General features: G+C 34.4%; 1 protein-coding gene across 1 annotated transcript; it reads right to left on the reverse strand.

Moving 5' to 3' along the window:
- Positions 1 to 35,301: 35,301 nt before the first annotated feature.
- Positions 35,302 to 36,692, reverse strand: LOC127074449 (mitogen-activated protein kinase kinase kinase 20). The gene has a single exon (XM_051015772.1). It carries the CDS (start codon positions 36,562 to 36,564, stop codon positions 35,542 to 35,544), a length of 1,023 nt encoding a protein of 340 aa, XP_050871729.1. The 5' UTR covers positions 36,565 to 36,692; the 3' UTR covers positions 35,302 to 35,541.
- Between the last annotated feature and the right edge of the window lie 35,397 nt (positions 36,693 to 72,089).

Raw genomic sequence — 72,089 nt, forward strand, 5'->3', positions numbered from 1 at the left:
AAATAGGTCGAAATTCGAGCCAAACTTTCTACCTCAGTAGTTATCTTCATCGACTGCAGGCCACCCCGTAGGTGGAATTCCCGTCTCTGACCCTGTGTTTTCCTCATTATCCCATATGAAATCATGATAAAGGTCTAAGTTCAGAACTCGACCAGTTTTGACGGAAGTATATGAACCTGATTCATCATCACATGGCGTTATATTCACCAAGTGTTGGTCGAAAGATCTCTTTGAACCCTTATCATCGACTCGGTAATAACTTTGGTCGGCCTCAATGGTCTCCATGATGTCGTCTTTGCGCCAAATTATAAGTCTTTGATGAACCGTCGAAGGTATCGTTCCTATCCTATGGATCCATTCTCGACCCAGGAGTAAATTGAAATTAGCTATGGAGTCCATTACCATGAACAGTGTTGAGCGTGTTGTTCTGCCCATAGCAGGATCGACCTGGACCATACCCATTATATTGTTGGCTTTCCCTTCATAGTTTGATAGGACCATGTTGGGTTGTCGAAGATCTTCGTCACCCTTTCCCATTTTCTTAAATAGATTATGGGGTATTAGATTGATCGTAATGCCTCCGTCGATAAATACCTTGTTTACCGTTATTCCATCAACCTTCGCTCTGATGAACAAAGGCTTTAGATGATACATAATCCTTGGGCTAGGACTTTCTAACATGGCCTTCTGTTCCTCCTCTACCCCGTTATTCATGACGTAGTAGCATATAGGTTTCTCTTCAACCTTTTCATCTAGCACAAAGTCTTCTTCTGTTTCAGAGACTTCGGATACCATGTTGTATTCACCAACAATACCGATAGAATATCGTAGTTTACAACGAAGTTATCACCATAAATGTCATCATTGGTTTCGTCGTACATATCTTAGTTAAACTCCTCGTCGGACTGGGGGGAGTATTCAGGATTTCCTTCCTCTGGTTGAGGGGAGTACTCAGGTTCTTCTTCCTTCGATTCGCCCCCGTCCCTTGACTGTTTTTCAACCTCTGACGAACATTTCACACTTTGGGTGGCTACCAATGCTTTCTTCCCCGTTTAGTCGAAAATCATGACCATTGTTTGGTTGGCCACCATTTTTCCTTGTCCTAGTCCCAATATCTTTGGTAGTTGTTTCTTTTGTCCAGAGGTTTCCACGGGTTTCAAATATGGAGTGGTGACATCCCTCCCAGCTTTTTTGTTCTGCTGGTAATGCCTCCATTGTGTCCTGGTCATCAGATTCTTTCCTTTGTAGTTAAAAGATACCATGTAGCCCCTTTTCTTCTCTGGAGACACTTTTTCTTTCTCTAACACTTTCCACTTTGGTTTCTTGCCCCCTTTCTGGATGACAAACTCTATCCACTTTTCTTGTGGAACGTCAGTCGGCGGGATGAAAGTCTTTGGTCGGGGACGTTGAAACTGTCTCCTATATTCTTTGTTCCTTCGACGTGCTCCATGCTTGTCAAACACAAATCGTGGGATGGCAAGTTTCTCTTCCTTCAAATCCTTATTGTTAGCATCCAATTTCTCGGCGGTTTTCTCGTCGAACATCGCACTGCACTTAGGGCATAGAAGAGCCTTTCACCCATTCACTCTACACTTCTCTTGGAAGTATGATAAACGTTCTCCTGGTTGGGGGTAGGCCGACTCCGATTTCCTTTCAGCCTTATTTCCGAAACCCTCAGTAGTTTCGACCATCAACACTTCAAAAGATTCAGCTAAGGATGCTGCCTCGGAAGCCTCCACGAGACCATCAGTAGTCTCGACCATATTCGAGAGGCTCTGAGTACAAAGCTTCTTCCACCTTCAGAGGACCAGAGTCCACCTGCATTTTTGGCCTTTCGCCAAATTAAAGTCTTCCTTCTTTCAAAGCCTTTTGCACCAAATCCCTGAAAAGAACACATTGGTAAGTTTTGTGACCAAGGAAATTATGAAATTTACAGATTCCCATTTTCTTCTTCTGTTCTAGGGGGGTCTTTTAAACCCTAGGGGACGATAGTTTGATTGTCTTTCACTAACAGATCAAAGATCTCGTCGCACTTAGACACGTCGAACGTATAAGTCTTAGCTACGTATTTATCTGTTTTCTTAGCTTCAATGAGGTTTTTTCCATTCGAAGGCTTTAAAACCTTACACTCATATGGAGGTCCGGGCTTAAGTTCCACCATGTTAACCTCGCTCCTGTCGATTAAATCTTCATCGTCGGAAGAACAACCTTCGACTGTGATATATGATATTTTTCTTTCTTATGATATCGACCCGTTTTGGTATTCTCAGCTTTCAGGCGTTCGATGCGTCAAACTCTGTTAGTCAATTGGTCCATATCTCTATGATACTGAGTATCTGGCTTTTTCCTTATAGAATAATCTAAACCCTCAGCTGCTATCTCGACTAACTCATGCTCAAGGACTTGAGTAAAGCATCGCGCTTTCAATAGTCTAAACCTGTTTAGGTACTGATCAACTGACTCAGCAACCTTTCGTTTGATGCTGGCTAGTTCTTTGAGCCTAATCTTTGACTGCCCTATGTAAAATTATTCATGGAACAATTACTCATATGGATCGACTGTGGAGGTAGCGTTGTGAACCATGTAAACGTGTTTTTTGTAAGAGAACTTGGGAGGTATTTTAACTTCAAATCCTCATTATTCTCTATGTCGCCAGCCTCATCCTGATACCTAGCAACATGTTCGACGGTGGAATCCTCAGTATCCCCAGCGAACTTGGTAAATTTTGGGACCTTTCATCCCCAGCAGTTCTGTCTTTAAGAAAAAGTCTGGCAAGGGTGAAGAGTAAGTCGGCCGCTGTAGGCCTGGGCTTATTCCATTTCATACTATGATCCGTTTGACGATAGCCTCTAGATTTTTCTCCCCAACGGCTGCCTCGTGTCGAATCTTCCTGACCACATGGTCAGGATTCTGGTGTCTATTAACCATAACCACAGAGGGCCTTCGTGCCACCCTTGGGATATGTTCGAATTCCTGATATTCTTGTTGGAAAGTATCGTCTGTCATTTCCTCTTGTCGGACCGGGGTTTTCGATCGAGGAGGAGGCGTAGGATTCCGACGAACCGGCACCCTTGGAGCCCCTAGAAAGTCACTTATCCTGGTCATTTGAGTTGCCAATTGCTGGTAACTCTACGTCGAATCTTGGATCAACAGCCTCAATATGGTACCCATTTGCTGAGTTAACATATGTACCATTTCATGGTTACTCTCGTCCATCTGCTGTCTCATAACGACGACAGATCTCAACGTAAAAGTTGGGACCGACTGGGACGCCAGTCCAAAACCTGGGGGTCGACCGAATGGGGTTGCCAAAGGTCCTAACCCTTGGTAACGTGGGAATGGCGATGGTGATGTTTCGGCGAAATTCGAACCGAGATTATGCATACTTGCAATAAACTCAGTCAACATTCCCAACGTCATGTGCATGAGGACTATAAAATTGGGAATGTATTGCCCAAAAGTTCCCATTGTTATTGGTGTCGGCGTTTGTGGCTGACACAGTGTCAGAATTGGACCTACAAACATTGCCGAAATCGCCGACGCCATGCTGGAACCGACATCGGCCGTCTGTGACGTCGTTGTGTCTCCTGCCGAAGACGTCTCTTCGTGTGGTCGAGGAGACGTCATTTTTCCACTGTGTAGTCACTCACATACACTAAACACTTCGGCGTCCCACCGGGTGTGCCAAATTTCTTTTTCTCCAACCATCTCTAGCCTTCCTATGAGAGGGTTACTTACAGGACCGGCTACAAAGTCCTGGAGTTAGTGTTGAGTGTATAATGGTTTAGTAGGCAATGTCTTTAGAATATTCAAAAAGGGGTGAATATAACTCTTGGTGAGTTGGAAATGCAGTAAAATAAACGCAATAAAAGACGACAATCTGGTGAAAGTAAAGGCAATAAAGTAAAGACAATTTGGTAAGTTTAAATTACTGTTGAATATAAATGAAGGCAAAGGTACTTTTTTTGTAGAGAGATGACTCTTTTCTCGTAAACGCTTTGGTACTTCAAGTGTATTCCTACTGCAAATGCTAAAATTGCCACCTCTTGAAATGATCCCTAACACTTGCTTAAATACTAATAAAAAGAAATCGTCAGGAGGTTACGAACCTATCTTGAGATGACACGTGTCAGCCCACTTCTCCCATGTACATAGATAACTGTCCACGTTTCGGCCGCCCACGATCACTCCTCATCATGGAGATACCCTTCGACTTCGACTGATCCTTTTTGATGTCGACCCATGGATTGTCCAATTTCTCGTCGACCTCATATTCCAACGGACTTCCTAGTCGAGTATGCTTTACCTTCTTTGGCCGAAATTTGTCAGCTAACAGTGGTTCAAGGTTTTTCACGTGTTTCCTCCTTTTTGTGTTATTCATCGGTCAGATCCCCTTCTCTTATCGTCTGCCCCATATTTATACTATTATTCTCCCTCTTCTCAGATTTTAAGAGATTTTTACATTTAATGGATACAAGTAACGATTTGATGGTCATTAGTAGAACAAAAATTACAACGGCCCCATTGATCGATGAAGGTCATAACTTTCCATGATTTATGGAAGAACGTTGTAACAGACAAATCATAATTTTTTAACCGTGAATGAACGACGTATAACTCAACAATGAGAATTATGGAGTGTACATGCCTAATTGTGATTTCAAAATGAATATATATATATATATATATATAGAGGAAGAGAGGAGTCAAAGAAAACTTTCATTCCTCAAAAGCTAAAGAGTTTTTTTTTTTTTTAATCGTGAACTCGCAACAATTCATAATCTTACATCTCTAATCTTTCTCAAGGGAAGAAAATCTAGAATACTTTAATCTCACTCTTACGTTACCAAAATCCCACAATGCTTTGTGTGAGGTAGTTTGGTGGACGATTCTTTTCTTTCCATATTCCTATTCATGTATGTGATCACATAATTGTACTCCTAAGAGCTAGAACAAATTTAGATGTTGCTCCATTAGGAAATATACATGATTCTTTTCTTTTCACACGAAATTTCAAGTACAATTTCCCCTGGCTTTTCTAGTTTTTAATAGACACTAATTTCTTGTTTCCAAAATGTTGAAAGAGCTGTTTCCACGCTTGCACATGACCCGTTAAGGCCCCAAGTGGTCCCAATGACTTTACATTTCACACTTGAAATTTGCAAATTGTAGGCAACGCTGTCAAAGGAAATCATAATTAAAAAGGAAGGAATTGATGATGTCAACCAACACCAAGTCATTCATTTTTACTAGTACTAGTTGTTTAACCGTTGACAAAATATTTGTCAATGGAGAGTTAAATCTAGAAGAATAAACTTTGGATATTTGACACCAAATTAACCAACAGAAAAGTCATGAACCTTATTTACTTTATCTTTGTTCCAGCAAGCAATCATGCGTTGAAATGATCATGCTTATAGTTTTAGTCTTAACCCGTTTGATACATTAGACTTGTAAAACTTCTGATCTCATAGCATAAAGTATAAACCAGAAAACATTTATTTTTTTAGTTGTCTAATTAGTGCAAGTTACTATAAACTCACTTAATATACAAAATATTAAAACAAGAAAATAATTAAAAATGATATAAAAATTTAAAAATAAAAATCAATTTTGATAGTAGAGACTCGCTAACACCATCGGTCAGTGTCGAGCAACTATTGAAGAATTATCTTGACAACACACATTATTTTCGTGATTATAAATGACACTATCTTCCTTAAAGTCCATAATTTTTAAAAGATATTAAATCTTTTGTAAAAAAATCACATAAATATTAATGATCTCAATGATATCGATAAAAAGTAGTAGCTCTCCAAGTCTAAATCGACGCAACCGAAGAATGATTTGTTCAATTTACCTTTGTACACTTGAGTCGAACTTTACACTCTTGACTTTCTGACTAGAATTAACTTTAAAACAACTTTGTTCTTTTTTGACATTTTGGTTTATTTACTTTCTCTAGGCCTTAATAACTTTGTCATTCTTCCCTTATGTAGTACGAGGCTTACAATCCTATACATTGAAACCAATTTAATTTTAAATTGAAAAATAAATCATTTCATGCTTACATAAAGATTTTTTTAGGACATAAACTCTGTTTAGAAGGTATTAAAGTCTCAAGAGTTTTTGATCAGGGATGGGGATCATTTTTGCACCAATTATCTTAATAATATGCTTGCGAATTATAATGTGAATTATAAGGTAGCAACCCCTTTAGCACTCGCAAACTAGTTGCAAGTTGAAGTGTCAATTAGTCAACTTAAACAGAGACTAAAAGCGGTTAATACTTTAAGGAAAGATTGATCAAAGAAGTTGGATGATATATTTCAGACTTACCATACAACATTTGAAACACAACTTGGATTGTCACCATATCAATTAATATACGAAAAATATTTCCATATCCTAGTAGAACTAGAGGGTAAAGCATATCGGAAAGTCAAGTTTTTAAACCTTAGTATGACATTAGCTAGAAAGAAAATATTATTAAAATTAAATGAGTTGTAAGAGATGTGACTACAAGTCGACGAAAATGTTTTCATTTATAAGGAAATAACCAAGAAATACCGTGACAAGAATCTGATCCTAGGAGAATTATACATTGGTCAATAAGTCTTATTATTTTCTAAACCTTTGTTGTTTGTGGTTTAAAAAATATCACCTCATAGATGGCCAACGTCATTTGGAACCAACGTCATTTTCAAAGTAAATGACCATAGATTGAAGCCCTACTATGATGGTAGAATTCTTATTCGATAAATTTTGATCCTTGTTAAAAATATAAATGCTAGCTTTATATATTATATTTTTGGGTATGGTGATGTGATATGTATAATATTTGTTTTTTTTTGTGGTTGTGATGTGAATCAAAGTAGTTGTTTAGGTTAAAATTTTATTTTAAGTATTAAAATCGATTATGTTTAGAGATGGGTGATTTTGTGAAATAAATTTTGAAATGATGTACTTTAAGAGAGTTTGTGGAAGCTATATAAGAGCATTTCATGGCATATACATCTTTGGCATGTGTGGTGGGTTGCATGTGTGACATGTTGCTTGTGTGGTGGTTTCCTGTGTGGCGAGTATTTTTCCCCATTGATATTAGTTTTTTGTGTGGAAATTTTGTGTGTGGCAGTTTTATATTTGAATCAGTTAGATTTATGAGCATGTATATTCACATGTAAGGATATTTGTAAAATAATGATTTTTATAGATTGTATTTCTCTTGAAGTTTCATGTTTGGTATTATTTGTTTTATCATACCGTACTGCATATTTTATATGATTTGATATGGATGATGGAAGATCGGTCTCTTACAACCAACATTTTAGGTACAATGAATTTGAAGATGTAAAGTGAATTTTCTGTGATGCATACATGGCCGCAAAAATGAAAATCTAATTTTTATTGAATTTATAAATTAATTTAAAGTAAAATCAAATATCTAAATTTGGTCCTTTATTTAAGTTTGATGCAAACTAGAAATATGGAGTATTTACTCCACTAGAAAATGACATTAGAAATTTGCATTTGAAATGAATATTATGATTTTTAGAGCTTTTAATAAAAAAAAAATTACATTTTTAAAAGTAAATAGAAATTTTAAAGTAATATCTTGGATCAAAATTTGGGGCATTAATATAAGGTATCAGAGCAATAATCATCAAACACATATTTTTGTGTTGGGACGAGTTTGTGTGACGCTTCCTTTGAATTATGTGTGAATGTTTTGATTTCCTTGTTGGACTTGCTATATTGTTCTTTATTACTATAGTGATCGAAAGTCATTTTTACTAATAATATGCATTGGTTTTATATTTTTGTAATCTATATGTTTCTTCTTAAATTTATGTTTTATATTGTCAATATGGTTTTAATAATTATGAAATTTTCAACTTTGGTTTATTGGTTTTGATGAGTTATAGTATTATTATTGTTAATGTAGAGAATTTTTTTTTGACTCTAATATGTAAATTTAATTTTATGTTTTCTATAATGGTATTTGGTATCTATGTTATTAGTAGAAAAAGAATCATTTTTATAGTATATTATAAGTTATGAAATTATTTACTTGACTTTGGTATTTTTTTAAAGTCATTGATTTCGATGTTGAATATATGTAATGAATAAACGTTGTGAAAAATATATATTTGATATTTGTAATATAAGAATTGTCAATGTTGGTACGAGTCATATGTGCAAAATTTATCACATAAATGTTATCTTTATGCACTTGTGTTTATTTCTAGTTCATGCAAATTAAAAAGTGTTTTCATTGTAGATTCAAAGTACTTTGATCTAACAAACAAACAAACAAACACTTTATTTGGTCAAGTACAAACAAACACTTTTTATGAAATTGGATATGGTCTTATTTCTCTTGATTAACGAAATACTACTAATGACAGACCATCATTGCAAGAATTTAATCGAAGAATTGGATCAAAACAAGTGAAAGATTAGCTAAAATGAAGAAGAAAGACCAAAGAATGAGGAACAAATAGCTAAGTGTGAAGATTGTGGACTTAGTGAAAATTTGGGTGACAAATGGAATAAAAGAGTGCAACTTCGGGAAAAATGACATGCACCATCGCGCATGATAGGGCCATAAAAGCTGCATCGCACGCGCGATGCAAGTCATCACGCGTGCGTTGGTCCCTTTTTCTGGGCTTATTTTGACGTATCTGATCCATTCTGAGCTCTTTTTAAGGGGAATTTTTGCACTTTTATTAGGGTTACGAAAATTGGAGAGCAAAGCACGATTTTGAGAGCATCAAGATTGATTTTTAGGGCATTGGAAGTCATTGGAGGCCATTACTTCAAGGGAATTCAGTGTTATTTTCATTTATCGATTGTGGTATTATAATCTGAATTATGAGTAGCTACGCTCCTCAATGTTAGATTGTGTTATGATGAACTTATTTTAATATTGTTGGCTAATATGATGATTTGACTTTGTATAAACCTTTTGATCTATAATGTCATTCAATTGTTTATTGTTCTTAATGCTTTTTATTTGAGATACACTTTTAAATTGATTTTGGGAACATAGGTAATACTGACCCTTAGCCTATATGTTGGACCTATGGAAATTGTTATACTTGAATATGAATAGGAGATCCCGAGTAGTGGTATAGGGATTTAACGTTATATGAATCGCCTAATCCTGCCTACACTGGTGGACTAGGGATATGAAGCTCCGAGTAGTGATTAGTGAGTTATTTCATGAGGGATCGGTTATAATGGATTTGTTAATTCGTCGTGGGGTTATAGTGATAAGATCATTCATACAAGACAACAAACATCAACAAGAGAGAAATAGGGAATTTTAAACACAACTTGACCACTTTCTCGAAAACCCCCCTTTTTACTATTGTCTATATATTGCACACATTTTTTCTTGTTAGAAGGCAGTCCATATGGATTCGATCTTTTTATTACTGAGACACTATCGTACACTTAAGTCATCATGTTTTGACACCGTTGCCAGGGACTATTGATATTTCAACAGGGCAATATTTGTGAGACACTATCGTACACTTAAGTAATCATATTGCTACTGAGGTATTTTCTGTTTGTGTATGCACAACTCGGGATCGGTGTTGACACTGTTTGATCCAGAAATTAAAAGAATCGCACGTGTTATCAGGAGAGCAGTCGAGGAAGAAATTATAGCTCAAAGGATCTTAGTTGAAGATCAACCACTAATTTCTTCTGACTCTGAAGAATAAACTATCATGGAAGCTATACCACCCCTAACTATGGGAGATTATTGTAAAAGAATCGATTAAGAACAGGTTTTGAGAGGGTTTGTACCGACAGACCTTGTTAATTTTGATATTAAGAATTATGTACTTTCAGATTTAAGAGAAAATCCATTCGACGAGAATGTGATTAGATACCCTTGGGAGCATATTTCCCGCTTCTAAGAAATAACTTAAATGTGCAAACCAATAGATGTCACTGAAGACCAGGTTAAGTTGAGGTTGTTTGGGTTCTCACTGATTGGAAGGGAGAAAGATTGGTTACTTTGCCTTCCAAATGGAACAATTCAAACTTGGAAGGAATTGGAGGACAAAATCCTGTGAAGATTCTTCATTACTACTCAGTTTACCGAGTGCCAAGCAGAAATCATGAATCTTGAGCAGCAGGAAACTGAGTCACTTTATGACTCTTGGGAAAGATTCAAACTTTTGTTACGTAGATGTCTGAATGACAATATGAATAATATGGAGCAGATGCAAAATTTCATCAAAGGTCTCAGGAGTCAGAAACACATGTTGTTGGATGCTTCTGCGGGAGGTACTATCTGACCAATGACCAAACCACAAGTGAAATACCTTATTGAGAAGATGTGTATGAATGCGTACCGTTCAAAAAGCGAAATATCGGTCAAGATTGAAACTGCGGGTATGCCTAAAGGTATGTTAGCCGTTGATACTCATACTGCTCTTTTAGCTCAGATTGCATTGTTAAATGGAAATCTAGCTGAAAGCAACTTAGGTAAAGCTAATGTGTGCCAGGTACAATAACTTAGGTGTGATTTTTGTGGAGGATAACATGCAAATGGAAGGTTCTCTTTGGAAGGGTCAAGTGAGGAAGTCCAATTTTCTAATTTTCAGAAGAATAACATGTATTCCAACACCTACAATCCGGGTTGGAAAGATCACCCAAATTTCCATTGGAGCAATAATAAAAATTCAAATGTTAATCAAGGTATGAAACAAGGCTAACAAGATTTGTTTCAAAGGAAACCTTCACAGTTGGAAGAGACCTTGCAGAATTTCATTAAAGTCATTCAAAGTAGCTTTTATTAGGTAAATAAGAACCATGACATAATGAATAGAAACCATGATGCGTCAATCAAGAATCTGGAGACGCAGATTGGTCAGTTATCCAAACAAATAGCTTCTTATAGATTATTTGCATAGCTCTAGTGGAGGATTCACAAGTAACATTGTAGATAATCCTAAGAATGAATCATGCAAGGCTGTGGAAATAGATTATGGGGTGATTACTGAAAAGGGTGAAGTTGAAATAGCTAAAGAGGATGTGATTGAGAAAAAAGAAGGTGGAATTGAAAAAAGAGGAGAATACCAATCAAGGTGACCTAGAGGAAAGAGATTCACCCTTGATCAACTTATAGATGAAAACTCCCCTTGCTAGAGAACAAAGAAGCAGGTCTTGAGTGATCCAAACATAGAATTATCGGACTACATAAAACCATTGTATCCCATTATTAAGAAGAAATTGGTACACGAGGATGAGGCTAGAATATTTGAAAATTTTAAAGGAATGATGATAAAACTTTAGGTAAGTATCTCGTTTCATGAGGTTTTAGAATTAATTCCCAAGTTTGCTAAGTTTTTTGCAGGCATTGCTGAAGGGTAGAAAGCGGAAGTTGACTTAAGAATAGGTATACATGATAGAGAAAAAGGAGATGGCAGAACCTCGAGCATTGCCACCAAAGATGAAGGATCCAGGAAAGTTCACCATCACTTGTACCATTAGTGTGGTTAAGATCCTACATGCTTTATGTGATTTAGGGTCGAGCATCAATGCCATGTCACTAACAAAATTTAAGGAATTAAAGATAAGAGAGATCATACCGAGCAATATGACTCTCACTTTAGCCGATTAATCTCTTACGCGTCCACTGGGTATTGTACAAGACATTTTAGTTCATGTCGATGGTTTGATCTTCCTTTAAATTTTGTGGCAATTGACATGAAAGGAGATTCAGGAGGGTCAATTATTCTCAATCGCTATTCTTAGCAACCGGGAAAGCAAAAATAGATATGGAGACAGGTGAACTTATTTTGAAGTTCAACAAGGAAAAGATGGTGTTTAATGCATATGAATGGACACCATATATGGAGGATCTAGGAACATTCTACCAATTGGAAGAAAAATATAGTAAAGTTCACAAAGGAATGACAATAGAATATTTTACCGGCGTGAGGGTATCATGTGTGCCTGACGTGTTTTAAGCATGGGACGTCAAGCCAATGACGGAAAAGAAGCGATGGATGGGAGGCAATCCATCGGTTATAACCATTTTTTTTGTGCATAATTTATATTATTTTTATTCGATACCTTCCAAAAGAGGAATTAGCTACTCGAGCATAACCCTTCCATGACGGTCTATTCTTTCTTTAATAAACAAGTCTGTAGTTGTTGTTTTTCTTCAAATTTGCAAGTTTAACACTTTAGCATTTAATAAATGATCCAAAAGAAGTTTGATCACCTGAATAGCAACTTAGAACTTGAAGGAAAAGGATGAGAAAAGAATCAACGGACTTGTACTCAATCTACATATACCTCATTTAGTAAGGTTTGAGCCAAATAAATTCCATTGTTCATTTTTCTTTCTTTATGAGTGTATCCATGCATTATTATTTTATCTAGTTTGATTTATTTCTGATTAAGTTCATCTGCTTTGACTGACACACACTGAGGCAGTTTTTTGTTTATAACTTTGAGCCTTTTTAAACTACCATGTAGTAATAGGTTATCCATTGCTAACTGTAACACCCTTCTACCCAAACGACACATTTAAATAAATTATCAGAGTACAACATGTAGAAGAGTTTACATTTCTTACAACATAACACTTATCACATCACAACATAAAACATATTATTTATTTTATTAAAACTTCGCAGCGGACAACCACACAAATATTATCAGTCATCATATAATAATTCATAAAAATGTTTCAACATTATCTCACAAAATATCTCAACATATTAGTCATCATAAACAACTTAAATAATAACTAATTATCTATCGAATCCCATAACCCCGGTGTCACATGACCAGAGCATTTGACTCGACTCCGTAGAATAACTCTACACTTATTCCTCAAACATCAACAATAGCTACTCCTCTTTATCTGCACATTGCTCATCATAGATGAACATAAACACATGCAGAAGGGGTGAGAATTACATTATTAAATAATAATATAACGACAGAAATATAAACATAAATATATTTCACATATGCCAACACAGCTCATCATAATCATCATAATCAACATACTCATGAACATCAGCAAAACAACATATCAAATGCAATGCACACACCCATGCATGACTCAACACGACTCGGTATACCCATTTTGTGACCAACTACAGGATCACCACTCCCAGATTCATCACCATAGAATCCGAGTTCCCCGTAAGGAACCAAGCCTCTCAACAAGCCCGGAGTCAACAACATCATTGGAACTCAGTCCGTTCATCACTAGGCATCGGCCTTTCATGAATGCATGCACACCCAGCATGCATCATAATCAACATAGCAACAACAGCATCATATAGTCATGTTATCATCATCATTAACACATTCTATCATAAAAGCATATCACATCATGCCACATAATCAGACACAGTATTATCACACTCTACTAATATCTATACCACTCAAAGCAACGGGAAATAATCCCTCATATACCATGCATCAGCTAAGTTACTTCGCTCAGCCTAAACAACCAAAACTGCACAACAACAGCCCAGGAAAGACCACAAGTCTGCCCATACGCGTATTGCCTATGCTCATACGCGTATTGCCCACGCCTGACCAAATCCATACGCGTATTGGCCATTCCCATACGCGTATGCTACGCGTATCACTTCCCCAATACGCGTACCACCAGAGACCATTTCACGTTCAAAACATCATCTTCCTCATCCATACGCGTATTGCCTAGTGCCATACGCGTACCAGGCCATCTCATACGCGTATTGCCTAGTGCCATACGCGTATGACCAGAGACCAGATTTCCAGATCTGCAATGGCTCCATCTGCTACGAGATCTATCCAAATTCATCCTTCCACAGTCCAAATTTCGCACAAAATCACTCATTTCATCTAGTACAATTAGTCTCCTATTCGATTTCACAATCCTAACATCATTGCATATAATTTCTACGAATTCCTTCGACTAAAATCCCAATTTCATTCATACAATATTTCACCATTTTCAGCATATTATTGTTTAATAAGGTTCAGACCCCTTACCTCTTTGGATTGAAGGAAGCTCTGAGCAATCTTTGGCCTTTTCCTCTTCCTTCTCTTTCTCTTCAGCGTTTCTCCCTTTCTTTGACTCTGAGGCAAAACACGTGAAACAACCTGAGTCCTCACTTTGGCCTCTTTTATCCAATTTCCCCTTTTACCCTTCCACTCTTCATATTCCATTTATTTTATTTATTTAATTATTATTAAATAAATAACATCTATAATAATAATAAAAATAATCCAATAATTCAACTTTATTTAATTAAATTAATAAAATAATATTAACTCAATTAAATAATTCTCTTATTTTAATCGGGGTGTTACAACTCTCCCCCACTAAAAGAGTTTTCATCCTCGAAAACATACCTCAAGTAAATAGAGCCGGATACGACTCCTTCATCTGATCTTCACGCTCCCAAGTCAAGCTCTCACCAGCTGGACCTCCCCAAACAACTTTCACTAGAGCAATCTTCTTACCTCTCAGGGTCTTCTCTTCTCGGTCATCTATCCGAATTGGTAACACCTCAACGGTCAAATTATCCCTCACCTGGATATCATCCAACTGAACAACATGCGAAGGATCCGCAATATATTTTCTCAACTGAGATACATGAAACACATCATGCAGATTAGAAAGCGACGGCGGTAAAGCTATCCGATACGCCACTTCCCCAACCCTCTTCAAAATCTGATACGGACCCACAAACCTCGGAGTAAGCTTTTTAGACTTTAAAGCTCTACCCACACCTGTCGTCGGAGTAACTCTCAAGAACACATGATCTCCCTCTTGGAACTCAAGTGTCTTTCTCCTGTTATCATGATAACTCTTCTGACGACTCTGAGAAATCTTCATTTTCTCCTGAATCATCTTAACCCTTTCAGTCGTCTGCTGCACAATCTCAGGTCCGAGTACAACACTCTCACCGGACTCATACCAACACAATGGAGTTCTACACCTCCTACCATACAATGCTTCATATGGAGCCATACCGATACTAGCATGAAAACTATTATTATAAGTAAACTCCACCAACGGCAAATAACTATCCCAAGAACCACTCTGCTCCAACACACAAGCTCTCAACAAATCCTCCAAGGATTGGATAGTTCTTTCGGTCTGACCATCAGTCTGAGGATGATAAGCTGAACTCAACCTCAACTTAGTTCCCAACGCTTTCTGTAAACTTTCCCAAAATCTAGAAGTAAATCTGGGATCTCTATCAGACACAATACTGGATGGAATACCATGCAGCCTCACTATCTCCTCAATATACAACTCTGCCAACTTCTCTAAAGAGTGATTAATCTTCATCGGCAAGAAATGCGCCGACTTAGTCAATCGATCCACAATCACCCAAATAGAATCATTACCTTTCACCGTCCTCGGCAATCCCGTCACAAAATCCATGGAAATGCTATCCCACTTCCATTCAGGAATCTTCAAAGGTTGCATCATACCTGCCGGTTTCTGATGTTCAATCTTTGACTTCTGACAAGTCAAACAGGCATACACAAACTTAGCAACATCTCTTTTCATACCAGCCCACCAAAACAATTTCTTCAAATCTTGATACATTTTAGTTGCACCTGGATGGATGCTCAATCCACTCCTATGGCCCTCTTCAAGAATACTCTTTTTCAATTCAGACACCTCAGGAACACAAACTCTACCTTTAAATCGCAGGATGCCATCCCCATCAATCGCAAAATTACCACCATTACCCTGGTTAACCATAGTAATATGATCAACTAGAGCGACATCAACTTGCTGGCCATTCCGAATATCTTCCAGAATTCCACTAGTCAACTTCAGCATACCCAACTTTACACTATTGGCGGAAACTTCACAACCCAAACTCATATCACGGAACTGTTCAATTAACTCAAGCTCCCGAACCATCATCATAGACATATGTAGAGACTTCCTACTTAGCGCATCTGCAACTACATTAGCCTTACCGGGATGATAACTCAATTCAAAGTCAAAATCCTTCAGTAATTCTAACCACCTTCTCTGCCTCATATTTAACTCTTTCTGATCAAACAGATACTTCAGACTCTTGTGATCACTGAACACTTCGAATCTGGAACCATACAGATAATGCCTCCACATTTTCAACACAAATACAACAGCTGCAAGTTCTAGATCATGCGTAGGATAATTCCTCTCATGAACTTTCAACTGTCTAGAAGCATAAGCTACAACTTTACCGTTCTGCATCAAAACACCACCAAGACCCATCAAAGAAGCATCACAATAAACAACGAAGGATTCACCAGGATTAGGCAAGATCAACACTGGAGCACTGGTCAACCGCCTCTTCAACTCAACAAAACTCGCTTCACAAGCTGCATCCCACACATACACTTGACCCTTCTTAGTCAACTGCGTCAACGGCAATGCCAACTTAGAGAAGCCCTCAATAAATCTGCGATAATAACCAGCTAACCCCAGAAAACTGCGTATCTCAGTAGCAGACTTCGGAGTCTCCCACTGTAATACAGCAACAACTTTAGCAGGATCAACAGAAATCCCACCACTCGAAATCACATGGCCAAGGAAACTCACTTCCTTCAACCAGAACTCACATTTAGATAACTTTGCATATAATTTCTTTTCCCTTAACACCTGCAAAACAATTCTCAGATGTCCTGCATGCTCTTCTTCCGTCTTAGAATATATCAATATATCATCTATGAACACCACAACAAAATTATCAAGGTACGGATGAAATATACGATTCATATATTCCATAAACACACCTGGAGCATTAGACACACCGAACGGCATCACAGTGTATTCATAATGACCATACCTCGTACGGAAAGCAGTCTTCGCGATATCATCTGACTTCACTCGGATCTGATGATAACCCGACCGTAAATCAATCTTACTGAAAACATGAGCTCCAACCAACTGATCCATCAAATCATCAATCCTCGGCAATGGATACCGATTCTTGATAGTCACCTTATTCAACTGCCGATAATCGACACACAACCTCATCGTACCTTCCTTCTTCTTTACTAACAATACTGGTGCACCCCAAGGAGAAACACTTGGACGCACAAACTTCTTCCCAAGCAATTCTTCAAGTTGCTTCTTCAATTCAACTAATTCAGTTGCCGACATTCTATAAGGAGACATCGACACCGGACTCGTACCTGGTACTAAGTCAATGGCAAATTCGACTTCACGTTCTGGAGGTAGTTCACTTACATCCTCCGGAAACACATCCTGAAATTCACAGACAACAGGCAAATCTACACTCACCACTTTCCTATCCGCTTGCAGAGACGCAAATAAAGCGAATATCTGAGCTTCATCTTTCACAAATTCCCCCACCTGCCTAGCAGATAGAAATCTTGCCTCATCATTCTCACCAACTTCAGAAAACCGCACCGTCTTACTATAGCAGTTGATAAACACGCCATAGAATTCTAGCCAATTCATTCCCAGAATAATATCAATTTGGTGCAAGGGTAAGCACACCAAATCAACCACGAACTCTCTCTCTCAAAGATCGTCAAATGACAACCTCGACAGACAACAGAAGTCTCCACAGAACCATTAGCAGGAGTATCTATCACCATACTTCCGCCTAGGGACGACATAATCACACCAATCCTGGTCGCACACTCGTACGAAATAAACGAATGAGTAGCACCAGTGTCAACAATAGCAAGCAGTTCAACATTATTAATCAAGCAAGTACCTTTAATCAGATTATCTTCTTTAGGAGCTTCAGCCCCACTCAGAGCAAACACCCTACCAGTAGTATGAGCTGCAGTAGCCGCCTTCTTCGGTTTCGAGCACTGCGAACTGATATGGCCTTTCTCGCCACAATTAAAACATGTCGGACCAGCATCCTTACATTCAGTAACTCTATGTCCAGCCTGACCGCATCGGAAACATCTCAGCACTTTCTTGGTACAGCTATCAGCGCGGTGGCCTGGCTCGCCACACTTGAAACATTTACCATCTATGGGAGATCCTCCCCCACTTGGCTTCTTCTCATCTGCCACTTTCTGCTTACCTTTACCATTTGGAGATGCATAAGGACTACCACGATCCTTATTCTTCTTCTCACTAAGACTCTTGTAATGAGCAGTCCTAGCCTTGCTATCTTCATCAAATATCCTGCACTTATTAACCAGTGTAGGAAACCTACGAATCTCCTGGTAACCAATGCCTTGTTTGATTTCGGGACGCAACCCGTTCTCAAACTTGACACACTTGGATTCCTCAGCATCAGCATTATTATAATGAGGACAATACTGTACCAGCTCCTCAAACTTCGAAGCGTAATCAGCAACAGACATGTTACCCTGCTTCAGTCCTAGAAATTCCATCTCCTTCTTACATCGCACATCAGCAGGAAAATATTTCTCCAGAAAGGCCGTCTTGAACCTTTCCCAAGTCATCTCAGCACCTGGTACTGCAATTCTCTGGCGAGTGTTATCCCACCAGTTTTCAGCCTCTTCAGATAACATATGCGTACCAAACTGCACCTTCTGTGCTTCAGTACACGTCATCACCCGGAAAATCTTCTCAATTTCCTTCAGCCAAATCTGAGCACCATCTGGATCATAGCGCCCTTTGAATGTAGGAGGGCTATTCTTCAGAAACCTTCCCAAATTCTTAAACTCGTCGACCGGCGGATTCTGCTGCGCCTGCATAGCCTGCGCCATAGCAGCCAAAGCCTCAGCAATCACACGGTCGTTTTCTCCAGCCATACTCTGCACAACACCACCACAACCGTTAAATATCGACAGTGTCATTTACACTAATCGACCAACAGGGAAAACATCACATTATGACTCGACTGGACTGACCATGCTCTGATACCACTAATGTAACACCCTTCTACCCAAACGACACATTTAAATAAATTATCAGAGTACAACATGTAGAAGAGTTTACATTTCTTACAACATAACACTTATCGCATCACAACATAAAACATATTATTTATTTTATTAAAACTTCGCAGCGGACAACCACACAAATATTATCATTCATCATATAATAATTCATAAAAATGTTTCAACATTATCTCACAAAATATCTCAACATATTAGTCATCATAAACAACTTAAATAATAACTAATTATCTATCGAATCCCATAACCCCGGTGTCACATGACCAGAGCATTTGACTCGACTCCGTAGAATAACTCTACACTTATTCCTCAAACATCAACAATAGCTACTCCTCTTTATCTGCACATTGCTCATCATAGATGAACATAAACACATGCAGAAGGGGTGAGAATTACATTATTAAATAATAATATAACGACAGAAATATAAACATAAATATATTTCACATATGCCAACACAGCTCATCATAATCATCATAATTAACATACTCATGAACATCAGCAAAACAACATATCAAATGCAATGCACACACCCATGCATGACTCAACACGACTCGGTATACCCATTTTGTGACCAACTATAGGATCACCACTCCCAGATTCATCACCATAGAATCCGAGTTCCCCGTAAGGAACCAAGCCTCTCAACAAGCCCGGAGTCAACAACATCATTGGAACTCAGTCCGTTCATCACTAGGCATCGGCCTTTCATGAATGCATGCACACCCAGCATGCATCATAATCAACATAGCAACAACAACATCATATAGTCATGTTATCATCATCATTAACACATTCTATCATAAAAGCATATCACATCATGCCACATAATCAGACACAGTATTATCACACTCTACTAATATCTATACCACTCAAAGCAACGGGAAATAATCCCTCATATACCATGCATCAGCTAAGTTACTTCGCTCAGCCTAAACAACCAAAACTGCACAACAACAGCCCAGGAAAGACCACAAGTCTGCCCATACGCGTATTGCCTATGCTCATACGCGTATTGCCCACGCCTGACCAAATCCATACGCGTATTGGCCATTCCCATATGCGTATGCTACGCGTATCACTTCCCCAATACGCGTACCACCAGAGACCATTTCACGTTCAAAACATCATCTTCCTCATCCATACGCGTATTGCCTAGTGCCATACGCATACCAAGCCATCTCATACGCGTATTGCCTAGTGCCATACGCGTATGACCAGAGACCAGATTTCCAGATCTGCAATGGCTCCATCTGCTACGAGATCTATCCAAATTCATCCTTCCACAGTCCAAATTTCGCACAAAATCACTCATTTCATCTAGTACAATTAGTCTCCTATTCGATTTCACAATCCTAACATCATTGCATATAATTTCTACGAATTCCTTCGACTAAAATCCCAATTTCATTCATACAATATTTCACCATTTTCAGCATATTATTGTTTAATAAGGTTCAGACCCCTTACCTCTTTGGATTGAAGGAAGCTCTGAGCAATCTTTGGCCTTTTCCTCTTCCTTCTCTTTCTCTTCAGCGTTTCTCCCTTTCTTTGACTCTGAGGCAAAACACGTGAAACAACCTGAGTCCTCACTTTGGCCTCTTTTATCCAATTTCCCCTTTTACCCTTCCACTCTTCATATTCCATTTATTTTATTTATTTAATTATTATTAAATAAATAACATCTATAATAATAATAAAAATAATCCAATAATTCAACTTTATTTAATTAAATTAATAAAATAATATTAACTCAATTAAATAATTCTCTTATTTTAATCGGGGTGTTACACTAACCACTTCAAGCTTTATCCTTTCTTTCGGTGACGTATCCTAAAATTCTTAGCCATACGACTTGAAAGATCTTGTATTTCCACCCTCTCTTTGGAGTTAGATAGAAGTATAGTTCCTAAAGTGTATGAAAAATATTAAGTTTGGGGTTGCAATTAGAAGTGAGCAAAGTTTTAAGTTTGGGGTTGGGGTACTAGAGAAAATTGGCCAAAATTTCAAAACTTATGAGAAAAAAGAAGTGGAAAAAGACACTTCAAAAGAAAGGAGAAAAGAAAGAGATTGAAAGTATAAAAAGGACCAAAGATCTCTAGTACCGTCAAAAAGGAACAAAAAGGCATGATGATAGAAGGAGAACTAGGTACCTAACTCCAAAGGTTTAAACCTACTTTCCTAAAAATATCCTACCCAAACATAAACCAAGTTACAACCTGAAAAGACCTCTAATGTGTGTGTTGTGATTTATGTGATGAACTATATTAGAACATAATCAAGCTAAGCATAATTGACTTTTCACGTTGATTGAGAGATAACTCTATCAATTAAGTGAGTCAAAGTGAGTTGAGATACATGTTCAGTACTCGTCAATGTTTGAGGACGTTTTTTGAATTTTTCGATTAGAAGTTGGAAGCTAGGACGAGGGCCAGGTAAAAGAAAAAAATTAATTTGGTGATGTTTGATTGTTATCGTGCGACTTGTTTTCTATTGAAATGTGTAGTTGTAGGCGAGTTAATTGAGGACAAGCAATGATTCAAGTTTGAGGTTGTGATGACAGTCTGTGATTACATGAATTTAGTCGAAGAATCGGATCAAAACAAGTGAAAGATGAGCTAAAATGAAGAAGAAAGACCAAAGAATGAGGAAAAATAGCTAAGTGTGAAGATTGTGGACATAGTGAAAATTTGGGTGAAAAGGGGAGCAAAAGAGTGCAGCTTCGAGAAAAATCACATGTACCATCGTGAAGCATTGCAGGCGCGGTAGAGCCATAAAAGCTGCATCGCATGCAGGATGAGAGTCATCATGCACGTGATCCATTATGAACTTTTTTTAAGGTTTTTTTTTTACTTTGATAAGGGTTACAAAAATTGGAGAGTAAAACACGGTTTTGAGAGGATAAAGGGTGATTTTTAGGGCATTGGAAACCATTGAAGACCATTACTTCAAGGGAATTCATATGTTATTTTCATCTATCGATTATGGTATTGTAATTTGAAATATGAGTAGCTAAACTCCTCTAGGTTAGGTTGTGTTATGATTAACTTATTTCAATATTGTTGGGTAATATGTGGATTTGACTTTGTATGAACCTTTTTATTTATAATGTCATTCAATTATTTATTTTTCTTAATGCTTTTTATGTGAGATACTATTTTAAATTGATTTTAGGCACATAGGGAATACTGACCCTTAGTCTATATGTTGGACCTAGGGCAGTTGTTGTACTTATGCTGGTTGAATAGGAATAGGAGACCCCGAATAGTGGCATAGGGAATTAATGTTTTGTGCATCGCCTAATTCTGCTTACGTTGCCGGACTAGGGATAGGAAGTTTCGAGTAGTAATTAGTGAGTTACTTCGTGAGGGATCGGTTATAACAACTTTGTTAATTCGTTGTGAAGTTATAGTGATAAGATCATTCATACAAAGCATCAAACATCAACAATAAAGAAATAGGGAATTCTAAACACGACCTTACCGCTTTCGTAATTCTGTTTATACTCTTATTTACTTTTCGCATTGCAACTCGAAACCCCCTTTTTTGACTAGTTTTTATACATTTACATACATTTTGTCTTGTTAGAAGGTAGACCCTGTGGATTAAACAAGACAAAATGTAGCGCTACATTGTCTTGCTATGAAACTCAAGAGTCCAACAACCGCAACAAGTGTGTAGAAAAACAAAAATTTGGTTTCGGAATCAAATTAGTTGTCAAAAGAAACCTTCTTTATTTCATCTAAAATATAAGTATGTTATTTCTATTACCTAATTATTTAAATTTCTATATTCATTTCATTTTTCAATATTCTTTTACCTCATTTAAAATATCGTTTTCTCAGTTCGATTACTATCGTTGTTTTATTATCATCTTTATCATTGTAACTTCGATTTGACCAAACCAACACCAAAACGACTAGGTGAACATAATTGATATTCTCCTCAAGTTTAATTTCTACTCTGGGTAAGTTTCTATTACTTAGTTTCAAAATTGGCATTTTTAGTGTATTTTAATATATTATTTTTAATCTTTATTCATAAATTATCGAAAACAAAACTATTGGAAGATGAGGAGTCAAGAGAAAGAAAATTATGCACGTGGTCTCGAATTAATATGTGAAAGCATGATAAAGATATGATCTAGATCGTGGTTATCTTTAAATGAGGTTGGGAAGAAAAACGTCTAAGCTAAGGAGACTTCCTCACACTGATTATAAGAGACGGATAGTTAGAAATTATAGAATAAAATGATATAATGCATAATTATTCTAAAGAGAAAAGAGAATTAAAGTATAGTTGTCTTCAATAAATTTCAATCCTTGTTAAAAATATAAATGCTAGTTTTATATATTATATTTTTGGGTATCAAGATGTGATGTGGATTAAACTTTGTTTTATTTGTGTTTTTTATTTATTAATATTTGTGCTCATGGTGTGAATCAAAAGAATTATTTTGGTTAAAAGTTTATTAAAAATATTGAAATCGATTATGTTTGGAGATGTTTTATTTTGTGAAATAAAATTAAAATAATATACTTTAATAAGAGTTTGTGGAAGGTATATCATGGTATTTCATGGCATATGCATCTTTTACCTGTGTGATGGGTTGTTTGTGGGACTGTTTGCTTGTGTGGTGTGTAACACCCTTCGAAAATACCCCAAATATTTAATTAAAACAACAAATATATATCAGAGTAGATATGCAATTAAGGGTGTCACACAATCACTTCACACCATTCACCAAAATAACTGTCATGCTCTTTATTTAATCAAAATAAACATTGCATAATTCGCAGCGGATAGAAATCAAATCAATCATGCAAAACATGTAACACATTACATGTAAACTGGTTCAACAACCAACAATAAAACAATTAAAACATCCCTTCCCGATGTTACATCTACCAGAGCATGACCCACTAAGGAACTACACTAGACTCCAAGTACTAACTCCTACTCAATCACTGCTCGTTACCTGAAAAATAGTTGTAAGGGTGAGTTCCTCAATCGATATAATAAGCATTATAAAATATCATGTAATGTTAAGTAAATTAACACATTTCATCACCCTAATCATATCACACATTCAGCAACGGCAACATAAACTCATAATCATACTCATACTCATACTCATACTCAACACAACCACAAAACACACGTATAATATTGGAACACATCCATTCATATTATACGCCATACATACATTATGCAATGAGACTCCATGCATGCGGTACCGACTATTCGTGAACACATAGTTCAACCTCACCGACCAAATCCAGGTACGGCTACCAAGCTCACTAGTCCCACTCATTTGAGACCTAGTGACTCACTCACTAATTCCTCACCATGGGAATTAGCTACCACCCCAAGGGCTATGCTATGCACGCTAAATCACCTAGCATGCAAACATCAACAACAGTCCACAATGACTAACTCACTAATTCCTCACCATGGGAATTAGCTACCACCATAAAGGCCACACTATGCATGCTAAATCACCTAGCATACAACCATCAACAACGATCCACAATGGACATATGCTCACACTCTAAGCCATAAAACAGTCCATCCACAATTACATACATAATATATACATTCACAACATTATGCATATTTTCACACATCATCAGCATATTTATCACATAATTATATCATGTCATGCCAAATAAGTCAATCACAGTATTAGCACCCTCTACTAATACCTATACTACTCAAAACAACGGGAAATGATCCCTACTATATCACACACCGATATAGGCCAACCATCAAATATGTACACAACATTTAAATACCAATTTTCCCACTTTTCAACAGTGTTAACCGGTTAACGCCCTGGGTTAACCGGTTAACGCAGGACAGAACACGCTTTCTGGCAAAACTCAACAGTGTTAACCGGTTAACGCCCTGGGTTAACCGGTTAACGCAGGACAGAACACGCTTTCTGGCAAAACTCAACAGTGTTAACCGGTTAACGCCCTGGGTTAACCGGTTAACGCAAGACAGACAGCAATTTTTTCCATAATTCAAAACAGTGTTAACCGGTTAACGCCCTGGGTTAACCGGTTAACGCAAGACAGAAAGCTGTCCCTGCGCTAACAGCGAAACGGACGCAGAATTCTCCGCATTTTCCACCGTTGGAGGACTTTCGGACCTCCGATTCCGACTCCGTAAAAAGCTATACGTTCGGAAAATCACAACTAACCCAAATACAGATTCAATTACAGTTTTCACATCATCTATTCATCATAATTTTTCAACATTCATAATCCAATTAGGGTCAAATCAACGGCTTATCACTACCCATTACATGTTAACCCATAATACCCATTAAACGACGATAAACCCCCCTTACCTGAGTTAATCCGGCAATCCTTTAGCTTCAAGCTTTTCTCTTCTCCAACCTTCGTTCTCTTGCTCTTCCTCTTTGCCCTTTCTCCACTTCTCTGCCGCTTCTCTGTTTTCACGTGAAAACCCTCTTTACCAAATGAAACTCTTTTTCTTATTCCAACTTATATATTCCAATAATAAAATCCAATAATATTCTAAATTATTTAATTAAATTAATAAATATAATATTAACTTAAATTAAATAATTATCTTATTTTATCGGGGTGTTACAACTCTCCCCCACTAAAAGAGTTTTCGTCCTCGAAAACATACCTCAAGCGAATAACTCGGGATAAGACTCCTTCATCTGACTCTCAAGTTCCCAAGTCACATTGCCACCTGCTGGTCCTCCCCAAGCTACCTTTACCAAAACAATCTCTTTACCCCGCAACTGCTTCAATTCTCGATCCTCGATCCTCATAGGTGATGTTTTAACAGTCAGGTTATCTCTCACCTGTACATCATCTACTTGGACCACATGCGACGGATCAGGAATGTACCTCCTCAACTGAGACACATGAAAAACCTCATGCAAATTCGCAAGTGACGGCGGTAAAGCGATACGATAGGCTACCTCCCCTATCCTCTCCAAAATCTAATAAGGACCAATAAATCGAGGTGTCAACTTCTTCGACTTCAAAGCTCGACCAACCCCAGTTATCGGAGTAACGCGAAGAAACACATGATCTCCCTCTTGAAACTCAAGTGACTTCCTCCTCTTGTCGTGATAACTCTTCTGACGACTCTGAGCAATTCTCATCTTCTCCTGAATCATCTTAATCTTTTCCGTAGTTTGTTGAACAATCTCCGGTCCAACCACAGCACTCTCACCGGACTCATACCAACATAAAGGTGTCCGACATCTCCTACCATACAAAGCTTCAAACGGTGCCATACCAATGCTCGAATGAAAACTATTGTTGTAGGTAAACTCAATCAAAGGTAAATAACAATCCCAAGCACCTCCCTTTTCCAAAACACAAGCCCTCAAAAGATCCTCTAGTGACTGAATCGTCCTCTCAGTCTGACCATCAGTCTGCGGATGATATGCAGAACTCAATCTCAGCTTAGTTCCCATAGCCCTCTGCAAACCTTCCCAGAACTTCGATGTAAATCTAGGATCTCTGTCCGAAACAATACTCGACGGAATACCATGCAAACTTACAATTTTCTCAATATACAATTCAGCAAATCTCTCTAACGGATAATCCATTCTGATCGGAATGAAATGAGCCGATTTTGTCAATCTGTCAACAATCACCCAAATAGCTTCAAAATTCTTAATCGTCCTCGGTAAACCCGAAACAAAATCCATACTGATACTATCCCACTTCCACTCTGGAATAGCCAACGGTTGCATTAGCCCAGACGGCTTCTGATGCTCAATCTTTGACTTCTGACAAGTCAAACAAGAATAAACAAAACTCGCAATTTCTCTTTTCATTCCCGGCCACCAAAATAACTTTTTCAAATCATGATACATCTTCTTAGCTCCAGGATGAATACTCAGGCCACTACGATGTCCTTCCTCAAGAATACTCTTCTTAAGTTCGGTAACATTCGGAATACACACCCGATTACCAAATTTCAAAACACCATTCTCATCAACTCTGAATTCACCACCTTGACCTTGATTCACTAGAGTCAACTTATCAACCAAAAGCACATCGGATTTCTGACTCTCTCTAATCTCATCCAGAATACCACTCGTTAACTTCAACATTCCCAATTTAACACTATTGTGAGTACTCTCACACACCAAACTCAAGTCTCTAAACTGCTCAATTAAATCCAATTCCTTAACCATTAACATAGACATATGCAATGATTTCCGACTCAATGCATCAGCCACTACGTTTGCTTTACCCGGATGGTAATTCAAACCAAAGTCATAATCCTTCAGAAACTCTAACCATCTCCTCTGTCTCATATTCAACTCTTTCTGATCAAACAAATACTTTAAACTTTTATGGTCACTGAAAACCTCAAATCTTGACCCGTACAAGTAATGCCTCCATAACTTCAGAACAAACACCACAGCTGCCAACTCTAAATCGTGTGTCGGATAGTTCCTCTCATGAACCTTCAGTTGTCTCGAAGCATAAGCTACAACCTGCTTATTCTGCATCAACACACCACCCAAACCTAACAATGAAGCATCACAGTAAACCTCAAATGGTTCTGACGGCCTTGGTAATATCAGAATAGGAGCAGTAGTTAACCTTCTCTTTAACTCTTGGAAACCTTCTTCACATTTTGAGTCCCAAACAAACGCTTGCCCCTTTCTAGTCAACATCGTCAACGGTAACGCCAACTTAAAAAATCCCTCAATGAATTTCCTATAATAACCTGCCAAACCAAGGAAACTTCGAATCTCAGCAACAGACTTAGGAGCTTCCCACTTAGATACCGCTTCTATCTTAGAAGGATCAACAACAACACCACCTCTTGAAATCACATGACCAAGAAAACTAACTTCTTCTAACCAAAATTCACACTTAGAGAGTTTAGCAAATAACTTCTTTTCTCGTAGAACTCCTAAAACCACTCTCAAATGTTCAGCATGCTCTTCTTCAGATTTCGAATACACCAAAATATCGTCAATAAATACCACAACAAACTTGTCTAGGTACGGATGGAAAATCCTATTCATATACTCCATAAATACTCCAGGCGCATTAGTCACACCAAAAGGCATTACAAAATACTCATAGTGTCCATACCTTGTTCTGAAAGCAGTCTTCTAAATATCCTCAGTTTTCACACGTATCTGATGATACCCCGATCTCAAATCTATTTTGCTGAACACACTCGCACCAACCAACTGATCCATCAAATCATCAATCCTCGGCAAAGGATACCGATTCTTGATCGTCACTTTATTCAGTTGCCTGTAGTCCACACACAACCTCATAGTACCTTCTTTCTTCTTAACCAATAACACTGGTGCACCCCACGGTGACACACTCGGACGAATAAATTTCTTATCCAACAGATCTTCCAGCTGACTCTTCAATTCAGTTAACTCAACAGCAGACATACGGTACGGAGCCATCGATATCGGCCTAGTACCAGGTACCAAATCAATCGAGAACTCAACTTCACGCTCTGGCGGTAATTCATTCACTTCTTCAGGAAACACATCAGGAAAATCACACACCACGGCTAGATCGCAAATCACCAGTTTATCTTTAGCCTCCAAAGTCGCTAACAGCATAAACAACTCTGCCCCATCTGCTACTGCCTCATTCACCTGCCTTGCTGATAGAAACAAACTCTTTCCTTCCTCAATCTCAGGAAAGATCACAGTCTTATCAAAACAGTTGATATAAACTCGGTTAAACACCAACCAGTTCATACCCAGGATAACACCAATCTGCACTAGTGGAAGACACACAAGGTCCATCCCAAAGTCTCTACCAAAAATACTCAAAGGACAATTCAAACAAACTGAAGTAGTAGTCACTGAACCCTTCGCAGGAGTATCAATCACCATACTTCCATGCATCTCAGATATCTCTAATTTAAGTTTCACAGCACAATCCAAAGATATAAAGGAATGAGTCGCACCGGTGTCAATAATAGCTACAAGAGGAAAGCCATTAATATAACACGTACCTCGGATCAAACGATCATCTGCAGAAGTCTCAGAACCCGATAAAGCAAAGACCTTGCCTCCCGACTGGTTCTCTCTCTTCGGCTTAGGACACTGTGGACTGATATGACCCACCTCTCCACAGTTGAAACAAGTCACAGTCTTCAACCGGCACTCTGCAGCCAAGTGACCACCTTTTCCACACTTAAAACACTTCTTCTCAGCACTGGTACACTCATGGAAACGATGTCCAGCCTGACCACATCTGAAACACTTAGCAGGGGCACTGGAGTCTCCCCCACTAGGCCTCTTCATTCCACTCTGCCTCTGGAAACCTTTGCCAGCTGCATACGGTTTTCCACGATCATTCTGATTCTTGCCTTTCCTATCAACCCTCTGCTGATAGCTCTCCGCTCTGGCCTTGGTATCCTGTTCGAAAATCCTGCAACAGTCAACCAAGTCAGAGAACACTCTGATCCGCTGATACCCAATAGCCTGCTTGATCTCGGGACGTAACCCGTTCTCAAACTTCACACATTTCGAAAATTCCCCAGTAGCCTCATCATAGGGAGTGTAATATTTCGACAGCTCTGTGAACTTAGCAGCATACTCAGTAACAGACCTGTTACCCTGCTTCAATTCTAAGAACTCTATCTCTTTCTTTCCTCTGACATCTTCTGGAAAGTACTTCCTCAGGAATCTCTCTCTGAACACAGCCCAAGTGATCTCAGCATCCCCAGCAGCTTCCAACTCAGAGCGGGTAGCAACCCACCAATCATCTGCTTCCTCTGACAGCATATGCGTACCGAACCTGACCTTCTGGTTATCGGCACACTCAGTCACTCGGAAGATCCTCTCGATTTCCTTCAACCACTTCTGAGCACCATCTGGATCGTATGCTCCCTTGAACATTGGAGGATTGTTCTTCTGGAACTCACTCAGTTGACGAGCAGCTCCCATTCCCACAACATTCGGATTCCCTCCAAGTACTCCAACTAGCATACCCAGAGCCTCAGCAATCGCAGCATCGTCTCTACCTCTTCCAGCCATCTCTATTCTGAGAACCCAACAAGATAAAACAATAAGTACTGATAGGGTTACACAACACCTATCACGTACAGGGGAAACAGAATAATTACGACTCGACTCGACCGACTATGCTCTGATACCACTAATGTAACACCCTTCTAAAATACCCCAAATATTTAATTAAAACAACAAATATATATCAGAGTAGATATGCAATTAAGGGTGTCACACAATCACTTCACACCATTCACCAAAATAACTGTCATGCTCTTTATTTAATCAAAATAAACATTGCATAATTCGCAGCGGATAGAAATCAAATCAATCATGCAAAACATGTAACACATTACATGTAAACTGGTTCAACAACCAACAATAAAACAATTAAAACATCCCTTCCCGATGTTACATCTACCAGAGCATGACCCACTAAGGAACTACACTAGACTCCAAGTACTAACTCCTACTCAATCACTGCTCGTTACCTGAAAAATAGTTGTAAGGGTGAGTTCCTCAATCGATATAATAAGCATTATAAAATATCATGTAATGTTAAGTAAATTAACACATTTCATCACCCTAATCATATCACACATTCAGCAACGGCAACATAAACTCATAATCATACTCATACTCATACTCATACTCAACACAACCACAAAACACACGTATAATATTGGAACACATCCATTCATATTATACGCCATACATACATTATGCAATGAGACTCCATGCATGCGGTACCGACTATTCGTGAACACATAGTTCAACCTCACCGACCAAATCCAGGTACGGCTACCAAGCTCACTAGTCCCACTCATTTGAGACCTAGTGACTCACTCACTAATTCCTCACCATGGGAATTAGCTACCACCCCAAGGGCTATGCTATGCACGCTAAATCACCTAGCATGCAAACATCAACAACAGTCCACAATGACTAACTCACTAATTCCTCACCATGGGAATTAGCTACCACCATAAAGGCCACACTATGCATGCTAAATCACCTAGCATACAACCATCAACAACGATCCACAATGGACATATGCTCACACTCTAAGCCATAAAACAGTCCATCCACAATTACATACATAATATATACATTCACAACATTATGCATATTTTCACACATCATCAGCATATTTATCACATAATCATATCATGTCATGCCAAATAAGTCAATCACAGTATTAGCACCCTCTACTAATACCTATACTACTCAAAACAACGGGAAATGATCCCTACTATATCACACACCGATATAGGCCAACCATCAAATATGTACACAACATTTAAATACCAATTTTCCCACTTTTCAACAGTGTTAACCGGTTAACGCCCTGGGTTAACCGGTTAACGCAGGACAGAACACGCTTTCTGGCAAAACTCAACAGTGTTAACCGGTTAACGCCCTGGGTTAACCGGTTAACGCAGGACAGAACACGCTTTCTGGCAAAACTCAACAGTGTTAACCGGCTAACGCCCTGGGTTAACCGGTTAACGCAAGACAGACAACAATTTTTTCCATAATTCAAAACAGTGTTAACCGGTTAACGCCCTGGGTTAACCGGTTAACGCAAGACAGAAAGCTGTCCCTGCGCTAACAGCGAAACGGACGCAGAATTCTCCGCATTTTCCACCGTTGGAGGACTTTCGGACCTCCGATTCCGACTCCGTAAAAAGCTATACGTTCGGAAAATCACAACTAACCCAAATACAGATTCAATTACAGTTTTCACATCATCTATTCATCACAATTTTTCAACATTCATAATCCAATTAGGGTCAAATCAACGGCTTATCACTACCCATTACATGTTAACCCATAATACCCATTAAACGACGATAAACCCCCCTTACCTGAGTTAATCCGGCAATCCTTTAGCTTCAAGCTTTTCTCTTCTCCAACCTTCGTTCTCTTGCTCTTCCTCTTTGCCCTTTCTCCACTTCTCTGCCGCTTCTCTGTTTTCACGTGAAAACCCTCTTTACCAAATGAAACTCTTTTTCTTATTCCAACTTATATATTCCAATAATAAAATCCAATAATATTCTAAATTATTTAATTAAATTAATAAATATAATATTAACTTAAATTAAATAATTATCTTATTTTATCGGGGTGTTACATGGTGTGTTACCTATATGGCGGGTATTTTTCTCCCATTGGTCTGGGTGTATTTTGTGTGAAAGTTGTTTGTGTGACAGTTTTATATTCGGGTCAGTTAGATTTATGAGCATGCATATTCATACATAAAGATATTTGTAAAATAATAATTTTGTAAATTGTATTTCCTTTAATCTCTTATGTTTTGTATGATTTATTTTATAACACTGTGTTGCATGTTTTGTTTGATTTGATATGGATATTGGAAGATTGACCCCTTACAACCAACATTTTATGTATAATGAATTTGAAGATATGAAGCGTGTTTGATGTGATGTTATACGTGGCCGCGTGAATGAAAACCGATTTTTTTTATTTATAAATTAATTTAAAGTTAAATCAAATATTTAAATTTAGTTATTTATTTAAATTGGATGCAAACTAGAAATATGGAATGAGTTTTTACTCCGCTAAAAAATGGCATTGGAAATTTTTATTCAAAATGAATATTATAATTTTTAAAGCTTTCAATAAATAAAATATTTACATGTTTAAAACTATATAGGAATTTTAAAGTAATGTCTTAGATCAAAAATTGGGAGGTTACAAAAATATTTAAAGAGAAAGTAGAGAGACATAAATTGTAAAGAATTATGAAAGCTCTAAATTATGGTGTGTAATGAAGTAAGCAGAAGTCTCATTTATATATAATTTTTTTTTACTCAAAATGGAAAGAATCCATGGTCGGAATTAATGGCCGAATCGATTAGATGTATCAAATAATCGATTATAGTGACCCAAAATGGAAGGTTTAAATATAGATCTGTTACCAATCACTAAGAGACTATCATATTCGATTATAGACTCTATTATGCATCATCTAGTTGATTAGGCATAAAATATGATTGATTGGATAATTTGAAAAATTCTCCTAATTAAGCAGACAGTCCCCTAATCAACTAGTTAGATCTTCAAAACATTTTATATGATTTTGCTAAGTAAATAGAGGCTTTAAAAGTATTTAAAGTGTTTTTAAGAGTAAGCTTAGTATCTTATGAGTTATTCTCTTACTTTCACAATACTCTGGTCACTCACAAAGACACGAGCAGACGAGTTTTCACATTTTCTCTCTTTCACAACTCTTAAGCTTTCAAGTTCCTTTGCTAGATATATGGATTAAACAAGCACTTTACTAGAACCTAAGATATTCTACTTTATGAGGCTTGAGATATACTCAAGTTAATCATAATCATCAAAGATTTGGAAAGATATCACCATCAACTTCAAAATTCATCAGCGTTGTTGTCATCAAAACATCAAGAAGATTATCAGCATCATGATCATCAGCTTCATACCTTCAAGCACATAGATCCACACCTATGACAAGAAGATCTTGTTTGAAGATGATTTTTCCTGCTTGAATATGGACATCTTAAAGTTCTCCATATAATCTTCTACAAGATCCATCCGTGAACGAAAACATAATATTAGTTAGCTTTAATTGCATTGCTGACCTATCTTTTACTACATCTAAAGATATAATATTGCGCTGATCCCAAATCAAGAAGTGCTTTTGGAAGTATCACATCACTCATAACATCTAGCAATGTAACCTTTCCTAGATTTGTATACTTAATTTTACTTAATGTGATTGATACACCATTCACCTTTATCTGGTTTGTTAGTCATACTATACACATAAAGAATCCTGAAACTGGCTCATCTTCTTTCATTTGAGTCATCTCAAATTACTTTCTCAACATTTGCAACTTCACCATCTTCAACTTTTCATCTTTGCTGTAGAAATTCTTTAAGATTTGCAACTTCACCATCTTCAACATTTTGATTCTTGTTTCTTCTTCAATAATCTTCTCAAACACGTTAGGATCTATGCATTGATGGATCAAGAATAAAGTTTTTCCATCTTTCTTTTTCATTTCTTGTGCGCAGCTTGTTGAACATCGTCCACATTCTCTTCCAATGCAGGTACTTCGTCGTTCACGATTTCAACCACATCTTGAAATCTGAATATGACATTCATCTGCACAACACATCTCTCATAGTTCTTCCATTTGAAAACTGATAGATTTGCTAGAACTTACGTTGATGTTGTGTTTCTGTTTGCCATTACAGATTCACTCTGAATCACAATCGGGCTCGTTGATATCAATTTGTTAGAACTGATTGAACAATTAGGGTTTCAAGAAGAAGAAAAGAGAAAGGAGAAAAATATTATTGAGTAAAAATTGAAGTGATTACATAATAAAGTTGTTTGAAAAACTACAAATATATATATATATATATATATATATATATATATATATATATATATATATATATATATATATATATATATATATATATATATATATATAACCAAGTCTCAAGCCCAAAACATACAAAATTATATTTTGGCTTTAACACGGCAGATATGTGATGCATTCGACAGAGTCGAATACAACTGACTCATATTACTTCGACACTGTCAAATATTAACTTTCTATAAAATAAATAAATTATACCTTCTAACAAAATGGATGAAATGGAGATCAATGTTGATTGAGTCGTTGTTGACAATAATTGAAGTAGTGGTTGTCGGTGGTTTGGTGAAAATGATCAAAATTGTGGTCAAAGGTGATTGTAACAATGATTATTGACTTGTAACTAATTGAACCTATTTAAACCTTCAATTTTAATTTTTGATATAAAAAATCAAAATTTTAAAATTGTAATTTAGTGTGTATCTGATAGAGATTTTATTTTAAAACAAATATGTTTCTTAAAAACAATAAATAACGTTTATCATTTTAATAGTTTGTTATTTTATAAATTAAAAAATATTCTTAACCTTAAAAGTTAAAAGTTATTCTACGCAGCTATTCTAAAATTTATTTATTTTTAAATAAAGAATTAAAGTTAATAGCTTTAAATTTAAAGATCTTTTCATCATGTGAGACAAATAGAATGATAAACTCTTAGATACCCATTAATTTTAATTGGGTACCAGTATTTTTAGAAAAAATATAATAAAATTTTTAATTTAATTTAAAATAAATTATTTTTAAAAAATAACATGAAATTCCATAAATGGATGACGAGTAAATATCTAACCACCTAAGTATTCGCCAACAAAAATTAGTTAGTTTCAAATTTTTTATAAAATTAAAAAAAAAATTAAACAATAATTTTCTAAAAATCCTAAACAAACTAGTATGATACATAATTTAGGTGTAAGAAAAAATAAATAAAAATTAAGAAAAAAAGCAAATCAAATCTAGTAAGAAAAGGCAAAAAATATATTATGGTGCTGTAAAAATCAAGCCTCTGTACAAAAGGGACAAAAACCGTCGCCTGTTAAAACTCTTCCACAGAAATCAAGAATCTAATCCTCTACCCAATTTACATTCCAATTTGAATAATCAAATAAATCTAATCAGAATCAAATTAACTACTAATTTCCGTCTTCTACTCCTCTAATTACTTTCTTTCATCTCTGTCAAAAAAATCATCCAATTTCACCTAACACTAATCCAACTATCTGATTCCGACCAACACGCTGGCACTTCAACCGTCACAAGCTGCTGGAGTCGATCTACACGCGAAAAAGAACAAGAATCAAAATTCCATTGACGCGACTCTTCAGATTCCGGCGTGCTTGGAGCTGAATGACTAACACTCGAAACCCAATCATTGAAATCAAAATGATTTCTTGGTGATGGTTCATTAGCATTCTTCACTTCTTCGATAAAAGGATGACTCAAAAGCATCTCAGCCGTCCATCTTTTTCTTGGATCTTTAACAAAACATTTCTCAACAAAATCTTTTCCTTCTTTTGATAAATCTTCGGGTATCATCGGCGATTCTTCTCCGGCACCAATTTTAAGCAACAACGACCACATAGATGAATCTTTCTCCAATTTCCACGCCGGTTTTCCTGTTACCATCTCCACCACCGCACAGCCAAGCGACCAAATATCCGCCGGCGACTCATACTCCCCGCTGTTAACTGATTCCGGCGACATAAAAAGTGGAGTCCCCCTGCATTCGAACCTACTCTGTTCCTCCCCTGATTTTTTCGCAAGACCGAAATCAGCTACTTTAATTTCACCATCGTGGAATACTAGAATGTTTTGAAGCTTGATGTCACAATGAACGAATCCTTTGCTATGAATATGGTTAAGACCCTCCACGATTGACTTCGTGTAACCGCGGATGTTTTGTTCAGGAATCCGGCCACCGTGGAATTTAACTTGATCGGCGAGAGTACCGGCAGAAGCGTATTCGAGAAACAGATTGTAATACTCGTGACCATTCTCAAAGGTGTAATCATCTCCGAAACAGCGAATGATTTGTTGACAAGAACCTAAACGATCGAGAACCTGTCTCTCGTTTTTGAGGGAATACGAGGTTGAAACCTCGGATGTTTTGACGGCTGTCGGAGAAGAAAATAGAGTAGAATTTGAGTTAACTTTGGGTATGAGTAAATGAACAGTTGCAAAACTTCCTCTACCAAGTGATTCTCCTCGTACCCAATCCATCTTATGTTTTGGTTTTTCGGTTTGTGAAGAAGAAAGAACAAGTCCTTTCCTTTATATATGGAGTGAAAGAAACAAATCTAGTTGTTATTTCATGACCTAGCAATCCGGTGTGTAGGGAAATTAAATAAATTTGATTTGATTTGATTTTTATAATAAATAAAAAGGAAGAATAATAAAATGAATTAAAGCACGTGTAAATTTTATAGGAAAGGAGGCCTTTAGTTTCCTATTTGGAGGAACGTGGTTGATTATAAGACAAAGGGTTATGAAAGATCTTTGTGAGAGATATTACGCTACTTGGTGGATAGTGACTTCTATATTTGAAATGGAATGGGCGTGTCTCATAAATAAATATTGTAAATTTGTGGTGAAATGGTGTGATTCGTATCAAGTATGATTTGGGTAATAATGTCGTATTTTACGTACCTCTTCAAAAGAGATGTGTCGTTTTATGCATCCCGTGTGGTCATATCATATCAGCGTAACTTAGCAAACTAAATATTTTTGGTAGTAATAAACTTTCACACGCACTTATAAATAAAATACTTTATTCATGCAAGGTGTGTTTAGCATTTATAATATGTTTGTTTGGGAGATAAATTTTGAGTGTGATCTTAGCAACATTCACTCTTCCTACTCATTGTCAATCTTATCAATTTTTTTAGCGGTTTGAATATTCTTATAGCATTAAAGGGAATATGCTTTATTTATTTTTAGTATAAAATTAACTACCATTTGTATCATTAATGTCAAGACTTGACAATGGCAAATTCAAATACAATCTCAAAAGTAGTTTCTTACAAAATTGTTGGTATTTAGAGGAGAAAACTATGATCGATTGTGTGTAAATAAATGTGATTTTTTCAATTTTAAGATGGTTTGAGATCGTGAATGATGGAGTTCATCCGTGTGTTGGTCGAAATATATTTGAGAATATGTTTAAAGAAGAAATTACAAAAGGTGTGTGGAACACACTCAAGAAGGCATATGATGGTCGTGATAAGTTCAAGAAGGTCAAACTACAAACACTAAAATGTCAAATATTAAGTGCTCAAAATGAATGAACAAATATCATTAGCTAAATTTCTCTTAAGAGTAGTGTTGGTGACTAACCAAATTAAAATATATGTAGAAACAATTATTAAGTTGATGAAGGTTGAAAATGGTATAGAGACTCTTGACCCTACGCTTTGGTTACATTGTTTTTGTAATAGAAGAATCAAAGGGCATTGCTACAATGAAGATAAGAGATCTTTTAGTCTCACTTGAAGCTTGTGAGGTTAGGAGAAAGCAAATGAATTAAGAGAAATACATTGAGAAAGATTTGCAATTCATGATAAAGAAGAAGATGAAAATGGATGAATCTATGAGCTACAATGGAAACGAGAAGTGGAAAAAGGAAGAAAGAAGGTTTTGAAAACTTCAACAAGAGTGCAAAGAATCATGTTGTAGAGTCAAGCAAGAATGGTAGTGCAAGGAACGATAATTCTAAGAAGAAAGATTATTAAAAAGATGTGTAATGTTACAACTATCTGAAACGTGGTCATTATGCAAGGGAATGTTATTCAAACAATAGTGATAAAGATCATAAAGGAGAAACTCAACTTGCACATGTAGATAATAATAATTCATAAGGTTTACTTTTAATGGCCGCAAAAGAATTAGATCAAGATAAATATAATATGTGTTGTTTAGATAATGTGTGCATCAATCACATGAGCGAGAACAAGTAGTGACTTCAAAAACTTGATGATTATACGAGGACAGTTAAGTTCGTAGGTAACACTCTAGCAATGTCATAAGGGATTGAAAATGTACTTGTGGGAAGGAAAGCCGACAACTAATTCATATTCAATTATATGTTGTATGTGTCTTACATGATAAGCAATATGATAAACCTATATTATTTGTTTGAGAAAAACTACTCCATGAAACAGGTTGACAGAGAGCTGCCAATTTATAATGTAGTTGTAAGATTGATCTTGAAGTCTCATTTTCGAGGTAATATGACCTTTAAGATTGGAATTAATTTAGTTTATCATTAGTTATTTTCCTCAACCACAAGCTCAACTACGAATTGGATATGGGCAAGAGATATGATCATTTGAATTTTAAAATCATGTATATGATCAACGTAAAGAGAATCATGTATGGATTTTCATAGATCAAACCACCAATGAGGTTTGTGAAAAATGATATGCAACAAATTAAACTATGAGGTCATTTAGAGATGAATTACCAATGAAATTAAAGTAGAAATTGGAAATGGCGTACTATGATGTATGTGGTCTATTTGAAATAAAATGCATAGAGACAATAATTATTTTTTGACCTTTATAGATGAGTATACTAGACTCATGTAACTCTATCTAATTGAAAATAAAAATTTATGCATTTACAATGTTCATGAAATTTAAAGCATGAAATCATTGTACAGTTTTGTGAGAAAGAAAGGATAAAACTTGAATATTTCTATGGAATTTGCACAATTTTGTTAGAAATAAAGGATAAAGCATGAAGTCATTCCACCATATACACGAGATCAAAATGACATAGCAAAAATAAAGAATATGAGCATATTTAATATGACCAAAAAAATATGTTAAAAAGAGAAGAATATGCCTCATAGATTCTGAGGTTAGGCACTTTCAGTTGTTGCGCATATCATAAATAATATCCCAACCAAGAAGCTTGTGATCCAGACACTACACCAGGTATGGACAAGTCAAAGACCTAGTTCTAGTCATTTAAAGATTTTGGCTCAGTATATTTTATACAAGTTATAGAGGAGATCGGAAAAAAGTTGATGGTAAAAGTAAAATAATTGTTCTCATAGGTTACCATTCTACTTGTGTATAAAAGTTGTATGCTCTGAAAAATGAGGTAGTAATCATGAAGGATGTGTTATTTTTGATGAAAACAAAGGTTGGAATTAGAAATCAAGCAAATAGAACACATGTCTTATACATGAAGATAAAAGTGAATCTAATACACGAATTTTATTTAGTGGAGAAGCAACTAAACAATGAGGTCCATGAACAAGGTCTAAGAAAATCGAGTAGGAATATAACACAATCAATCATGTTAGAAGGTTATGATATGTTTCTTGATCATGTAATTATTAAAGATAATGACTTAATTCTTGATTCCATGATTGTAGAGCTAGAGCCATTCAATTTGAATCAAACTTTAAATGATTCAAATTGGATAGTAGCCATGAAGGATGTGTTAACCAAAAATTTGTGTTTGTAGGGTTGTCTATGATGTTCGGGTGTTTTGACACTATTTTGTACTAGCTCACACGGGGGGGTGAGAAACTCTGAGTATGGTTTGCTAGGCGAAATATTTGATTCCTCGTCTTTTCAAGGAAAGGGGTATATATAGGACTCCCCTGGGCGTGAGATTTTATAACCAATGATAGGTTAATCTCGTTCTTCTCTCAGAAACATGGAGTATATGGGAGTTCTTTTCTCTAAAAATCACGGGGAATATGAATTTCCTCCTTGATCGACTTCTTTGACTGTTGGTTCAGGGATATGTCGTTACACACATTCACTAAGTAGCTGGATCATGAAATCACTAACCAGTCTAGGCGCCCTACGATATCCCATGGGCGACCTATAATGCTACTGAGATACTCACTCAATGTTCCTTTGAACAACCTAAGAATTTACTGAGGTACTCACCCAACGTTCCTTCGAGAGACCCATGAAATGACTGAGACACTCACCTAGTAATGGTGTGTTTGACTTGTCTTGCTCCCTCGTGTACCATCTTTGTTTAGACCTAATAAAATTATTCCAATATAATATGAGATTTTTTTCCTTTTTACATGTGTTGCTGAATTAGGTAGAAAGTTTATTTGATTCATTCTTTATTTTATTAATTTGATTCAACTCAATTTATGTATTTTTCAAATTTAAAAAATTTAAATTTTGGATTTCTAAATTTTTTACACTAAAGATGATGAAGGAGTTGATGAAGATGAAGAAGAGATGAGGGAAAAAGATGAAGAAATAAAAAAAAATTAGGTATTGATGACTCACTATTATATCATATAATCATGTGAGATCCAACGATTTACCTTTTGAAACAAGTATCTTAGATATACGACCAACAATATTGCCATATCTTAGATATTTAAAATTAAAACTTAAGAATTGTTATAGTTTACCTTGCTTATATGTTACCATCATTTGAGAAAATATGGTATGCTATCGTCTTTTATTTTGGGTTCACCGCACAATCTTGAGCTGCCAAAATGGGTCGGGTCACCAGGCTCGTAAAATACGGGATTTAGAGTTTTTTTTCTCAACCGTAAAAAGCTTGTTATCCATTGCGGATAGTTCTTTAGACCCGTATAACTATAACTTTTAAAAAAATTATATAAAGTTTTTATGTTGTCTTATTTCAAAACAACACGATGATTTTCCTCATTTCACTAAATTTATCTGCATTCTATTTAATTTTTTCTTTTTAAATATTATACATTAATATAATAAACACTCTTTTCTCATATTCTATTATTTTTTCTTAGATTAAATATTTGATATCATTTCATAGAATTTAGACATGTATTATATTTAAAATTATATTATAGTATTTATAAAAAATAATATAGTATTTAAAATGTATCATATTTAAATATATAAGAATTTTATTTTAGGTTTTGTATAAAAATAATAAAAATAATAATTTATATAGAATTTGATAGTTTGAAATCCGTATAAAACAAGACTCAGATAATAATTATTAAGTTCATAATACAATATAACTTTTTGACCTGACACTAAAAAGTAAAAATAATATGTTATACTATTGAGATGAAAGTCAATTTGTCTAATTTTGTATTTTAATGAAAATATAATTCTTACGTATTATTATTGTACACTTTTCTATCATTTTTAATTTTATAATATTAAAAATATTTATTTTAATAACTTTTGTGCAATTTTAATAATTTATAATTTTAAATATCTTAATTAAAATAATTAAATTAATATTAAAATTTAAGTTAAAACTAATTAAAAATAAATCAAGTTTGAATTATTTATAAACAACTATCATTAGAGTAAAAAAAATATTAAAAAAAGTATTTAAATCCTACCTGATAACTTAATCTCACCAAAAAATAACAGTTTACTGACTTTGGTTTCTTATTATTCACGTCAATAACATAAGGTATTAATTTGGTTAACGAGTTATTATACTTAAATGACAAAACAATAAAGTTTATTAATAAAAGATCCACATGAAGAAGAAAAAAAATAAGTAAAAGATTCAAAGTCTAATTAAATCTTAAATTTTGGATCAAATACATTCGTTTGTTTGATTTATTTTTTATTTTGTAATTAGGAAACAAATGATATATTAGTAGTGTTTAAAACTTATTCAAACTACTTTTAAAAGAAAATGTCATTCTCCCTCCCTGTTCTTCCGAAAGAAATATTCAAATTTCATCATTATACTATTTTATAGAATTAATTTAAAATTGTATTATTAAAGATTGAAACATCTGTATCCCCACCATTTTTAAAAAGTAAAAGAAACTTTTGCATACATCTTTATTAAATTAGATGTTACTGGTTAGCAAAATCTTTTTAATGATATATGAGCCGGTATTTTTATCGACGCTTTCCAAGTTTCTCATATTTCAGTGTTTATTTTTTTTTGTTTTTAATATTAGATTTTTTTAACACTTAAATTTTATCCGGATTTAAACCCCATTAAATAATTGAAAACTAAAAAAATAAATAATAAACAATAAAATTTTAAAGAATTTAAAATCCCATAAATAATTGAAAACGGAAAGAGAAAAAAAAAGGGAAATCTCATAGGTGAGAGACCTTTAACAAAGTTATAGTATATGTTGTAGTAAGGATGTTTTTAATTTAAACATTTTTTCTCACATTTTAAAAGAAAGATTAATTATAATTTTAGACGAAAATGATCTTCTTATTTTACATTAAAACGGTTTTAGTCTTCTTTTTATAATTTTTTTCTTAAAATAATGATATTTTAATTTTTTAAATAAGTTACTTCGTATATAAATCTATTATTAAATTTATAAATAAATATATAAGTTAAAATATAAAAAATCATCGGATTTTTATGAAAAAGAAAGTGAGAAGGAAATTAAATTATTTGACTTTAAAATAAAGAGAATAAAATTATTTAAATTTAAAATATAAGCCTAGAGAGAGAAAAAACTGTAACTTAGTTTTAAAAACTTCAATCTATCATCATATTGATAAATAAATAAATAATCCATCCTTTCTAAAAGTATGCTGGAAATATTTTTTTATAAGCCTCGAGTTCAAACTAAATGAGGTTCATGTTTCACACTGGTGATTTTAAATATATATACAATTAGCAACCGACACTAGTAAAACGCGTGTATATTTTTTTATTAAAAACGTGCCTTTATATATATATATATATATATATATATTATATATATATATATATATATATATATATATATATATATATATATATATATATATATATATATATATATATATATATATATATATATATATATATATATATATATATATATATATATATATATATATATATATTACATAGAAATTATCTATCACTTTTTTATATATACAAATTAATAATAATAATAATAATAATAATAATAATAATAATAATAATAATAATAGTTAATAATGTAGAGAGAATAATTTTCATGTATGATTAGTGTAAGTTTTTTATATTATTAATCAATTGTAAAAAATTTAATAAAATATTTGGTTGATCAACCCTGATTTGATGGAGTTTGTTTTTCTTTTTTATCTGAATAGAATAATTTTGTCATTTCTACTGTTTGAATAAGATTGGACATTGATTAAGTGTGATGATAATAAAAGTCCCGATCCTAATAGATTTAGCTTTCTAAAAAAAGATATTTGTTTAAGGATAATTTGAGGATTACGTTTGATCAGTTCCATAAGTTTGACTCTTTTCCTCATAATTTCTCCTTTTATTTTGTGACTTTCATTTCTAAAATTGAGTTTATGACTCATTTAAGTGATTTCCAACTCATCTATTTGGTGGAGTCCGTATACAAGTTGATTGTTAAAGTGTTGACAATTAGACTAGAAGAGATATATAAGTTTGTTTCCCCTTATCAATCGAATTTCCTCAAAGAGAGGTTAATGGTGGATGAGGTGGTAGTTATGACTGTGAATGAGTTGATTGACTTGACGAAGAAAATAAAATAAAAAATTGTCTCATTTTTATGATGGAGAAATGGTATTATTTTATTAGTAGGAATTTATGGATTATAGGTTTATCTTATTTGAGTTAAGTGATAAATATGGATCTTGGATGTATGCTTGTGTGTTTCATAAGAATCTTACGGTGTTGGTGAATGGTTACCTGGTCCAAGAGAATAACATTCAAAGGGGATCGAAGCAAGACAATCCATTAGCTCCATTTCTTTTTCTATTTGTGATGGAAGGCCTAAGTGGATTGTTTATTAGGAGATGCGGCGTTGAATCTTTCCTCTAGTTAGAAGATAAAAAACTTAAGGAACTCATAACAAACTTGTTCTTGAAGAAATCGAACGAATGTAATTGATTCTCTCTTATATTAATCAAGTAAGTAAAGATTATATATATACAAAAATGCGTGTTCATCATACATATCATACTACACTAGTTGCATACATGACAAACAATCATTTCTCTTACAAACTAAAAAAAACTAACTTTGTAACTAACTTCTTCAACTAACTTTTTCTTCATTTGATAATAGTCTCCCACAAGTTAAACTTTGATAGATGTTGATCAAATTCAACTTAGACATAAGAAAATTGAAAGGTTTAGACAACAATAAGTTGGTGAAGAACACTGTGATATGATTATGAGAAGAAACAAGGATTATCTTCATAAATTTTGATTGAAAATTTTTCCCTAACAACATGACACTCTATCTTAAGATGCTTGGTATTTTCATGAAATACTATATTGAGATCTATGTGTAATGCACTTTGAACGTTACTATATAAAACTAATGGTTTAGAATAGTTGACTTGTAAATTACACAACAAGTATAAGATACATTGAAACTCACAGGTTGTGAGAGCTAAATCCATGTACTCATAAAGATGTGATCTTGACATAATAGTTTTCTTTATAGTCTCCATGGAATGAGAGAAGAACCGATAAAAAAAGTAAGAACTTGATAGATATTATGGTGTAAATACATCCTATCCAACCAAAATTGAAAAAAACTTTTAAATGTATAGTTGAGCTCCTAGGGAAGAATAACCCTTAACCATGTCAATTCTTCTAGTACCTAAAAACTTTTCAACCATCACCGTAATGCACAATGGATGGATTGGATTAAAATTAGCTTAATTGTTGAGTGATAAATGTGATATTTGGTCTAGTGGTGTTTAAGTATATACGTCTGTCAATAAGTCTTATATATGATGATATGTCTTCAAAGGGAACACTATTATCATGACAAAGTTTGATTGATGGATCAAATGGAGTAGAAACATATTCTGATCCAAGTAAACACAAATATGCTAATAGATAATGTAGTACTTTCTTTGACACATATTTCTTGTTTAAAGTATGCTACATGAAAATCTGAAAAATATTTAAGGGTGCCAAGATCTTTGATCTTAAATATTTGAAGCAAAACATCTTTCATATGCTAACATTCAAATAAAGTGGTAACTGATTAAATCGCATCATCAACATATACAAGCAAGATTCTAAATTATGAGTTTTTTTCTTTTAATAAACAAAAAATGATCTGAAGTGGTTTTTTTAACCATGATGAGTAAGAAGATATTTAAGGCAATATAGAGAGAGATAGAGATTTAATCAACTTGCATATTTGATTTTTCTTAGAAGGTTGAAAACCAAACACAATTATTATGTAGATATCTTCATGTAGCTCATTGTACAAGAATGCATTATTTACATCAAATTGATGTAAGTTCTATTTGTGAGTTATTGTTAGAGCTATAACAAGTCTATTTACATCAAATTGATGTAAGTTCTATTTGTGAGTTATTGTTAGAGCTATAACAAGTCTGATTGTGGTGAGTTTGACAATGAGTGAATAAGTGTTTGAGCAATCTAATCTTGTTTTGAATCTATCTATACTTCCATCTAACTTTCACTTGATCTTATAGACTCATCAAAATCCTAATTGGGTTAACATTGGATTGAAGATCAGCTAGTTCCTAAGTGTCATTTTTATAAAAAGTAGTCTTATACAGAAATAGCAGAAAATATGAATAACCTTGGTGTTTAATGTTATTCATATTTTCTTCTTGTTTTAAAAAAAATGATAGTTAAGGCTTGAAAGAAGATAATTATGATTCAAATAAGGTTCATTTGAGATGGTGTGAATGATGTTTCAAATATTTTTGGATAAAGTGGTCATATATTTGGAAGTCTACGCAGAAAGCTAGGTTGGATGTAAATCTTTGCTTGGCTAACTTATATGAGGGGTAAGTCTTTTGATTTCCGTTGTGTCCACTTGGTAAAAATAAATGTCTCTTCTTAAATCGAACCCCTGATTAATTTATAGATAGTATTAGTAAGAGAGTGAAATATATTCTCCACACTTCTTTTTAGGTTGATATCATCGGGTTAAATATCCTTAATGCTCAATAACAATAAGGGGAAGACAGAGAGAAAAAATATTATTTTAATATTTAATTTTAAAAGTGTAATATTTTAGTTTATTTTAATTGACATTTTTGAAGAAAATAATCCCCCATGTAATAGACCACCTTTCAAAATTATAAAAGAGAGTATGTTATACCTCTTGAAAGTCCTAACACCATGTTGGTTCCATTTAATTTTATATTATAGTTGTGATGAAAAGAAAATTACAACAACATGATCTACAATAATTTATTATAAAGTACATTAATTATTCTATAAAATACTAAACATTTCAATTCTTTTAATATCAAATAAATTGAAGCTAATTCTAGGTATGAATTGAAAGGAAGTATATTGACATTTGACATAGTTTTGCCTAATTTTAGTTATCCATAAAAAGTAGGTTGACATTTAACGCGTATAATCGGAAGGTGCATCCGTGCATATGTCTAGTATAAAACCAGCAATTAACTTCAATTTGAAAGTGATTGCTTCTAGTTTACATAATTGGCCAAACTAAAATGTGCATGTCCATTTGGTGGATACCGAGTACCCTAAAAAAAGGAAATATTCAAGATGTTGACTTTCACTTGTAGAATTGATTAGATAATTACTTGCAAGATAATCAATCTTCACGAGACTAACCGACAACTCAATAAGGGGTTTTCAAGAAATTAGGGTAATGAATAGAACAGTCAAGTATGGGACATGCCTAGGGTAAGGAAACAACAATTTGAAATATCATATATTCCATTTGATTACTACTATAAGAAAGTTGATTAAATACAAAAAATAATTATGTTAAAAGTGTAGGTTTAATTTGGATGCTATAATTTCAAGTGCAATGACAAGTTTTCTTTTAAGATCCAAAAGTGTGTAAGAATTTAGAAGTAAACTCAAATTCATTCTATTTAATCAATAAGCTATACTTAGGTTTAACAATTTTTGAGAAGTTCTTTATAAAATCTCGGTGAAAATGCTAGCATGACGCAAAAAGTTTCTCACATATTTAAAAGTGATAGGCGGTAACAACTTTTCTATTATTTTTTTTTTTAAAATTTACCTCAATGATTTTTGTCGAGATTTTGTGTCTTAAGACAATTCATTAAGTAACCTTGAGATGAAATTTCTCCTCACTAAATGTTAAATTGGTTTCCATGTATCTTTTTTAAAACAACATTAAGGTTTTTAAATCACAAATCAGAAGTGGTTTTAAACACATAAAAGTCATCCATAAATATCTCTATTGATTCATCTTTCATAAAAGAAATACTATAGAAAGCATACACCTTTGAAAAATAGTAGTGTTGTTATAATAATTAAAGAGAATCCTCCGATAAAAAAATACATTAGACAAATGAGTGAAACAAACAATCAATATTAGATATATTAAATAAACTTAACTCGGCGGAATAAAATGAGAGCTGCACAAAGAATCACAAAAAAAAATCACAATATCAATATCAACAACAAAAAGAACAAGAAAATAACAACAACAACAACATCAAGAACAACAACGTCAATAAACAACAACAATATCAATATCAACAACGTCAATAAAAAACTATAGGGTTTAGGGTCTCAACAACAAAAATAACACATCAACAAAAAACATCAATAATAACAAAACAAAAAACTCTAGAGTTTTGGATTTCAACAACAACAACAACAATATTAGTAGTGTTGTTTGACGTATCAGATCTTTGAAGAAAAAGTAAAATAAAATGGTTTGGATCTCTGAAGAAGAAACGAGAGCACTAAACACATAACATCTTTGAATTGAAGATGAAATGTGTCTAGAACTCTCATTGTTTAAGATTCTTCGTTAGAATTCTGATTGTGTTGTTTAGACAAATGAAATTGGATGCTACAAGGTAAAACTATATATATATATATATATATATATATATATATATATATATATATATATATATATATATATATATATATATATATATATATATATATATATATATATCAGAGAAACATATTCACCTCGATTGAAAAGAAAATTGAGGTGAAAAGTAGCGTACTTTTAGATTAAAAATAAAATATTCAAGAAACTTTTAGATTAAAAATAAAATATTCAAGAAGACGCAATTTTTAATAAAATAAAGACATAAACTGAGGCGAGTGGGATTTGAAGCATGTACATTGAATATGTTTATCCCCCAGTTTTCAAAATAACTGACATAATATATTATATATTTTTTTTATAAAAAAGCAGGATGCATTCAGGAACTATACCTCAATTTTTCAATACATGAGGTGAAATCGTCGTCATAAAATATATTATTTGTAGTTGTGGAAATTGATTACGAGGGTAATTTTCCAATCTACATCAATAACTATATTCCAAAACTTGTTGATGTTTTTGAAAATTCAACCAATACATTCAAAAGAAAAGAAATTATTTATAAGATTAGATGGGACAAGGGAGGGAAATCCTTAGCAACATATGGATTGTCATCTCAACCTTTCACCCATAACTAGTACACATAGGAGAAATTCCGGCAACTTCACTTACTCCTTAGAAAATTGGTGAGTTGACTCTCTGACATAACTAACAAATGTGTTATGGCGGTTTAGAGGGACGTCGCTTTTTTAGTATATTAAGTCGATTTAACCTGCCACAGGTAATAATTTTTATTTTCTTAGTCGAGTTCTTTTATATATTTATATTTATTTTTCCATAATTCTATTAATTTTACATGAATATGTTGAAATATTATTACTAAAAAAAATTGAAACCTTTATTCTCTCAATTCTCAAATCCAATGCTTTCTTCATTCCTCTTAACTCTCGCTGATGTCGGTCCTTTCGAATCTATTTCTCCTCTCAAACTTTTTCAGTGTTGATTCCTCCTGAACTTGATGCTCCTCTTAAACTCAGACGACATCAATTCTAAGATGTCCTCAAAACCTCAAAACATGTCCTCAATCCGACCTCGAACTCCGATTTAGATTTTATGAAATATCTCACAAACTCATAATGTTCTCATATATGTTGATTGGTTCACATTTGCATATGCTTCGTCCTACTACCACCTTAACATCAAAGTGTTTGATCTCACCTATTCTTCTTCTATTTTGAATTGTAGGTGTGTGCACTAGAACTATCTTATTGTATTTAATATATATATATATATATATATATATATATATATATATATATATATATATATATATATATATATATATATATATATATATATATTATATATATATATATATATATATATATATATATATATATATATATATATATATATATATATATATATATATATATATATATATATATATATATATAATATATATATATATATATATATATATATATATATATATATATATATATATATATATATATATATATATATATATATATATATATATATATATAACAATTGACAAATGCATGTCACATTTAGGAGGGTATGTCAATAGCATAGAGAGATGCACTTGGAAGCTTTTTAATATTTGAAACCATGATTGGATAATTTTTAGAAAGAGATGGTAAAATTCTAAAAAAGTTGGAAAATGGTTAGTAAGGTTTACAAAAAAATTCTCACACTCTTTTCTTTGATTTCACTTTATTAACTCTAATATCTATAAATTTAAAATGGGTTAATTTCACGGAAATTGAAACCGTATAATGCGCTGACATTATCATGTTTGTTCTTCCTTTTTCTAAGAAGAAAGGGAACATTGTCATGCTTGGACAGCATGGTTTATTACATCGGGCAAATCACGAATAATTGAATTGCACAAAATTAAATGTGCGTTGGAAGTAGATTAGATTTGCGGCGCTAGTGTATAGTCAAGTGGCCTGATGATAAAAGTGATTCATTGGATGACAAGTTACGGTTATTCAGATGCCAAAAGTTGCTTCCAAACCAAGCACCACATAACATGGTCAAGCCACACTCCATAATTTTTATCGATAAAAGAAGATATTGCTTTTTATTAAAGGAAGGAAGATGGAGTGTGTTATTTGTAGAATGACATAGGATTTCTGTTGGCATTGCACTTTAAGGTTTAAACTTCACACAAGCTTGGAATCTCCAACCTCACGTACGTACATTCATTGTTGGTTGGATATGCCTCTCCTAAGATTATGCTATCATAAGAAAGCATACTTGTATGTTGTTGTATAAGCATATCCTGATTCTATGTACCAAACCTCAATCACGTGCTAACAAGATATCCTATATTGATTGGGTTGTATTAGGCATTTATGTTTCCTCCCATTTGTGCAATCCCAATGTACATTTTATTCCACCAACTTGCTTGTATTATTTTAGAAAAGGTAATAGATAACTTGTGTATTAAGAACACAAATTTAAAAATTTAAAAATAATAATTTGTCATTAAGAAAATATTTATTGTTCTATCACTTTGCCTTAATGCTAATTAGAATACACCAATAGTTGGATGTATTATTTTTAAATTGAAAAGTTGAATGTATTATTTCTTTTAAATCATATATTTATATTGGGCTTTTTAACATGTGTTCTAAAGGTGTTGTGGAATTGAAAGGTTCTTCGTACCAAAAAAATTTGATGTGTGAGCACAAAGAACAATGATAATAAAAATAAGTTTATTTCAGCAAAAATAATTCTCTTTGTATGCGACAACAATTTAACTTGACAGAAGAAGACAAAAGATAAGAAGCACAATAATTTGTTTACCCAGTTCGATCAAATGATCTACTCTTGGGGAGTGAGCAACTCTCTAATTCACTATACTTCCAAAAGTTGTTAGAAATGAGTTACCCAAGTTCTTAAGATCAAACCATATTTTCTAAAGTATTTCTTAACCTTTCCAACTCTCTATATATATGAATCGCACAAAGCCAAAGTGTTTAGAAGTGTTTCTCAATCCCTCTTATATATGTCAAATGGTTTCCTAAATTTCAATAACACACTCTTAAGAAATTACCTTTTGCCTCTCTAAGAGTATCACTAGGATTCACAAACTCTTCTCTCTATTTTTCAGCTCTGAAAGTTCTGAAGGTTGTAAACACAAGAATGATGAAGATACATAATGGGCCCAAAACACAATCCAATAAAAAACCGATTTATAAATTGAAACAACCAAGCCCGATACACAAAAAATTCCTACACCATATTTTATAACAGACATACTTGGACGAACTATTGCTGACCCAACAACCACCGCCGCTCGCCGTTAACCTGGATGGTCGGTCGTTAGAGCTCCCTCGTGGACCACCATCACTAATCCCACAGGCCACCATCGTCATGTCGGTTCTGCCACTAGCCTTACACACTCCTTACCAGCCTTCTGTGTGCCACCATCTTCATGCACTTACAAGCTGATTTTTTCTTATGCTTTTCAATTTCGACAATCTCAAAATAAGTTTTCTTACTCTTCATCACTTAAGATTTTAAGGCATACTTCAGCAATCTTTACATTGACTTGAAATCGTGGTGATGTCAACTTACCCACCAACCACCTCGATAGTCTCAACCAATTCAACATCTATTAAATTTTTGTATCAAGTTTAAGTCTCACTTGAACCTTGATCTTGCCAATTGCATCCATTTTCTCTCAACCACCTTTTTTCTGCTTCAACAATCTAACAAGTCCACAAGTATAGTTATTCAACCATCTTTGACTCCACCTGCTTTCTAATGCCTCCCTAGAGATCCATGTTTTTGAATTTTGCAATCCTTCAACAACTTTCAAATCATAACATTCAAGACTTGCATAATCGTTCCTTTGAGATGGTATAATCTCCCTCCTTACCTTATCACTAGTCAAATGATAATAAAAGGTCTTTGTAATCATTCCTTCACTACTACAAGTATTCATAGTAGGAACCTCTACCTTAAATTAAGTCTTACCCGCCATAGCTTCTAAAAGCTTCATCTCAGGTCTTTACTATTCTTCCCATAACGAAGTTCACTAAAAGTAACTGATGACAATCCATAAGTGTATTAATTCGATCGAAGAAATAGATCAAAACAAGTTAGAGAGGAACAACAATGAAGAAGAAAGACCAAAGAATGAGGAAAAAATAGCTAAGTGTGAAGAAAACTTAGTGAAAAATCAGGTGAAAAGGGGAGCAAAAACATGCAGCTACTAGAATAACCACGCACAACACCACACGTGCAATAGTGATGTATCAGCTGCATCGCACATGCGATGCAAATCATCGCGCGATGAAAATCATCGCCCGATGCATGTCATCACGCGTGCGATGACCCTTTTTTTTTAGATTTTTTGACGCATTCTGGTCCATTTTGAAAGAATTTTAGAGGGGATTTTATCATTTTTCAAGGGTTACAAAATTTGGCATGGCAAGTAAGAGTTTTACAACACCATAAGGGATTTTTTTGAGCATTTGAAGTCATTGGAGGTCAATCATTTAAGGGATCTCATATGCAATTCTTCTTAATTGTTTTTGGTATTGTATTTCGAATTATGACTAGCTAAATCTCTCTAGATAAGATTGTGCTTAATGAACCTATTTCAATATTGTTGGGACATATGTTTGATTTGATGTTGCATGAGTATTTTGACTTATAATTGTATTCAATTGCTTCTTGTTCATAATATTTTTTTTATGTGAGATACTCTTTTAATCTGATTTTGAGTACATATGGAATATTGACCATTAGTCTATGTGTTGGACCTAGGGCAATTGTTGTGCTTACGCTGGTTAAATAGGGATAGGATATCCCGAGTAGTGGCTAGTGAATTAACGCTTTGTTGCATTGCTTAATCCTTCTTACGTTGGTGGACTAGGGATAAGAAACTCCGAGTAGTGACTTGTGAGCTATATCGTGAGGGATTTGTTATAGCAGTTTCGTTAATTCACCATAGGATTATAGAGTCAATATAATTCATGTAATGCATCGAACATCAACAATAGGGAAATATGGGATTCTATACACAACTTGACCGCTTTCATAATCATGTCTGAACACTTTGTTTTATTTTCGCATTTGAACTTGAACCCCCCCCCCCCCCCCCCCCCATTTACTGTTTCCTAAGCATTACATAATTTTTTCTTGTTAGATAACAATCCTTGTGAGTTCGATCTTTTTATTATTGCGACATTATCGTTACATTTGCCGAGAAGTCATCCAGTTTTTGGTGCCATTGTCGGAGACTGTTGATACTTCAACAAGGCAACACTTGTATAATTTTTTTTTAGTTTTTGATTTTTGTTTCATTTTCTTGTTAATCATAGTGCTACTAAGACATTTCTTATTTGTGTATGCACAACTCAAGATCGGCGTTGACACTGTTTGATCCAGAATTTGAAAGAATTGCATGTGCTATCAGGAGAGCCGTTAGAGAGGAAACACTAGCTCAAAGTATCTTAGTAGAAGATCAACCACTGATTTCTTCGGACACTGAAGAAGATATCACTATGATTGTCGTAACACCACCCATTATGGGGGACTATTGCAAAATGACCGATGAAGGACAGGTTTCTAGGGGGTTTGTACCAGCAAACCTAACTAACTTTGATATTAAAACTTTTGTGATTTCAAGTTTAAGAGACAATTCATTCGACGAAAATGCAATTAGAGATCTGTAGAAGCATCTTGCTCGCTTCTATGAAACAACTTCGATGTGCAGACTAACTTACGTCACAGAAGACCAAGTCAAGCTAAGGTTGTTCAGGTTCTCGCTTATTGGAAGGGATAAAGATTGGTTACTTTGCCTTCTAAATGAAACTATTCAGACATGGAAAAAGCTGGAGGATAAATTCTTAGAGAGGTTCTTCACCACCACTCGGTTTTCTAAGCGAAGATAAAAAATAACCAATTTCGAGCAGCAGGAAACAGAATCGGCGTATGACTCATGGGAAAGGTTGAAACTTTTATTACGCATGTGCCTAAATCATAATATGAATAATATGGAGCAGATACAAAATCTCAGCAAGGGCCTCAAGAGTCAGACACACATGTTGTTAGATGCCTCCGTGGGAGGCACAATCAGATCAATGTCTGAACCATAAGTGAAAGACCTAATTGAAAAGATACGCTTGAATGAATATCATTCAAAGAGATAAATATAAGTAGAAATTTAAGTTTTCGGCACACCCAAAGGTATGTTAGTTATTGATCCTCATACTGCACTTTTGGCCCAAATTGAATTATTAAACAAAAAGCTAGCTGAAAGCAGCTTGGGTAAGGCTAACTTAAGTCAGGTACAAACATTTAGGTGTGATTTCTATGGAGAGGGACATGAAAATGGGATATGATCTTTGGAAGGATCAAGTGAAGAGGCTAAATTTTCTAATTTTGAGATAAATAACCCTTATTCCAACACCTACAATCTCGGATGGAAAGATCATCCAAGGGAGCAATAACCAGAACTCGGGTGTAAATCAAGGGATTCAGCAAAGTCAACAAGCTCATATCCAAGGAAACCATCTCAACTGGAAGATACCCTAAAAAACTTCATCCAAGCAACCTAGACCATCTTTGCTCAGGTAAACAAGAAACATGAAACAATGAGCAAGACCCATGATGCATCCATAACGAATTTGAAGGTGCAGATTGGTCAGTTATCTAGACAAATAGCTTCCTTACATGGCTTAAGTGGAGGATTTACAGGTAATACAATATATAACCCTAAGAATGAGTCTTGCAAAGCTGTAGAAACAAGTTTTGAGGTGATCACGAACAAGGGTGAAGATGAAATAATGGAAGAAGTGAGGATTGAAAGAGAGGAGAGTAAAAATAAGAGTGACCCAGCTGAAAGAGGACTCACCATTGAATAATTAATAGATAAAAACTCCCCTTGGAAAAGGACAAAGAAGCAGATCCTAAAAGATCCCAACCCAGAACTACCTGATTACACCAAACCACATTATCCAATAATTAAGAAACCAATACATGAAGATGAGGCAGGAATGTTTGCAAAGTTTAAAGAGATGTTGGTTACACTTCAGGTAAGTATTTCATTCCATGAGGTTTTAGAACTAATGTCGAAGTTTGCTAAATTTATGAAGGCATTACTAAAAGGGATGAAGCAAAAAGTGGTTAAGGAACAAGTAAACATGACTGAGAAGGATGAGATGGTAGTGCCTCAAACATTTCCACCCAAGCTAAGAGATCCAGGTAAGTTTACTATCCCTTGTAATATTGGTGAAGTAAAGATCCCACGTGTTTTATGTAACTTAGGGTCTAGTATAAATGTTATTCCATTGAATAAGGTTAAAAATTTAACTTGGGAGAGAGAATACCGAGTGATATGACTCTTACTTTAGCGGATTCATTTGTTACTCATCCGCTCGGTATCTTATAAGACGTGTTAGTATATGTCGATGGTTTAGTATTTCCTACTGATTTTGTGGTAATTGATATGAAAAGAGATTCAGGAGGGCCGGTTATTATCAGACGCTCATTCTTGGCAAACGGGAAAGCTTTGATAGATATAAAAACTGGTGAGCTTGTCTTGAAGTTCAAAAAAGAAAAGTGGTTTTCAATGTGTATGATTGGACATAGTATATGGATGATTTGGATACTTGCTACAATATGAGTAAAAAGGTAGTAACGCTGGCAAAGTAAAGAAAAAAAGTGAAGTGACCAGCATGAGGGTATCCCTTGCGCCTGACGTGCCTTAGGCATTGGTCGTCAAGCTAATGGCGGAAAAGAAGCGCTTGTTGTTAGGTTTACGTATCGATGGTAAGACCGTGAATGATAAAGTTAACCAGGATAACTCTATATGCAATGAATTGTCGGGTTCCCCTTTGTATGACGGCATAACTACGAGAGAGACTTCTACTCAAGCTAGGGGTCAAGGTATTAACTTAAAATATCTCAAACAATATTATGCGAGTATAACATTAATCAAAGAATCTATCGAATATGAAAAAATAATTAAAGCTCGGTGTTATATTATGATTATATTCGATAATTTTTTATTTCCTGAATGTACTGGTAATATGGTAAATATTATGTATTTAGCGTTGTTACGAAACATAAATAAGGTAATCACATATAGTTGGGGTTTAGCTGTTTTGGCCCATCTACATAGTGTGTTGTGTAAAAATACCAAAAACAAAATACTTGTATATTTTATTCATGCGCATATTTGCTACAAGCATGGGGTTGTTCAAGAATACCTTCACTCGCCCCGGTAAAACGAGAAGCCATTCATATTCCCCTTTGCAACAAAGTAAGTTTAAAACTTTACCATCTAATTTATTAGATTTTATATTACAACTAACTGTGAATAACATTTTTCAAATGTTTTTGATCTAGGTGGTCGGTTAACGGGATGAACTGCAACAGGTGTCCGAAACACGCTGTAGTAGTCCATCGCAATCTATTGGACCACATTTGACCAAACGATGTAATACTACTACACAACTCTACTTTTGATTTAAAAATAATTATCAAATTACATATCATATATTCATGTCATACTCTTGTACAATTTCTTTGGATGTCATATATGGGTCTTGATCATCAAGTTAACCATGATGATGCTGCAGTTTGGACAGCAAAAACATAAATTATCTGGTTCACTACTGTGGAGATGCACCAGAGTGACCGGGTAAAACTGCAGTTCGGCATGTAGCAACAAGTTCCAGAACCTCTGACGTGTTTAGGAGATTGGCATCAACAAAGAGTCGATGTCCAATGGGATTTTTCCGACTGGAGAGACTTCGCAAAAGAGATGTGTCGTCGTTGAAGGAATCGACAATAACACATCTTAAACGAACCAGTCATACAAGGTGCTAGACCAACTCAACATTATATGGCATGGTTTAGGTCGGTTACAACGCCACAATTTATGTATGAGCCAAGGTATTTGATTGATCCACGCCAACTAGCTTCGTCATCATATGCCCAACAACAAATCCCCATCCAAGAACAATGTCAACCCACCCAAACCCAACGACCAACCTCACACCATCACCCTATCATATACACCCAACAACCAAACACCCAACCTCACAACACATTCATGCTACATACCCAAACTCAAAACCAAGAATCAAACCCTAACCACCAACAACCATACGTAGCCACGACAACAATCTATAGCTCGGATGATTCATACAATTCATGCCATCGTATCTCCCATCAATGACCACCCAAACATCCAATCGCCACAACACACAACCATTATTTGACTATAGTACACCCCAGGAACCATTGATTCGTTTTCAAACTGATTCAATATCCCAATTCGGGCAACCATACCATCCACAATTCACCCAACCACAACGACCCAACTACGATAACATGGGCACCGAACTCAATTACGGAAGCGCCGATGTCGACAACCCCCTAGCTATTGGGGACAAACGATGACACGTCTATCAAATACGTTGGACCTTCCGTCAGACCTTCACACCAGCCACCATTGGATCATGTCAGCACTCAAAGGCCCCAAACACCTCAGGAAAATCGTGGGAGACCTCGAAGACAGACTAACGCACTTGGATGTGGAACATGGGGCGTTTCAATCGGGTGGGTCATTGAATTTCTTGTCAATTCCATGTAATTTTTTATTATAATATAAATATAATTTTTATTTTCAGTATTTCTTTAATTAATTATAAATTTAACATTTAAATTTTTTAAAAAAATTAAAGATGCATGCACCACATGCATTGACGCATACACTATGTAGTGTATGAATGCGCCAATGCATGTGACACCAAGACATGCATGCGCCAATGCATGTGGCGCCTATATGCATTGGCTTTGCATGCGCCAAAGCTCCGGGCGCCTCCTCTCTAACTTAATTGATTATCAGTTAAAAAAAGTGATTATTTTAATATATTTTTTAAAAATTTTATTTATTTTAATATTTTAATTGAAAATGTTGGTTTTTTAAAAAAAAGTTCACACAACCGAGAATGAATGAAAGTAGTTTGAGCCTCACATCTTTCCTTGGCTTGGTTTAAAAATCATGTCTCAACCTATTAACAATCATACACATTTTATAAGCATGATTTGTTTCTTTTTTAAATCTCATATTATATTTATTCTATATAAATTTAATAGAAATGTATTGATAATATAAACGAATTTTATACCGTCATTTAATTATAAAAGTTAGATGTTAAAAAAAATGATTTTTATTTTAACTATCTACAAAATAATACAAACAAATGATAATAATGAAATGATATTGTAAATCTTTTTACAATTAATTAATCTTTTATTCTATTTAAAAGCAAGCATGATATCTAACATATCTCTAAGTATGTTAAATGCATAGGCCAGGAAGGTAAATATCATGCATGACAAACACCAAATCATAACAAAACAAAAGTTTAATTTAGATACAAACTTCTTAGCCGACGGTGGTTATTAGAGACAGACCCTCAAACGATAGTGAATTTATCTGTTTTTAACAACCTATATATTGATGTGAAGGGTTAAGCTGACATGAACAAATTGAATGATTAATTAATTTTGTCATTTGTCGAATTGGTGCAATGCAACAAACACAGTTAGGAGGCTAATTTGTAGTCAATTTTGCACATTTTTAGGCACTTTCAACTTTGTTGCATCGTTTTCATTCCTCTATTATCAGTGGGACCAGTAGATCATGGACAATGATAGACTACAATTTGAGCTTCCCACATTTGTTAAATATCAATGTTTTGGCGGGAAAGGGTCCCAGTTAATAGCAGTCATGAAAATTTGATTCTGATTCTTGAAATGTGAGTATGACCCTCCAGTTTTAGGTCTCCAGTCACTTTGCGCCAACAGCAACGTTTCGGATTTGTTTGCTTTCGGCTTCATTGCGTCATTATGGTTAAGAGTGGGATTTTTATTCGGTTATCACAACTTTATGGGTCTTAATCTATGAACCACCCATAGATATGCAAACATTATATATAATTTTAATGCTAATAGATATTAAGCACCAATAATAATTAAGAAAATACAAATGAGTGAATGTAAACAAATGTACTAATTATTATTATTTATGTTGCTTTTTAAGTGTTATTTTATGATTTTTTACATATATTAAAAAAGTTAATCAATATTGTTATTTTTTAAACAATTTTTTTTTATCTATAATATTTTTAATTATTTATTACATTCATTTTATTTTTTCTCTATATATAATAGTTATCTAGTGGTAATTTTGACAAAACTACATTTAATACTATCTTGAACTTTGCACGGGTTATTGACAACTGGATGTCATTGATGAATTCTAATAGATTCTCCTGCTCTAGTCCAGTGATAAGGTGTATTTGTAAATACTTCGACGAATAAATCAGTGACAGCCAACTGCGTGAAGCTTTTAGATTAGAATTGTGTATATCTGAATTGATATGTCTTATAGCTTGTATAGCCATCCACTAGGATTTGAGTTATTGGAACCTTTTTAAAAGAACATATGTCTCGGAGGATAATTGTTAGAAGATCATAGGATATGTCATCCAACAATCCATGAGAGTTAGGCAATCACGTTCCGACGCGCCTTTAGGATGTGCATATCCCTAAACTACCTCTCCACTACTGGATTTGGTTTACCTTGATTATATTGAGCTAACATCAGCCTAAAATGGGAAAATAGCCCCCAAGCTTGGAACGATGAAGCCAGGACATGGTATAACTTTTTCAGTTTGTTCAAATTATATTCTAGTATGCGCTATGTACTTCACACTCTTATATTTGAAGGAATTTAAAGAGTTTCTTTTGGGGTATGGCTTGACTCTACGATCATTGTCGCTCATGCTAGTGTATAAAAATGATAGGACCTACTTTGTCCTAACATTTTTTCCTTTTTTCACTTCGACTCTACTAGTATGTTTATTTTTTTTATTGTTACATTATCCTTTGTATTTTTTTTTCATGTTTCTGCTTGTCGTGGTGCCACCTTCTCCAAGTGGCAGGGTTGTCGTTCAATGGGGAAACTAACCTTTCTGGTGGTGATGTTTCCAGTTCTTCGGCCCTTCCCGTTATAGGTCATTCTAGGGGTTGCTAAAGAAAAATGATTATGAGCCTTCACTAGTTGCCTCTGAATGACCTTTGAAGTTCTTGAAAGTGAGGGGAAATATTGTATTACACCATTTCACACAAAGTAAAAATGTGGGTAAACGGGGTTTTTTCCTCCCCTGACTCACTTCTTCACTTTGTTTGAATAAGCGTGTTAAGTAATTTAATAAAGTATCCTACTGTGGGGATGCTTATAGATCCTCTAATGGATGTTTGTCATAGTTTTGTGGATAATGACTATTTGTGGACTCCATCTATCTACTTTGACCTTGATTCTTTGGCTTCTTACGAGATGGTCATTAGTGTAGGTGGGTCTTTGGGGAATTGGGATGCAAAGGCTCATTTCCCTTCATCTCAATGATGATTGTCTATTGGAGGGAGGTAGATGCACCATATTTGTGGTATTATGTGCTTTGCCTTTCATTTTTCCTCTTTGAGATAAATTGAACCTCCATTGTTGACCCTGGTAGGTTATAATGAAAATTTGATTCAATTAACAAAATATGAAAAAAAGAAAGAAAACAATCTATTTAATATCCTGTTTGAATGGTGTAATGATTCGTAACTCATTACAACTTAACTATAAAAAAAATTAACTTAGTTGCATTGCAGGTTTTGGAAATGACTTTTTAGGCTAACGTCTCAAAGGTATACACCCCTCGTCTAGTGCCAATGACAATTGAATATGGTCTTTCTCAGTTGAAGCCACTTTTCATACTGTGGCATTTTTCTTACCCACATCGGCCCTCTTTAGAACAAAACCCTTGTAATGAATTCTTGAAGGATCAATTTCTTATTGTACTTGGAAGCCACTGTTTGTTTGGTTATGGTTTATCTTAGGAAAGACCAGTCTCAACATTCTTCGAGGAGGTTTATCTCTCCTATGCATTTTTTATTCTACTCCCTTGGTAAAGGGGTGTGGTTCTCAAACTTAATTTCCCTATCTCGACCAAAATCACAACTTCTGATCCGTGGGTGAGTGACTTCTCTAATGGGTGGGTGATAAGTAGTTCTATATGCCCATAAGACATGAGGAAGTTGTTCAACCAAATTCCATTTCATGTTCTCTAGCCTTTGTCTATGACCTCTTAGTAAGATCCTTTATACGGAATATGTTTGAGCGTAGATATAAGTATGTTATAGTAAAGTAAAATGTTGAATCATGTGGAGGTCATCTAATAGGTTTTGAAATATTATATTAGCGATTTATGTTTTATTATATGTCACTACACCCTATACAATGGAGAACTTGATAATTGCAATATTTTTAAAGAAACAAAGAATATATTTGTCAATTATGTTTGCGAAGGGTCCAACCTCTATCAATTTTGTGAAGTAGTTAATGCCAATGATTTCATACTTATGTTGTCCGGGGGATATTAGAAAAAAACTCAACATATCCATTCCCCACTAAGAGAATGACCATAGTGAGGATAGTTTTCCAATTTACACATGAGGCTTTATGTGTATGTCTTTGTGTCTTTGACATTTATCACATATCTAGGCATGTTCAATTGTATCTTGATTCAAATTTTATGTGTAATACCCGACCCTTAGATCTTTATTTTATAAATATCTTCCAGGTAGATGTAGTTCATTTTGACCCTAGTGAATTTCCTTCAAGATGTTCTTCACTTTTTCCTTTGTTAATCACTTCATTAAAGGAAAAGTAAAATCCCAACAATATAAACACCCTTCTAGTATGGATTATGTACCTTAAGTTATGCTCTCTTGGGATGTATTGAATATGTACCTTGTTGAATGTCGCCATGGCGGCCATTACAAACACTAAGATTTTTTGTGTAATCATATCCTTGGCTTGATATCCCTTTTTGATTTGTAATGTAACCGGTTGTGAATCGGTCTTAATAGTAACTTACTTGTTCCTTATATCAAGGGTCATCTGCAATCTGGCTAGATAAGCCTTGTACTCTGCTTGGTTATTATATGTTAGTAATTAAAATATCATTGCCTCTTTAATGACGAGTCTGATATCACACTCTAGCATGACCCTAACCCCAATGCATTTGAAGTAGGATGAGCCATCCATAAATATTGTCCATTTGGAATATGTGTCATGTGCTTTTGACATTGTTTTTTCCATAAAGTCGATTAATGTTTGGGCTTTGAAGGTTTTATGAGGCTGATAAGTAATATCAAACTCAAAATTTTAATGGCCCAATTCGTCATTCTTTCGGCTTAATAGTTGCTTGATTGGATAGTCAAACATTACCATAATGCGGTGAGCCATAATTTACCACCTCACATTTCATGTTGTGGTTAGGGCCAATATAACCTTTTCTGTCTTGTGATATCTTGTCTCTGATCCTTGTAAAACTTTGCCAATCATGTAGACCATTTTTGGTACGAATCATGCCTCATACACAAGAAAAAATGTGGCATCCTCTCTGAATACATATAGATACATAAAAAAGTCTCATTAGTCTTTGGTCTAGTCAAGACTTTTTTGACCTAGGTAAATACAACATCACATTTAGGCGTCCACTCGAAGGCCGCCTTTTTCCACAATAGCTTACAAAATGGTAACGCGTAGTGGACCAAATTTGCAATAAATCTTTATAGCATAATCAATATCCCATATAATTATTGTATTCCTTACTTAGATTTAGAGGTGTTGATTTACGGTTTTTAAAATTTTCTCCTGAAGAATTACCGGGTCAAGTCGCAGACTAGGTCACTCTCTTTAAGACGTTTTGCAACACTGGTCAAAGTTGTGAAAAACAGTCACTTAACAACAACGCCTCCAGGATAAAACAATCTAGTTCTATATTGTACGATTATTACTTGCATGGTAGATAACCGGTCTAGAAATACACCTCTTATGGACTTTCTCTCTAGCTTGTTCTTTCATCAAAGGATCTGCTAAATTTTCATTAGTGTTTAATGATCCATTCTTACTACTCCTTTAAAGATACACTCTCTAATAGTGGTGTGATGTCTTCTTACTTGACATCTCTTACCATTATACTAATAGCTCTCAATTTTTGCAATAGTCGTAGTACTATCACAGTGAATCGACACAACTGACATAGGTTTTTCCCATAAAGGGATCTCAGCTAGCAAGCATCTCAGCCAACTTGCTTCTTCACTAGCCATCGCTAATGCTATCATTTTAGACTCCATCATGGACAAAGCCAAGATAGTTTATTTCTTTGGTTTCCAGGATACGACTCTTCCACCTATACTGAATATGTAGCCACCGATTGCTTTGGAATCATCTGATAAGATGTTCCAATGTGCATCACTTTATCCTTAAGTATAGCCATAAATCTCTGATAATCTAAATTGTGGTTCATGGTCCTCTAAACGTATCACATAACTCTCTCAATGGTTTTCCACTGCTAATTACACGGTCTACTTGTAAACCTACACAACAATCCTTAACATATGCAATGCCATGTTTGATATAGTCACTAACATACCTATGAATACCAATGACGCTATGATACTCAGTTTTTATAACACTATTGACAATGTTTTTAAATAGTTCAACACTAGGATCATGTGAAAGCAAGTTTACAATCAAAATAAACATATTTCTTTAAGATCTTCTCCACATAGTGAGATTGATCCAGAGAAATTCTTTGTTTGAATCTAGTGATGTTGATACCAAGAATCACACTTACTTCTTCGAGGTATTTCATATCAAAGTGTTTATACAACTATGATTTCACATCATTAACTACATGAAGGTTTGATACAAATATGAGTAAGTCATCTACATAGATACATATGATAATACAAATTCCATTTTCATATTTGTAATAAATACATTTGTCACTTTCATTCACTTTTTACCCATTCGATATCATAAAGTTATCAAACATTTTATGTCATTTCTTTGAAGCTTGTTTTAGACCATACAGAGACTACAAACCTTGTTTTCTTGCCCATGAATCACAAACCCTTTCGGTTGGCCATATAGATTTCATCTTCTAAGTCACCATTTAAAAAATTGTTTTAACATCCATTTGGTGTACTATTAAGTTGTAAATAGAAGTAATTGAAGTCTGTACCCTAATGGATGTAATTTTAGTGACAAGAGAAAAATATTGAAGAAGTTTATATTTTCTCTTTGTCTAAAACCTTTGGCTACAAGGTGAGCCTTGTACTTATCAATAGTTCCATCAGGTTTTAGTTCTTTTTCAAAACCCATTTATAACCTATTAGTTTGCGACCGAGAGGCAAGTCTACTAAGTGTCAAGTCCTGCTAGATTCTAGAGAATCTATCTCATTGTTACTAGCTTCTTGCCATAAATCTGCATCCAAAGATAACAAGGATTCTTGAATATTTATTTGATCTTCTTCTATAGTATAGGCTGTATAATCGGGTCCATAGTATTTAACAACTCTTACTCTTGTACTTTGTCAAAGTTTTGTTTCTACTTCGTTGTTGCTTTCAGTGCTTCTTATCATAAGAATATGATTCGATTCAGTTTCCCCATTATTTCTTGATTTGAAAGAAACTTTGTATTCATATAATTCAACATCATTTGATTATATGTTCACTTTAACATTTAGGTCATAACACCTATGCATCACTGTTTGCTGCATACCCAATAAACACACATTCATAGGCTCTACTAGTGAGTTTAACTAGCTTCAGATCCGAAATTCTGACATAAGCTAGACAACCCAAAGTTATAAAGTAAGACAAGTTTGATTGTCTTTTCTTAAATATCTCATAAAGAGAGATCTTATTTTTTGATTGTCTTTTCTTAAATTTGTTTATAAAATTCATAAAATAAATTGGAATCATATTCAGTTCCCCTATCACTACGAAGTCTCTTAATTTTCTTACTATATCGATTTTGAATTTCACATAAGCCTTAAACATATCAAGCCCTTCACTTTCATTGTTACTAAATTCATTTTTAATTTCATTCATAAAATCTTAAACATATAAATTTCATTCATAAAAATATCATTCTTAATGATTGTGTACAAATCTACCCTAATAAACTAACTAAACTCTTCCTTATTCAGAACCAAACCAGAAACAAGGTTCTTAATAACCTTAGGAGTATGCAGTGTCATACTTCTTTGTTCAAACATCTTTGGCTCCAAAAAGATTCTTTAGGTATCAGCTAACGACATAGTTCTTTGTTCCAACTACTTCGGTTGCATACTTCTTTTTCGGAGCCTCCCAAATCTGTTTTGCAGTATCATAACTATTGTAATAACCATACAAATCATCTAAGAGTCAATTTAAAATATGATTTTGTAGATATAATCATTCTCTTTCAATAAGATTCTTTCTTTTCTGAGTTGTAAATTATTCGCTTTAATATGTTCAACAAATTCAGCTTTAACACTATTAAGTTTTCCATCTGAATCCATAAATTTCTTACTGTTAGTTTGCTTGGTTGATCTAGAAGGAATAATAGGAATGTCATTGGTCAGAACATTGGTAACTTGGTTTAAGGCTAAGAAAAATCGAAAACTTTGTTTCTAACAGTTGAATGACTTCTTTCAAACTTGAATAGTTTGTCAGAGATAATAACCACAGAAGTACCAATAATTTCTTCGGTAGCCATGATAGTTTGAAACATCTTAAAATTGTTGTTTTATACTTTTTAAAAATTGTCATTGAAGAAATTACTAGGTCAAGTCGTAAATTAGGTCACTCTCTTTAAGACGCTTTGCGGCACTACACAAAGTTGTGCAAAGAGTCACTCAAGCATGACACCTCTAGGATAAAACAAATCAGTTCTATATTATCTGATTACTATTTGCATGATAGATAATCGGTATATAATACACCCTATGATACAATTACTACTTGAGCGATAGAGAATTCAATAATGATCATTTGACCACTCAAACAATGAGAAATTCAAATAATTCTCCAAAGAGAATTCGATAATGATCATTTGGCCATTCAAAATGATTTCTCAAAAAAAGAAAATCCAAGAATAATACTTGATAATTTATCAACTAAAACGAGGAGAAACTAAAATAATTCTCTAAAGAGAATCGAAGAAAATATTCGGAAAATTCAAAGAGTGGAAAGAAAGGGAGAGAAATTAGCGCTTTGACAATTCAAAAAATACATAGTTATGAGAGTGGAGAAGATTTGGTGTGTTTTGGAATGAAAGAAGTGATTTTCTTATATAATGAACTAAACTGCTTAAGATATAATCTAAACAATGTGGAATTAAGAAAAAATTTCAACTAATACACAAACACATTTATTTTTAATAATGAGACTTAAAAGACTTTTGTAAATTCATATTCTTATTAAAATATTGATATGAGGCACTATGTTTATGTCTACAACAATCTTGCATTTTAAGGATTATCCTTTTTTTTTTAACAAAAGCCTAAATTAACCATTTTGTGAGGAAGTAACTCATTGACTTTCCAATTTTTACTTCGAAGGTACATTCCTCGAGATTTAAACTAGGGTTATACAAAACAATCTGGCCCGTCTGTGAACTGGAAAAATCGAAATAAAAATTTGGCTTACGGATGGATTCATTCGGATCATGGGTTACACGGTTCAATATGCAGTTCCATACGGTTTCAATTGAATCAGAACGATTGAGTAAAATTGACCCATTCAAAACAAACTCCATCCGAAATAACATTTTTTTTAATTGAAGCAAATAAATTATGGGCCAAGAGAGTTAAGAAAGGTAAATTTCAACCCTAGCTGTTTCCTCTTCCAGATTTTTTATCTCTTTCAATTTGTTCTTTTCTCTTTCTATCTTACTTTCTTTTCAGATTTTTCTCTTGCAATCTTTTTTTATGCTCAAATATTTCAATCTTTCTTCTTCCCAGTCCTCATTTTTCAGAGCAAGAAAGGGCAAACAAATCAACTCTTTCTATTATGACTTTCGATCAATTAGTGAGATTCATTTTCTAGACTAAATGAGAGACATGAATTAACGACATTGCACATACCTTTGAATCTTATTCATTAGATCTAATTTATTCTAAAATAGATATCACAAGTTCTGATATATATTTTTTCTCAATGAAAAAGAATACAAAAACAAAGCAAAAGAAGAATACATGTAAATACATATATCACGAATTATTCATTTTAAAAAATTTATTTTATCTATCAACTCTCTTTATAAATGTTCAGATTATTTTAAGTTGAAATCCCTGTAAGTTTGTAAGTTTATGTTATTTTCTCGATTTTTGTGTTTTAAATAATTTTTTCTTGAATAAATATAGTAAAAAATCCGATCCAAAAAATGGTAGAATCTAAAAAATTATCAACTATCATAATCGAAATAAAAATGGTCAAAAATAAATCCTGTTTAGCACTCATGAATTGAGTCGGATTGGAAGTTTGGATCCGAATCCGACGCAACTCATCGGTTTGTCCATCCCTAATTTAAACGTTGCATGACATTCTTAAAAATGACCTCTAAACCCTTTAAAAGAGAGAGAATATCAACTCCTTAACTATTAGTAGTTGTTATTTGGGCTCCACGTTATTGGGTTTAGCACCTGAAGTCATGAAACCCATTTCTCATACATTTCCATCGCATCTGCCTTTCTGATCCTCCAATCATGTATCTTTTAATTTTAAAATTGGATTATTTATTATTTATTATTAAAAAAATACTTTTATGCCATTTGGACAAGTTGTGTAATCTAGGGGCTGCAATAATGTCGCAGTCAGGTTTTAGTTGCGAGGAGAGTTGTAACATGCAAGTTGTGTTGTGATGTTTTATTTAAAATATTCACATAACCCGAGTTCAAGGAAAGTGATGAGTTAGTCCAGGTTCGGAGAATGCTTGGTCGTGATGCAATGTTTACAAGTTTAGATAAAACGCATTTTTATATGCCATTGCCGTCCTCTGCTACAGATGTGGAAAAGTTGTATAATCAACTCTTTCATACATATCCCTTATTAGTTATTACTACCACTTTACACATTAATTGTAACTGTTAGTCATATCTTAAATAATGTTTGACACGTATTTTAGTTATATCTAAAATAATAGTAGCAATGGATAGTAGTAAAAAATAATTATATTGACAATACATTTACTAAAGTTCTTAAAAAAAGTAAATACTGGATCAATCCAATTGACCAAGACTTATTATTTTTAAACCCAAAGTCAACCTTATTGATCAACTATGTGAAAACAATCGAATTAGTATAAACACATTTATTATTCTATTCTAGTTTCATTCAATGTAACGAAAAGTTGAATAAGAAGACCAGTCGGAAGACTTGGAAGATCCTCTTTTATTGAATTTTTCAAAAGAATTAGGCCTATCTTGAATACATATCTACTTTTACGGAAGAAAAAAAATAGTGGCTTTCTAGTTATCTTTTTTTTTCTTTTCAGTTATTTATCTCTCCTTTGCTCTTTCATATTATTTCAATTTTTTTTTCTTACTCTATATCATAACTTTTAAATTAAATCTAATTTAATGATTAATCAAAAAAACTTATTCTTAAAGTAAGTTGATTATATATATATATATATATATATATATATATATATATATATATATATATATATATATATATATATATATATATATATATAATGCAAATAAGTCAGAATTGATTGGAGATCGAAGATTTGTAGATTGTTACGATGTATTTGAATTTCTGGTATGGTGGAAGAGGAGTTAACGTGTAAAGTTAGCACTCCAACGCTCAAGTAAGTATGAGAGCAAGACATGTGAATGAAGTTTGAATTTGAATTGTATTTGAAAAATGATGTGCTTTAATGATTTCTCGGCAAGTGTACCGATATTCTCGAAGTAATAAAAAGATCGAATTCAAAGGGACTGCCTCCAAGCAAGACAAAATGTGTGCAATTTGGAAACACTAGTAAAAGAGAGGGGGAAGGGGGTCAAGTTTCAGTGCGAAAAGTAAATAAGCGCGTAAACAATGTCACGAAAGTGGTCAGATTGTGTTATAGAATCTCATATTCCTCTCTTGCTGATGTTTGATGCCCTGTATGAATTATCTAATTAATATAACCCCACGAAGAATTAACAAAACCGTTATAGCTGATCCCTCACAAAATAATTCACTAACCACTACCAGGAGCTTTATGTTCCTAGTCCGCCAACGTAAGCAGGGTTAGGCAATGTATAGAACATTAATTCTCTATGTCACTACTTGAGGTCTCTTATCCCTACTCAACCAATGTAAGTCCAACAATTGCCCTAGATCCAACACATAGACTAATGGTCAGTATGTGTCCAAAATCAGATTAAAAGAGTATATCACATAAAAAGCATTACGAATAAGAAGCAACTGAATAAAATTATAGATCAATAGATTCATACAATGGTCAAATCAACAAATAATCTAAAATTGAGAAACAGGTTAACCATAACACAACCTAACCTAGAAGAATTTAGCTACTCATAGTGTAATTAAAAATACCACAATTGATAAACAATGATAACATAAGAAGTCCCTTGAAGAGATGTCCTTCAATGACTTCAAATGATCCAAATATCACCACTTTTGTTCTCTAATTCGTGTATCAATATCCTAAAATTGTAACCTTTGTGAAACTGTTGGAAAAACCTCTTATAAAGGCGACAAAATGGACCAGAGCACGTCGGGAAAAGACCCAGAAAAGTGACCACCACGCGCACGATACGCTATATAGCACGCACGATGAAGCTTTTAATGTCCTATCGCGTGCGCGATGACGAATGTGATTATTTTCGAAGCTTCACTCTTTTTTGCTCTTTTTTCACTCAAATTTTCACTAAGTCCACAATTTGTATATTTAGCTCTTTTTCCTTCATTCTTTGGTCATTATTCCTCAAATTTGCTCGACTTTCACTTGTTTTGTTTTGATTTTTCGATTAAATATATGCAATGATGGACTGTCTTTACAATCACAAACTTAAATAGTTGCCTGTCCTCAAGTAACTCGTCTGCAACTGCATATTTTAACAGACAACAAGTCGCACAATAACAATCGAACATCACCAAATTAAATATTTTTTTTACATGACATGGTTATAGCTTTCAACTTCTATCCGACGAATTCGGAAAACATCCTCAATATTGACGAGTACTTAACCTGTCTCTCAGCTTACTATAACTCACTCAATGGATAGGATGATCTCTCAATCAACATGCAAAATCAATTAAACTTAGCTTGATCATGTTCTAATATAGTCAATCATAGAAATTACAACACACACATTAGAGAACTTTTTAGGTTGTAACTTGGCTTATGTTAGGGTAGGATATTTTTAGGAAAGTAGGTTTAAACTTTTATAGTTAGGTTCCTAGTTCTCCTTCTATCATCATACTTCTTTGTTCATTTTTGCTAGTACTAGAGAGTTCTGATCCTTCTTATAATATCATTCTTTTCTTTTCTCATTATTATTTTTTGAAGAAGTGTCATTTTCCACTTATTTTTCACCCAATTTTTGAAATTTTGGATCATACTCTCTAGTACCCCAACCCCAAAGTTAAAACTCTGCTCGCTTCCAAGAGCAACCCAAAACTTAATCTTTTTCATATACGTTAAGAACAATACTTCTACCTAACTCCAAAGAAAGAATAGAATGAAAATATCTTTCAAGTAATACAACTAAGAATTTAAGGCTACTTTACCAAAAGAAAGGCTTAGGCTTAAAATGTTTAGCAATGGATAAACCTATTACTAAAGAATAATTTACAAATGCTCAAAGTTATAAACACATAATTGCCTCAGTGTGTGTTGTTCAAACCAGATAACTTAATCGGAAATAAATCAAAGCAGATAAAAGAATAATGCATGGATACACTCATAAAGAAAGAAAAGTGAACAATAGAAATATTTGGCTCAAACCTTACTAGATAAGGTATATGTAGGTTGATTACAAGCCTGTTGATTCTTTTCTCATCCTTCGCCTTCAAGTTGCTACTTGTTATTGTGATGATCAATTTTATTTTGGATCATCTATTCAATGCTAAAGTTATAAACTTGCAATCTGAAAGAAACATAAATAACTACAAACTTGTTTATTAAAGATAATTTATTTGGGTAATACAATTGGGGATGAAGAGCACTTATACTAACTATTTCTCTTCTATAGGTTACAAAAACTAGAAATAAAGTCTTCTAAAAAATTAAAATAAACTACATGTTTTTTCACATGTTATTACTGCGGAAAAGATATTACATATCATGCATTGTGTTATTGAATTCATTATTCGACTGTGTCCATTCTGCACGCATGTGTTCTCTTCTCCTTGCTTTCTCTTGCTCTTGGACTGTAAAGTAATTCTCCATTTCTTCAACTGATGCAAACCGAGCTCTTAAGCTCTGAGTCGACATATGATTTTCTTGTTGTTCATAGAAGTCTCTGAATACAGGTGCAAATATGGAAGGTTCCACATACAAAGTGGGTGAAACTTCCTTTATCCATATTGTAACTCCTACAAGATGCGAGCCTCCATCCTTCTTTGAAATTATGATGCTTGTTGACCTTGCATTGGTTGTGGTTGATGTTTCTCTTGTGGTTGGTTGAATTCTTCATCATTACCTTTTTTATTTTCTTCTTGATCATGTTGATCAACTTCTCTTTGATGCATATTTTGCAACTTCCTTATTACCAAAGGTTAAGTTGTGCTTTCGGACTGAGAATCTCATCATCAGGGTAGACTGGCACACCTGTTCTCTTGCACAATTCTTTAATCAAACAAAAATATCCAAAAGTCTTTGGTGCATCGTTAGCCATATATTTGATATTTTTAACAATTAACCACCCCAAATTAATAGGTTATCCCCTCAAGAGAGCTAATAGTCATAAACACCGCTTCACAATGAATTATGATTGATTAGACATGGCCTCTAAAGTTTGAACAGAATAAGAGGCCCACTCCGTAGGAATTTGGCAGAACTCAACGGTTTTGAGATGTAGTGTTAACCCACGCTCGACTACCCACGTCG

Source organism: Lathyrus oleraceus, chromosome 4, assembly GCF_024323335.1.
Source record: "Lathyrus oleraceus cultivar Zhongwan6 chromosome 4, CAAS_Psat_ZW6_1.0, whole genome shotgun sequence".
NCBI classification, from domain to species: domain Eukaryota; kingdom Viridiplantae; phylum Streptophyta; class Magnoliopsida; order Fabales; family Fabaceae; genus Lathyrus; species Lathyrus oleraceus.

Coding starts and splice junctions, on each gene's coding strand:
- LOC127074449 (XM_051015772.1), bottom strand. CDS start 36,564: ATGGATTGGGTACGAGGAGAATCACTTGGTAGAGGAAGTTTTGCAACT.